The sequence below is a fragment of the Tasmannia lanceolata genome, unplaced genomic scaffold (assembly GCF_043159265.1).
Source record: "Tasmannia lanceolata isolate RefF3 unplaced genomic scaffold, GAP_Taslan_0.1 ptg000025l, whole genome shotgun sequence".
Classification (NCBI taxonomy): domain Eukaryota; kingdom Viridiplantae; phylum Streptophyta; class Magnoliopsida; order Canellales; family Winteraceae; genus Tasmannia; species Tasmannia lanceolata.
In genome coordinates, this window is record NW_027518702.1 from 5,103,105 (window position 1) to 5,175,016 (window position 71,912).

The 71,912-nt window shown below is 39.1% G+C and overlaps 3 protein-coding genes, 1 long non-coding RNA gene, 1 other non-coding gene and 1 pseudogene across 5 annotated transcripts; all 6 read right to left on the reverse strand.

The window, feature by feature from the left end:
* Positions 1–1,129: 1,129 nt before the first annotated feature.
* On the reverse strand, positions 1,130–1,200 carry LOC143858343 (small nucleolar RNA Z105). The gene has a single exon (XR_013238920.1). It is a non-coding gene; the product is annotated as a small nucleolar RNA Z105 (small nucleolar RNA).
* Positions 1,201–5,520: 4,320 nt separating this feature from the next.
* LOC143857541 (oxygen-evolving enhancer protein 1, chloroplastic-like) lies at positions 5,521–14,271 on the reverse strand. The gene is made up of 3 exons (XM_077368008.1): positions 13,835–14,271; positions 10,698–10,998; positions 5,521–6,080 (listed from the first exon to the last, which is right to left on the reverse strand). The coding sequence occupies exons 1-3, from the start codon at positions 14,078–14,080 to the stop codon at positions 5,629–5,631; spliced, it is 999 nt and encodes a 332-aa protein (XP_077224123.1). The 5' UTR covers positions 14,081–14,271; the 3' UTR covers positions 5,521–5,628.
* An 8,004-nt stretch (positions 14,272–22,275) lies between these two features.
* LOC143857968 (Phototropic-responsive NPH3 family protein) lies at positions 22,276–25,911 on the reverse strand. The gene is made up of 4 exons (XM_077368534.1): positions 25,351–25,911; positions 25,176–25,245; positions 23,845–25,092; positions 22,276–22,972 (listed from the first exon to the last, which is right to left on the reverse strand). Exons 1-4 carry the CDS (start codon positions 25,386–25,388, stop codon positions 22,442–22,444), a joined length of 1,887 nt encoding a protein of 628 aa, XP_077224649.1. The 5' UTR covers positions 25,389–25,911; the 3' UTR covers positions 22,276–22,441.
* A 3,636-nt stretch (positions 25,912–29,547) lies between these two features.
* LOC143858036 (uncharacterized) lies at positions 29,548–31,282 on the reverse strand. The gene is made up of 2 exons (XR_013238845.1): positions 30,713–31,282; positions 29,548–29,930 (listed from the first exon to the last, which is right to left on the reverse strand). It is a non-coding gene; the product is annotated as an uncharacterized LOC143858036 (long non-coding RNA).
* A 3,623-nt stretch (positions 31,283–34,905) lies between these two features.
* On the reverse strand, positions 34,906–58,948 carry LOC143857506 (Tetratricopeptide repeat (TPR)-like superfamily protein). The gene is made up of 6 exons (XM_077367937.1): positions 58,574–58,948; positions 57,007–57,239; positions 38,133–38,336; positions 37,954–38,044; positions 36,367–36,625; positions 34,906–35,605 (listed from the first exon to the last, which is right to left on the reverse strand). Exons 1-6 carry the CDS (start codon positions 58,837–58,839, stop codon positions 35,216–35,218), a joined length of 1,443 nt encoding a protein of 480 aa, XP_077224052.1. The 5' UTR covers positions 58,840–58,948; the 3' UTR covers positions 34,906–35,215.
* A 6,594-nt stretch (positions 58,949–65,542) lies between these two features.
* On the reverse strand, positions 65,543–66,959 carry LOC143858132 (shikimate O-hydroxycinnamoyltransferase pseudogene; annotated as a pseudogene).
* Between the last annotated feature and the right edge of the window lie 4,953 nt (positions 66,960–71,912).

Genomic DNA, 71,912 nt, shown 5'->3' on the forward strand with positions numbered 1-71,912 from the left:
CGGATGGCACCAATCTGTTGGGCTTAAAATCGGTAACAGATATGACAGTGACGTAAGAGTCGAGCTGGAGAGCTCGAGGAGCCGAAGTGGAGGGAATGAGTCTTGTGGAACTGAGTTCTGCTGCGTTCCGCGTTCTGCACAGAAGCAAACGAGGTCAGAATGACCAACCGGAGTGTTACTCCAGACAGGCCCTTCGACACTCAAGTCAGTATGAGCAAGAGTGCAGAGCTAGTTTTAGAGTGGTGGGTGAAGAAGTTATTACCCTGTTTATGAGCTTTGGGAGCCCTTTTATAGAGGAAAAATATGGTAGTTGGGGAGTTAATACTCCAAGACAGGTGCCGACTAGCTATAGGTTCAAGCTCACCTACTTTGCTGTAATTACCAAACTACCCCTACTGACGCGGGGTCTGCGATGGGCCCCCTTCGAGACACGTGTCGATAGCTAATAGGCTGGTCTGTGGTGTCTGTGGCGGGCCCTCCCCGAGACACGTGTCGGCAGCTGATAGGCTGGTCTTTTTACACCCCATCAGGATTGAACCTCCAAATCTTGGACTAAGAGAGGGGACATGATAAAGGCTTAGAATATCAACTTCTGCAACAAACCCAAACAAAAAAAAAACAACTAATTGAGTACAAAGAAATCTGCCTAAAACAAAAAAGGAGAAAAGAGAAAATGAGAGAACAAATGAAGGAAACTGATATGCAGCTCAAAAGTGCTTGAAAGCATAATCATAGGCTCCCCTCAATACCTATTAGAGAGAAAAAATATCATATCATCATTGCCACAACATTTCCTCAACCCAATACAAAGCAAAATGGAAGAAATATAGAACAGACACATTGGCAGACACATTGGCACAAAGAACAAGATAAAAAGAAACTGAAAAATGAAAATTGCACCTTAGCATATAAAAAGAAAAGACTGATTTTATAAAAAATTAAAAAGGACTTCTCAATCAACAGGGTAATTGGGTTTTTGTAGAAACTGAAACTTCAACTCAAACTTTGAAAAAAAAAAAAAAAGGGAAAAAAAAAACACCCAATGAGAAAACAGGGGAATGTGTTTCTTTTTTTCCATTTGTTGAATAATTGGAGAATTTCTTCAAATGTGAAAATAACTGAAAGACACTCAGAATGAGTAGGAGGATATATTTCGATCACTAAATATCAGAGATTATTTTATTTTCATCATCGTGCCTTCTTAATGAAAAATCTAATAAAACCCACAAGACCTAAAAAAAGCAAAATAAAAAAAGATGGAAAAACAGAGTTCTTTCATCATCATTTGAGTGTTCATAGGGAAGCTCTTGCCCCCCTAAAATAACATAAATCCTTACTACTAAAACGAACAAATAATAAAGAACCAAAAAATAAAATTAAAATAGCAAGAAAAATGATTATAAAGAGAAGATCTACCTATGAAAACAAAAGGCCAATGAGTTACCGTGGTGCTTTGTGTGCTGTTCTTTTTATGAAAGGGAGGATTTAGGGTTAGGGTTATCCTTTGGTTGACGAAATTACAAAATAGCCCTCAATGCTGATCTACAGACTATAAGAATTTGGAAATCAGGTGGGGCCATCTAAGCAATGATCCAAGCCATTTGGAAATCATGTTGGGCGAACTATTGAATGATCCATGCCTTCCGATGCTCAGAATCCATTTAGATAATGATTTGTTTAGTGATATATCATTATTAAGAGCAATGATAGAATGAAGGGCACCGTTGCAAAAACCAGCTTCAAGGGCGCCTCCATTGGTTAATTTCATAAAAAATTAAAGCCGTTCCACTTTTTTCCGCGCCATTATAAACTCAATTTGCTTACCAATGAGGGCGCCCTTCGTTCTATCGTCCCTCCATTATAAATTGAAGGCCCCTGTAAATAAAACTTGAACCACAGTGGATTAATTTCCTTTTTTTAAAAGGAGGTTGAAATTAATTAACTTTATTATTAGGAAAAGACAAAATTAAAAGTTGTGGAAATTGTGTTATTTCTTGGAAGGGTTGGAAATATCAATTTTCTTTTAATATGTATTTATTGATTTGCTTATTAGAATTTCTATGTTTGTTTCTCCTCTGTGTCATGCAAATGCAGTACTTTACTAGACTTTGTTGCTTTTGATTTGGTCAAAGCTTTATTGTAATTTCCATTGATTTCAGCAGTGGAAGCTTTGTTTTTCACTTTATTGGCACACAATCCGTGTCTTTTCCTCTGTCTTCAGGCCTTTTGTTGTGGGCTTGCAGAGTTTTTTTTTTGTTCTGGTTAAGGTGCATTGAAAATGTAAATCTACAATAAATTTGCTTAGGAATTAAGGGCCCGTTTAGATACCCTTTGGATTTGGATTTGGATTTGAGTGAAATCCACAAGATTTACAAATTCCTCGTATTAGTGTAATTTTTTGGATTTATAAGTCCTTTCTCCGAGTTGTTATTTATAAATCTAAATCTGACTCGTAAGAAGTTAAAATGACCAAAATATGCCAAAAAAGTGTTAAATGACTTAAATACCCACATGACATAAAAACTGATCAAAATACATCGTATTAGGAAAAATGACTCGAAAACCCCGAGTCAGGAAAAATGACCGAAATACCCCTATACCAGATAAAAATGACAAAATACCCCCGAGTCGTGCAAAATGACTAAAATACCCTTATGACATAAAAATGATCAAAATAACCTCATACATGGTAAAATAATTAGAATAGCCCAATATCATGAAAATTACTAAAATACCCCTAGATCAAGTAAAAATGATCCATGGCTCATAAAAATGACTAAAATGACTAAAAATACCATCACGAGATAAAAATACGCCATATTAGGTAAAATGGCTAGAAATACCCCTATACCAGGTAAAAATGACAAAATACCCCCAAGTCGTGCAAAATAACTAAAATACCCTTATGACATAAAAATGATCAAAATAACCTCATATAGGGTAAAATGACTAAAATACCCCAAGATCATGAAAAATTATCGAAATACCCCTATATTAAGTAAAAATGACCTATGGCTCATGAAAAATGACTAAAATAACTAAAAATACCCTCATGAGATAAAAATGATAAAAATACGTCATATTAAGTAAAATGACTAGAATACACCGGGTCATGCAAAATGACCGGAATACACCTATACCGGGTGAAAATGACCAAATACCCTGAGTCATGGAATATGACTAAAACACCCATATGACATAACAAATGATCAAAATACCCCCATATAGGGTAAAATGACTAGAATACCCCTGGATCATGGAAAATGGCTGAAATGCCCCTATATCAACTATTTTAGGGCTTTTTGGTTTTGTTAGATTTCAAATTCAAATCCAAAGAGCATCCAAACAAAAAATAATAATAATTTAGATTTGAAATCCAAATCTATACGTGGTCATCCAAACGGCATTATTTATAAATTTGTGAATTTTAAAATTCTTGATTTCAAATCCATGGATTTTGAAAATCCAAATTCACCTCCAAATCCAAATCCAGGGGTATCCAAACGGGCCCTAAGAGTTTTACATGGATTTGAGTCTTTTTTCTCATACAATGTGTAGTAGACTTACATTTCCAATGCACCTTAACGAGGGCACTTGTTAACAAAACCCTTCTTGTTTTGATGTTTCCCTCCAAATCTTCTACACCACTTGGGGTCTTTCTGGGTGTGCAATTTTGCACTCAAATAACACACAAAATGCTGAATTTGCAAGTTTACACAGAAATGAAATTGCATCCAAACAAAGCATTAAATTTGTTTCATAAACTCCAATGGGTCTAGAGGAGAATGATACTAAGAGATGCACTTGTGTAAGACTTCCTTGAGATGCATTGTATGGAAGTTTGCACACAAATAGACTGTAAGTTTACACACGAATTACACCCAAAATGCATTTGGGTTTACACATAAACATTGCCATAGCCCATAGGGCTTCTTTGGATACCACCAGAATTGGTGGCTTTTGTTTGTGAATATGATCATCTTAAGTTAATCTTATTTTCCAATTGCAGATTAAGGCTACTTTAGAATCTAATAAATAAGAAAGATATAAGATTATTATAACCATTATTTGCATGTAAGATTATATGCAAATGCGATCATACACATACAAAGTTATGCGCAAATAATTTTCAGACGCGTTCAAAATATTCGCAGTTCTAAGCAATCCTAAGAGAAATCTCGTTTTTGTTGCAGAACTATTTGTACTCAATGGCAGATTCGTAATTACAGTCTCAATCAGATCTCGCTGTTCAGATTCTGAACAAATTGAGCCAGATGAAACTTGTTTCCTGTTAGATCTAGAAAGACCAGGGATAGATCGCTTTCCATAGGAAATCAAAGATCTCGAGAGCTCAGATCTCTGGCTGAGATCGCTTAGATCTTCGAGAAAAGTCTCTGATGAACGAACGGTGTTGATTTGTTCGCCGGATTCCGTTCCAGAGAATCGGATTTTCTGTAATTTCATCTCTGATCGGCCATCCGAAGAGAGAGGGATCGGAGGAAGAGGGTTTGGAAGTGATCGAATCGATGGATTTTTGCGGGATTGATAATGATTCTACGAGTTGAATCAAAGGTACTAATAAGATAAGTCTGTGTTAATCAGAAGATAGGATTATCAAATTGAACCTTGAATCTGCAAGACTGTTAAAGACTGTAATAGGCTTGGATAGGTCTGTACAAATAGGGAGTAGGCTTTAGGTAAGAAATCTGGATCATGGAAAGGATTAGGGATAGATGGACAAATGTTTTGGGTTCAATTTATATATGTTGCAGCATTTAAAGTGAACCTGCATGTGTAAGCAGTTTGAACTTTTATTAAGGTCACTCAGAATTAAATGATCTTGGTTTATACAATAGAGAGAGGGTGTGTAACAGGTGTAAGATGAAAACAGGCGACTGGATCTGGATGTGAAGTTAAAGAAGTAAACAGTTCACAAATGTGGACAGCTTATGCATAGGGGTTTTATATATGCGGTCTCCTCACTATCTTTATTGAAATAGTGAAGATTAGGAGTGCCTCTTTGGTATAAACTGCTTTTTTTTCTCTCTCTTGTATTCTTAATCAAATGGTTGTAAGAGCTACCATTGTTTCTGTCTATTGTTGTGAGCCTTCATGCTTCTAAGTGAGACAAGTCACCTTTTATGAATCTATGCTATGAAAAGAAAACTACCCCATTTTGTTTACTATCAGTGTAATCTGCAATGCTAATGCATAATCTTCCACTCCCAATAGCATTTTTCCTTTGTTGCCTGGTTCTTACTAGTATAACAGAAATCAAAGTTGTTAACTTACCAACTTCTCCAAATGCTTAAGCTTTTGGAGAAAGACATTATTTATCTTTTATACTTTAACACTCCCCCACACGTGTGGCCCACTTTGGGCCGACCATCGCATGTGGATTTTTGCTATCGGGAGGTTTGAACTCGAGAACTTTGGCTCTGATACCATGTTAACTTACCAACTTCTCCAATAGCTTAAGCTTTTGGAGAAAGGCGTTATTTATCTTTTATACTTTAACCATGACAAATTATTTATATTGTTTTTAACAAGAAAGAAGGTACAACAGTCCACTAGAAACAAAATCCAAAAAAAAAAGAGAGACCGAGAATTTGTACAAACGAAAAAAGCCTAGGAATCGAGCTGTGCATACCAAATCCCTTGGATCTTCACATCCTTAGGAACCTTAGCTCCCAAATCCGTATCGGATGGCTGAAGGCTCTCAAAAACTCCGACCACCTCACCGGACTCCGGCTTGCTCTTTGTCACACTCAATGTAATCGTCCCCTTCGAAGACGCCGTGTTCTTCAAGTTCTCCTTCAACAGTTCCTCCTCATCTCCCCTCCCTCCGGCTGGTAATGCCACCGCATTATCGTACCCAGTGGACCCACCTCTCCCCTTGGGGTCCAAAAAAGACGAGCCCCTATAAGAAGGAACCAAGAAGTCCCCACCAAAACTCTCTGGCTTTCCGGATGCAACCAACTGCTTGATGGTGAACAAGAAAGGGACTCGCTCACCACCGGGGAGCTGGACGGTGACCGCAGCGTAGTCTATGCCGTCTTTCTCCTCGAACTTTACGGTACCTGTTGAAGTATAAATGATTAAATAACACCAATCTAACAGCTTAAGCTTTTGGAGTAATTGGTTGTTCCTCATGGTATCAGAGCCGTCGTTTTAAATTTCGGTTTTCATATGTGTTTTGGCCCTCACCAAAACTTCGAAATTTCGGCCAAAATCCTCTCTCAATTAAAAAATAATATTTTATTTATTACCAAATTTCGAAACTAATACTATATATTATTGGGAAATTTTAGAGTTTTGGGTTAAAATTTTGAGATTTTGCAAATTTCGGGCAAAATTACCGAAATTTCGGCAAAATCCAATACTGTTTCATGTATAGTGGATTTCGGTTTCGGTCTTGATATAAATTTCGGATTTCAGTCGAAATTTAAAACCATGATCAGAGCTATTGCCTCACGGTGGGTCATGATTCTGTTAAAGCATAAAAGTATAAAAGATAAATAATGCCTTTCTCCAACAGCTTAAGCTTTTGGAGAAGTTGGTAAGTTATCATGGTATCAGAGCAACCGATCCGGCCCTGATTACAATTTCCACGATTTCGGCGGGCGGCCGATGTAGCCGTCTGGCTGTCCGCCGGACCTCTTGATACAACTCTCATTTCTCTCCCCTTACCTCATATCTCTGCCATAGTAATTTTGCCTCTGTTTTTAGTTTCTAAATAAACTAGTTCTAGTTATCTTCTTCGGCAATGTTAGGTGCATTATTGAATGTTGCAGTCTCTGCCCTTCCCACTAGCAAGTAGTCACTGATTTCATCGCTACCGTTCTCCACTGTTGCTACCTCCAAATTGTTTCCAATGCTTGCATTCATGGTCAGACTCTGCCCGATGCTTATCACCCCCATGGTTTTTTTTATGCCAACATCAGTTTCATTTGGCAATCTTAGAGTCTTCATTAATCATGAGGGGCGGTTCTTGAGATGGGGTTAATGGAGTGCCACCATTGATTCTTGGGTTTGTGTCCTTGTGGAGATGTCACTGAGATTTCTAATCCCACTTTTTCAAATCAATTTTTCATTACATTTTTAATGCTTATTGTTACAGCCTACAGGACAACGCCAAGTGATTGCATTGTTTAAGTCTTGTCATTTCTATGCAGTTTTTTTTCTCTAGTCTTCCTCTTATTTGCAGCCCCTGTTTTCATACAGACACCTCTTTGATTTCATTTTCCAAGACTTTCCCCTTTCATATTTTATTGCACTCATTTTCTTACAATACTCCTTGTATTTGATATATGCCGACTCTTTTTCATCACTGCCAAATGTTATAAAAGTTTTGGGCTATAGCCAATATTTGTCATTTAAATCTTCAGCCGTCAGTTGTTGGTCTCTTCCCTCTTCCCTACTAGTCTACGATTTCTTTCTTTTGTCTTATTTCAGTTGAGGTGCGTGCCTGAAATATCTCATTCTTTCAGTTGAGGTGCTTCCTTTCTTTTGAAGAAAGTGCGTGCCTGAAAGAGAATTTCAAATCTCATGAGGATCGGTAAGAAATGCCGACCCATGATGTCTCGCCCATTGAGGCCCATTCTCGCCTATCGAGGCTTCCTTTTTCCCAACGAGGCTTTGGTCCATTGTGACCCATTTCTTGCCCATTTCGGCATTGGTCCAGAGCGACCCAATTGTTACCCATTTCGGCATTGCTCCATAGTGAATCATTTCTACTCGCCCATTGAGGCTTGAGTATCATCTAGTCCCATGAGGCTATGATTTATTGGCTTTTAAGCCCTCTTCCTGACACATCAACAAGCGACATCTTCTTCGGCAACCATCATCAATGATCATTGGTAGCAACATCAGTCTTCAGCAAATGATCTTCATCATAGACTTTTGGAAGTGTGCATCAAATCGGTTGATTTTGATTACATTTGTAATTAGGGGAAATCTATTGTATTTGGGAATTTTTTAATTGTTGTCAAACGTATATCAATTTTCAATCCATATACGTTTGAGGGGGCATGTTAGAATATGTCGGATCCAACAGTTAGATTGGGTTAAGATCTCACCGTTGGATCATCTTGGAGGTAGATTAGGTAAGTTGGGTAAACGAGGCAACTAGATAAATTAAGCAAGTGGATTAGAAGAGGCAAGCAAGAGAGATTAGGAAAGTAGATTTGATTAGGATTATTTCCTTCTATAATTATCTTGATTCCATTCCATGTTCATCATGCAAGTGCTCTATATAAGCACACATTGATCCTCTTGTAAATGTATCCAAGAATTAGTGAAATATCAGGTGTTAAAGTATAAAAGTATAAAAGATGAATAACGCCTTTCTCCAACAGCTTAAGCTTTTGGAGAAGTTGGTAAGTTAACAGATTCAAAACCCAACAACTCCTCGATATTAAATCTCAAATTGATAAATTCTAGAGATTTCAATAAACTTGGATGCATTTACAAGAGGATGAATGTGTGCTTATATAGAGCACTTACATGATAAACATGGAATGGAATCAAGATAATTCTGGAAGGAAATAATCCCTAATCAAATCTACCTAATCAAATCTACTTTCCTAATCTTTATTGCTTGCCTCTTCTAATCCACTTGCCTAATTTATCTAGTTGCCTCGTTTATCCAACTTACTTAATCTACCTCCAAGATGATCCAACGGTGAGATCTTAACCCAATCTAACAGTTGGATCCCACATATTCTAACATGCCCCCTCAAACGTATATGGATTGAAAATCGATATACGTTTGACAACAATTTTAAAAAAATCCCAATACAATAGAATTCCTCAAATTACAAATGTAATCAAAATCAACCGATTTGATGCACACTTCCAAAAGTCTATGATGAAGATCCTCTGATGAAGACTGATGTTGCCGCCAATGATCATTGATGATGGGTGCGAAGAAGGTGTCGTTTGTTGATGTGTCACGAAGAGGGCTTAAAAGCCAATAGATCATAGCCTCAATGAGGCTAGATGAAAATCAAGCCTCGATGGGTGAGTAGAAATGGGTCACTATAGACCAATGCCGGAATGGGCAAGAAATGGGTCAAAATGGACCAATGCTGGAATGGGTAAGAATGAGCCTCGATGGGCAAGATAGCATGGGTCGGCTTTGAATACAGATCCTCATGGAACTAAAAATCTTCCTTCAGGCACGCACTTCAAAATGAATGAAGCACCTCAACTGAAATGAGTCAATATTTCAGGCATGCACCTAAAGAAAGGTACCTCAACTGAAATAGGAGAAGATTTGAGAGATAAGGGTTTGAAAGAAAAAAAAAAAGATGAGCGACAACGAACGATAAATGATGGCCGCAAAAATTAGAAGTATTCTAACAAGCCTGGGAATGTTACGGATTTAGAAACTGCGGGTGTAAGCATCAAATCTAGGGGTCTTAGATAAGGCGAGGTGGTGGTTTCCAAGAGAGTATGGGGTGAAAATATCAAATATGGGAGTGTTTTTTTAGGCATGAATGAAAAGGTGTGCCATTATCAAATTTGGGGCATAAGAAAAGACACAGATAAAGGCAAGGAATAAGACTACCCTGCTTTTCTATTCTCAACAACAATTCACCGAAGAAGACCTTTGCATTAAAGAGGCAAGGAATATGACTAAAATCTCTTATTGGATGTGATGATAACTGGAAGAAAAAGGTGTAAGAAAGAAGGGTATAGACAAGCATGGTGAATAGCGAATAGTGATAGACCATCCATCAGTACAAACGGACTTGGCCATATTCATAGGTAGGCTTGCCGTGGTGATCGTGACGGGGAGTGATGGCCACCGGCGGTTTGTTAGAACACCCGCCCGCCGGAGGACGGGGACTCACGTATGTTGTGCTCAGGCCCTAGTAGGATCTAATGCTCTGATACCATGATAAATTCTAGATATTTCACTAAACTTGGATGCATTTACAAGAGGATGAATGTGTGCTTATATAGAGCACTTACATGATAAACATGGAATGGAATCAAGATAATTCTAGAAGGAAATAATCCCTAATCAAATCTACCTAATCAAATCTACTTTCCTAATCTTTATTGCTTGCCTCTTTTAATCCACTTGCCTAATTTATCTAGTTGCCTCGTTTACCCAACTTACTTAATCTACCTCCAAGATGATCCAACGGTGAGATCTTAACCCAATCTAACCGTTGGATCCCACATATTCTAACACAAATCCACTTGTACCGTTAACCCAGAAAAAGAGGGGCGACATGTGAGGGGGAGTGTTGAAGTATAAATGATTAAAGAGTTTTTATATGGTGTAAGCCCGTATAGACCAGTACTTTTCAAAAAGTATTGTTCGGCAAAAGTACTGTACGGCTTACCCCCATAGGATGATCCGACCGTCCATTGGATGGGCCACAATGTAAATAAGTTGTGCCCAGAATATCATTTCCTTAGTATGATCTGAACCCTCGGATCTATGCAAGTTTCCATTATATGCAGTTCCTTTAAAGATCGGTAGGGCTAGGATCATCCTATGGAAATGATATTTCTGGCACAACCTATTTTCGTGCGGTTTGGATCTTCCTGTAGTATAAGCCTTACAGTACTTTTCGAAAAATAATGGACTATAGAGGCTTTACACCATATAAAAACTCATGATTAAATAATACTAACTCTAACAGCTTAAGCTTATGGAGTAATTGGTTGTTTCACATTACCATCAGGGGAGACTACGAACGGGCCTTCAATCTCGTCAAGGGTGTAGGTTAAACGAGTCATGAGTTTGGTTTTTTGGAACTCGGCGGGTGAGTTCTTGTTTACGCCTTCAGCTTTAACAGTGAAGGAAGTTGGTTCGAGGCAGAATTTCTTCATTTGGTATTTTCCGGGCTTGAAGGCGAAGGACTCGACCCCGCCATCGATAATGGGGCACTGGTTTGCGGTACCTGTTCCCTTCACTTCCATATAGGTTTTGCTTTGTATCTCGTCGAAGGTTAGCCGTTTTGGCTCGGCATTTGCTCCCTGAAAGGTCTCAGAAACCAATTAGAAATGTGTAAAGAAAGTGAACTGTCTCATTATTAATACAGGGATTTTGTAGTCTAAATGTTTTTAGGGTGATGATAAACTCGCACCCCCTGTAGAATTAATCGCACCCGTTTAAGGTGAATTGACGCCAAAAAGCGTTAAAGTCTGTTGGTTTTTCATGCTTTTTATGTCAATTGAATTCACCTTAAACGGTGCGAATCATCCTACAGGGGTGTGAATTTATCATCTCCCATGTTTTTATTCTGGTTTTGGAAATGAATTTTGCACGCCCATGTTTGGTAGTGGAACTCTATTGTTCTTCAGTGGACAATCCTAAGCCTTGAAATCGTGGATTGTAAAATGGGTGATTTAAAAATATAAGAAAGTCAATGATATTTACAAAACTAAGGGGCCGTTTGGATATGCGGATTTTAGAATCCGGGATTTCTTCAAAATTGTACCTAAAAAGACGAGAAGAAGCAGACCAGCCGTCGTTTTTGACTCGTTTTTTACTTCTCGCCCTTCTTTCCGTCAGCAAGAGAGTAGCAGATCCTCCCATATTTCTAGGTTTTAGAAATCTTAGGAAGCAGGAGAGATTTTTTAAACCTAAATTTCTCACTTAAAATCCAAGAAACGCTATCAGGACAGCATACAACAGATTGATCATGAACCCTCTTTTACACTGTTTTGAAACTAAAAACCTGGTTTCAGGTTTTTAGTTTGAAAACAGGGTAAAAGAGGGTTAGAGACAAGAGAAGAAGCGGACCGGCCGTCGTTTTTTACCCATGTTTGACTTCTCTCCCTTCTTTCCATCAGCAAGAGAGTAGAAGATCCTCCCATTTTCCTGGTTTTAGAAATCTTTGGCTGCAGGAGAGATTTTTAAAACCTGATTTTCTTGCTTAAAATCCAAGAAACGCTACCAGGACAGCACACAACTGCCTCATCATGAACCCTCTGTTACACTGATTTCAAACTAAAAACCTGGTTTCTAAAATCCGCATATCCAAACGGCCCCTGAGTGTTTGAGTGTTTGATGCAAGTGATTTCTATATATGGCATATCATTGTAGGGTAGAGATATGGTTTTGATCACCCAAGTGGATCCCACCTATAAATGATTTAAGGGATATGATTTTTTGACACGAGATTTGGCTATCATTGTAGGGTAAATGAATGGTTTTGAACTTTTGATCACCCAAGTGGACCCACCTACATATGAATGCATCCACGTGGGCCCCACCTATGAATGACTAAGGTTCATGATTGTTATAATTGTAGGGTAGATGAATAGTTCTGATCGGCCACGTGGACCTCACCTATGATTAAGGGTAGTGCTGCAACTCGAGCCGGGTTTTACCCGACCCGCATTGACCCGACCCGAAAATAGCTTGGGTTGGGTTCAGGTTTCATGGGTTTCGGGTTGAGCCGGGTTGAGCATTCAAAAGCCCGCATGAATCTCGGGTTGAGCCGGGTTTGAAGGGGCCCAACCCGACCCGACCCGAGTTACATAAGTTATAGTATGTACATTTTTTTCTATTGTTAGTTAAAAGTTAAAAGTGAAAACCCACGCACCCACTGCTATTGTATGTGAGTGTAATTTCTGCTTCTATGAGTTGAGTTGAGTTGATTCAAGTGTAATGCGAGTGTAATTACATCATTGTTTGATTCAAGTGTAATGTGTGTGTAATTTCTACTTCTATGAGTTGAGTTGCCTTGCCAAACAAGAATTTTCCTTAAAAAATTGCGTCAACGTGAAAAAACCCGACCCGAACCGACCCGAGATTTATCATGGGTAGGGCCGGGTTTGGGAATCGTGGGTTTTCCGAAAAAAAACCCGACCCGAGATATTTCTCGGGTAGGGTTGGGTTCTCCAAAACCCGACCCGAGTTGCAGCCCTAATTAAGGGTTATGATTGTTATCATTGCGGGTAGATGAATAGTTTTGATCGGCCTCGTAGACCCACCAATGAATGATTAAGGGTTATGATTGTTTGATGCAAGAGATTTGCCTATTATTCTAGGGTAGATGAATTGGTTTTGGTCACCCAAGTGGGCCCCACCTATGAATGATTGAGAGAGCAATCAGATAAATAGTTTGGATCACAGAAGCAGTGGACCCCACCCATTACTTTTGCCTCGGAGAGCTTGAAATAAATTGTTGGAAAAAAACCAGTTATTACTAAAAACAGCAGGTGCTCACTTCCTCAGTCTGTTCTTTTATGTCCACTTTGTTTGGATTTTCAGAATCGATTTTGACTCCAAAACCAATTTTTGGACTCAATATTCCTCTTCGTTTTGGATTTTCGGAACCGATTTTGTGTCCAAAACTGATTATTTTGAGTCTAATAATCAGTTTTGGACAAAAAATCGGCTCTCAAAATCCAAAACGAACTGGAATCTTGAGTCCAATAATTGATTTTGGACTTAAAAATCCAAAACAAAAGGCTTTTTTTTTTTCCTGTGGTTGCAAGTGAGCAAAACAAGCCAGAGGGGTCCACTCAAAAATCCAAAATAAAATAGTTTTTCCCTATTTTTATTTAAAGGAAAACAAAAATAAATCAATGGCTATGACAAATCGGATCGTCCAATGCTAATTTTATTTCTTTTTACTCTTTTAAATTATTTCTCTTTCTAAGGAATTTTCAATTTCAATTTCGTTTTCTCAAAGCTAATCTTTCCAATTTTTATTTAAAGAAAAGAAATCTGTCATTTTTTAACACTTTTTTTACGTCAATTCACATTCAAGGGGTGCTAATTATCCTACAGGGGGTGCGAATTTGTCATCACCCTTAATTTTTCATTTTCAGTACCAAGGTGGTAGAGAAGAAACATTACCGAAACGACTAGAGCCGATGTCGCAAGCGCCAAGCCGGCTATCTTGGTGGCTTCGGCGCACTTCTGAGCCAATTCTTTCAAGTCGACTTGCAGCGAGCAAGCAAGCTTAGCTCTGGCTGGGTCGAAGCTGAAGGCCTTGGAGATGTGAGAAGAGGATCTGAGTTGCAAACCACTGCTCCGAGATGAAGAAAAGCCGACCTTAGTCGGCTGCATGAACGTAGCCACAGCCTGAAGGGACGCTGCCATTGTTCTTGATTTATCTCCTCTCTGTGTGTGATTTTTGTAGTCTCCCTCTCCTTTCTAAGCTTAAAGCATTTGAAAGAGAGAAAGGAAGAGTAATAATAATATTGGGTCGATTTGGTGTGTGAAGGATAAGAGGATTGGATAAGGGATTTTCCTATTGGTCGATTGAAGCTACGCCAATGGTGCCTTGTTTCAAACCTGGCAGTTCTCTCCTTTGGGCATTTTGAATTATCAAGTAGATGGGACCTATCGGTCTCTTTTTTTTGTCCTTTTCTGTGCAAAATCAAGAGAGATAATATTAAAGCCATGAGAATTGAGATACCAAATTTTATATGCTGTGTCATGTGTGGTGGTAGAGAAAGTTGTTTTTCCAAAGTAAAAGTAGGATTAAAGACTTGGGGTGCAACTCGGGTGGGGTTGAGGCCGACCCGACCAGACCCGAGGAACCCTTTTTTCCAGCCCGAGGAACCCTTTTTTCCAACCCGATCCGAGTTCAACCTGAACCAACTTGAGTTTTTAAGCTTACAAAAAATATTTCATAAAAAATGCCGGCTTTCACTAGGGTCGGGTTGCCCAAACCCTCAACCCAACTAGATCCAACCTGACCTTTTTTCAAGTTGAACCCGTATGAAAGACTCGTGGGTGGCATGAAATATTTGAAATTATCAACGGGTAGTAGTGAAAATCATGGTTATTAACAAGTTGCCTGGTACACAAAAAAAAAAATGTAACCAAAAGTCCCAAATGCCGCTACGGCGTTTTTCACCTTGTTTCCAACGATTCATCTCTCATTTTCACTTTTCCCACAGCATTTTTTTCTGTTCGTCCATCACCTGCCTCCTTAGAAGACTCCATTTCTACTGTCGGCCTGCCTCCTTAAGCTGTAAAGTAGAACAAAAAATGATCAAGCAGCGACAAGATGACCTAAAATAGAAAGGGAGGAACTTGCATAATTCGACCGTGAAACCTAGGACAAGAACTCTGTATTTCCCGTCAAATTAACACGCCTCGACAAGAAAAATGGTAAGTGAAACCCTTTCTTCGTCGTTCCGGTAAAGAAATCTTGTTCTTTTGCTTGTTTCCAGAAAGAAATCTCAGTTCCTGTTCATTCCGGTCATCGTCGTTATGGTCAACTTAGTTAAACTCAAGGTTATCTCGGTAAGATTCGGGTTCTTCCGGTCTAACTCGGGATTATCCCAGTCAAACCTAAATGATAGATTATCCTGGTCTCAGACCTAATTCAATTGTGAAATGATAGGTCATTTGTAGATGAAACAGTCTCTCCTTAAGGAGATGAAAATGTCCCTCTAGGGAAGTTGCTGTAAAAGAAGCAGCCAACGTTATAAGGGAGTATAAATATTTCTATGTAAATCAATAAAGTTATTCAGAGAGCGAAAAATTGTTGAGTCCACAGCCTCCTGAGAGAACATCAACGTGTTCTTTGACTTCCTGTAATCTAAACTCCTTCTCGTCTTCCTTTATATGCATCTATCTGCTCGATTCAAGAACCCCATGTTTTTTTTACAAGTACCAGGTATTCTTGTAGGATCTTCAAGAGAAACGTAGGCATGGGGGGTAGGAGAATGAGAAAATTGAGGGAGCATTAGTGAGGAGTGTGATCGAAGTGGTTAAAATATAGAAAAAATATAAATTACATCCACAGACGATCCAAGCTCTACCGTGGAAGCGACCGTTGGGGACTCGCCATTTGGCCAATCCTGAGCCACTGTTGACCGTTCAAATCCCCGGTCGACCGTCCATAGCCACTATCACCCATTGAACGATTCTAGAAATTCTAGTTTGCACAGTTAACTTCAGAAAATCATATTTCCCTCGTTTCTTATTGGTTTTTGATGTTCTTGTGCATTCTAGAAACCTTAGAGAGTCTACTTCCTTTTAAAAATGATATAAAAAATATTTTGAAGCTTACCTACATCCGTTACTCTTATTTTAGATTAGCTCTAATGCCATTATCGACAAATACCATTGAGGGACTAGTTTGTACATTCTAACTAAGACTTGGACAAAAATTTTCACTTAATCTTTAATTTGATCTTCTCTACATCTTGAGATGGATCTTCTTCTCCTTTCTTTGACTCCAATGACCTTTAATTCAATCTAAGCCTTTAATTCATGCTCCATGACTTTGATTTTGCTTGAATGCTCCTGCTTTGTCTTCAACACAATTTAAACATTAGTATAAATAACTAATCAAATTGTGTTTGGAATCATCAAAATATGACTTGGAAAATTGATAAGGTTGAATGCTTGGGCTTACAGAAAAAAAAAAAAATTTTTATTTCGGGTGGAGTTTTTTGTTTAGTTCAGACTTTTCTTATCCTCTCCTCACACAGTCCCCCTTGCGTCTATCCCTCTCCCACCCTCCCTAACAATTGGGTAAGCTGATATTCCAGGAAAAAATTCAACCAAACATGCCCTCATTATTCTTTTCAAAATAATATTTTGGACTTTTTAAAATCAATCCTACTTAGCAACTTGCAAAAAATCATTACGATTTTATATGTTGGAGATGATTTCCTACCATAAGACCAGAACTCAATCTTGATCATCCAAAGGTGGGGCCAATATATAGTCATTTTGTTACACCAAGATCACTCCATTGCGGGCCTAACTTGCCTTGTTAGAGTTCCAGCCAATACAAAATCTAGAGAGGGTTATGTACTAGTCGTCTAGTCCTTTGCTACCTACTTTTGCAATGATAAGGCCTAAAGTAGGATTGAACCTCCAAATCTTGGACTAGGAGAGGGGACATGATAAAGGCTTAGAATATCAACTTCTGCAACGAACCCAAAAAACAACAACTAATTGAGTACAAAGTAATCTGTGCCTAAAACAAAAAAGGAGAATAGAGAAAAAGAGAGAACAAATGAAGGAAACTGATATGCAGCTCAAAAGTGCTTGAAAGCAAAATCATAGGCTCCCCTCAATACCTATTAGAGAGAACATATCATATCATCATTGCCACAACATTTCCTCAACCCAATACAAAGCAAAATGGAAGAAATATAGAACAGGCACATTGACAAAAAGAACAAGATAAAAAGAAACTGAAAAATGAAAATTGCACCTTAGCATATAAAAAGAAAGGCCTGACTTTATTAAAAAAAAAGGACTTCTCAATCAACAGGGTAATTGGGCTTTTGTAGAAACTGAAACTTCAACACAAACTTTGATAAAAAAAAATAAAAAAAAAGAGAAAAAAAAAACACTCAATGAGAAAACAGGGGAATGTGTTTCTTTTTTTCCATTTGTTGAATAATTGGAGAATTTCTTCATATGTAAAAATAACAGAAAGACACTCAGAATGAGTAGGAGGATATATTTCGATCACTAAATATCAGAAATTATTTTAGGGCGATGATATTGTCACCCCCCCTAAATTACGCATTCGCTCCCCTTTTGGCTTGATTTGACGTCAAAAAGCATTAATAAGGGGGGCGAATGCGTACGCAGGGGGGGTGACAATATCATCGCCCTTATTTTATTTTCATCATCGTGCCTTCTTAATGAAAAATCTAATAAAACCCACAAGATCTAAAAAAGATGGGAAAACAGAGTTCTTTCATAATTTTCAGCTGATCTGAAATGGGAAACTCTTGCCCCCCTTAAATCAGATAAATCCTTACAAATAAAATAGAACCAAAAAATAAAATTAGAATAGCAAGAAAAATGAATGAAAAGAGAATATCTAACTATGAAAGCGAAAGCAAATGAGATAGAGAGAGTGCTGCTACCGTGGGACTTTTATCTGCTTTTCTTTTTATGAAGGGGAGGATTTAGGGTTAGGGTTATCCTTTGGTTGACGAAATTACAAAATAGCCCTCAATGCCGATCTATAGGCAAAGAATTTGGAAATCAGGTGGGGACATCTATTGAATGATTCATGCAAGGGCTGCACACGGTTCGGACTGGTTTGGTTTAGGGAGTTTCTTTTAACCGAACCAATCACATCGGTTTGGAGAAAATTCAAACCATAACCAAACCGATCGGGGGGGGGGGTATAACCGAACCAAACCAAACCGATTTTGACAGGTTCGGTTCGGTTTGGTTCACAGTTTATCCGGTACAAATCCAAATCAAGTAGTTAAATACATTTATTTATCCCAAAAAAAAAAAAAAAAGGTTTATCTATTCGAATCAACTATCAATGGTGTGCAGCGAGACCAGTAAGCTCTCTCTGCCTTCCCTCTCTCTCACGAAACAAAAAATGAAGAGATCCCTCCCTCTCTAACCCTAATCGAGTGTCTTATAAAGGGGATGATATATCCCCCCTTTTTCTTCTCTCGGACAACCCCTTTAAGTATTTAGGACTATTCTTTTTACACTTCTAAGAGGTGGTCTAAGGGGAAGGGGTGAATGTATTCTTTAGTTTTGAATATAAGGAATTGATATAGACACTCCTCCCTTGTTTAAATCACCCCATTCTCTTTGCAAATGAAATAACTCACCTTAGATTGGATAATGACACAAAATCAGTATGTATTTTCCTCCATTGCTCGGTTCGGTTTGGTTAATTTTCGGTTTAAAAATCTAAAACCATGAACCGAACCGATGGGTCGGTTCGGTAAAATTCTAAACCGTGACCGAACCAATGCCAAGAAAAACCAAACCAAACCAAACCGAAAGGCCTGGTTCGGTTCGGTTTATCGGTTTGGCCGGTTTTTTGTACAGCCCTAATTCAAGCCATATGGAAATCATGTTGGGCTAACTATTGAATGATATGATAATGATTTGTTTAGTGAGAAATCAGGTGGGGCCATCTATTGAATGATCCTGATATGATAATGATTTGTTTAGTGATATATCATTATAAAGAGCAATGATAGAATGAAGGGCACCCTTGCAAAAACCAGCTTCAAGGGCGCCCCCATTGGCTAATTTCATCGAAAGTCAAAGCAGTTCCATTTTTTATGGTGCCATCCACCTTTTTTGGTGCCATCATAAACTTACTTTGCTTACCAATGACGGCGCCTTGAAGTTGTATTTTTGCAAGAGCGCTTTTCATTCTATCATTCCTCCATTATAAATTGAAGGCACCTGTAAATAAAACTTGAACCACAGTGGATTAATTTCCTTTTTTTAAAGGTGGTTATTATTTAACTTTCTTATCAGGAAAAGACAAAATTAAAAGCTGTGGAAATATCATTTTTCTTCTAAATACCCATTTTGAACTTCGCTTTCTTCCTTTTTTGAAGAAAAAAATAAAAAATTAACCTCATTAGTTGGATCCCAGAATTCCTTTTAATATTTATTTATTGATTTGCTCATTAGAATTTCTATGTTTGTTTCTCCTCCATGTCTTGCAAATGCAGTACATTAGTGGACTTGGTTGCTTTTGATTTGGTCAAAGCTTTATTGTTATTTCCATTGATTTCAGCAGTGGAAGCTTTGTTTTTCACTTTATTGACACACAATCTGTGTCTTTGCCTTTGTCTTCATGCCTTTTGTTGTGGGCTTGCAGAGTATTTTTCTTGTTTTCGTGTTTCCCTCCAAATCCACTACACCACTTGGGATCTTTTTGGGTGTGCAAAAGCTCACAAATACACACACAAAATGATGATTTGCAAGTTTACACATAAATGAAATTGCATCCAAACAAACCATTAATTTTGTTTCATAAACCCCAATTGCTCTACAGGAGAATGATACTATGAGATTGAGATGCACTTGTGTAAGACTTCCTTGAGATGCATTGTTTGAAAGTTTGCACACAATTACATTGCAAGTTTAAACATGAATTACACCCAAAATGCATTTGGGTGTACACAAAAACATAGGCTTAGGGCTTTCTTGGATACCACCATAATTGGTGGGTCTTGTTTGTGAATATGATCATCTTAAGTTAATCTTATTTTCCAATTGCAGATTAGGGTTACTTTAGAAGCTAATAAATAAGAAAGATACAAGATTATTATAACCATTATTTGCATATAAGATTATATGCATACAAAATTATACGCAAATAATAGTTATGGGTATCTAAATAGGCCTTTTTTGAAAGGCAAAAGAGACACTTAAATTAGTTTAATAAACCATAATTGGTTTTTAAATGATGGCCCAACCACATTGTGATTTGATCAGATCGCATTCAGGAAATGAATGGTTGACGGCTCAAATTCAATCAGATGAACAGTCTAGATCATGTCAGTATCATGTGGTGGGCTCTAATCTCATTACACTATTCCTCAACCAAGCTCTTTGATAAATAGTCAGTATGCACCACTATGAATGCACTTGACAAGGTTTTGGAGTAGCAGAAATATCATCGCCCAATTTAGTAACTAAGAGTCTAAGAGCTTGTTTCTCCTTTGAATGGGAAGAAAATTTCCTGTTGAAATTTGAAGAATGGCCCACGTCTGAGTTTTTGTTAGGTTAAAGAATGCCTTCCTTTTGTCTTTTTTGTATTTCTAAGAAGGTTTCCTAGTTATTAATGGAAAATGACATTCATAAAAAAAATAGCATGGACCCACCTCACACATCACTCATTTATGACTACATCATGGGATACCACACACATCACTCATTTATGAGTTATGACTACATCATGGGATTCCTCTGCTCTCATTTATTTTTCTATTTTCATTATCAACAGTTCAATTTGAGAGTGGAGAAAGTTTTTTTTGCTGGAAAATAAAAGTTTCTAGGGAATTTTTAATGTATTTTTTCTTATAATTTTTTTCTTCTAGTTTGGTTCACATCCTTCAAATTTTAAAAATTTTAAATTCTATTGCTGGTTGTTGACGTTGGATAGCATTTTCAAGAAAATTTATCTATAAACAAAACTTATAGGTAACTGTTATCAGCACAACCATGTTTTGATATGTTCACTAACTCATCTTGTCTTTTAGTATTTAAAGAGCTATCAAAGGTTATTACAGTTCCCAAAAAGCTCTCACAAGCCAATTGGGTTTGAGCAATTCTTAGAACATAGTTGTGCTGATATAATTTCCCAAATTATATTATGATGTACATAAGCACCATAACACAGTGTTGAAGGGTTTACTAAAAGCCACTCGAAACCACTCGTGCAACTGGCTTACCCTCATCATGCACTACTTGAAGCCTACTTCTTGTAATCTGTTTATATCACCAGTAACCAAAGACAAGGCCTTCTACTTCTTCTAGCCCTCTGATGGTCCAATAGACATGGTTCATATCGAGTTGCTGTGCCCAAATCCAGCCCAGTAGAATCTATCAGAACATTTGGGTCCATTGAAACCTCGGTCTCTTTAGAGAAAGTGCTCACCTTATTTTAGGCCATGTCTGAACACTTGGGATTTTTTATTTATGATGAATCGGTGTCTTCAAGTGGCGAAAGAGGCGAAGGGTAGCAGGAAGGTAGAGAGATTTGAGGGGGCATGATTGAGATGAGCCCGAGAATTGGCTAAAAATTAGGAAAAAGTCGATCCTACTTTGAGTAGACGTTTTTGTTTCCTGATTTTTAGCTACTTCTCAATCCCTTTGAGCACCAGTTTCCAGTTTTTTAGCCACTTCACCCCATCTCCACTTAGAGACACCGATTTATCGTGAAAAAGAAATTCATGGTTGCCAAACTTCACCTTTAAGGTAGAAATATTTACCAAAAAGTTATATGTGGGCTACGTGGAGTTGTTTAGGAGTTTGGGAGAAATTATACAGTGGACCCGTGCATGTACATTCAGCCCCAAAATACAGTGGGGCCCACATTGTTTGGGTGATCCAAACCATGCACGATCATCATATGAAAATATTTTATAAGGTAAAACCTGTTTTACGCCTATTTTACACTGTAGCCCAACAAATGAATGGTTTGGATCACTCTATAAAATGGGCTGAACTGTATTTTTAGGAATGGGAAAAGATACATTTGCACCTTTTTCTTCCTTATAGTGTAAATGGATAGTCCTAATTACACTAGAGGGCTCTGGAGGAGGGAAGGAAAAGGAGGCAAGTATATCATTGCCCTCCCGTAAAACACTAGACTTTACCTAATCTCTCTGTCACTCTATTTTGATGATGACACCCTTACATCTTCCCTAATTTTCTAGCGAATTGCTGCGCAACCAAATAGTACTTACCACTCTAATCTTCTATACATCTTCCATACTTGTCTTCTCCCTTTTGGCTTCTACCTCCACTAATCTCCAAGACACATTTCAGCAATCAAACAGAGCATAAGTGATCTCACACATGAAAAATATAACACATCTAGAACGACTGCTGCTCATTGGCTCTGACTACAAGGACTCACTCCGAATAAAACATTACCTATGAAAACGACCCAATTAAGAGGAAAAATAAATAAAAAAATAGAGTACACCAGGAGAAAAAAAACAAGAGAGAAAAAAAGAAAAAGAGAGAGAGCTACAAGGCCTGTTGTTGCGGCTGTTTTCCCCTTTTAGATTCCACCACTGTTCTCTCATGGGAGTCACAAACCTGTGCCCTAAACTTACACCCAAACCTCTTCGTAAACGAGCTCCACCCTCCTCCTCCTCGTCCACCACTACCACCACCACCACCACCAGTGTTATCAATCTTCCCTATATCTTTCCTCATAGTAGAGCACTCCCTCTCGAGCTCGTGAACCCGAGAATGCATACTATCCATATCCAAACGCAACACCTGGTTTTCCCGAAACGTGGCCAGCCATGTGGCCCCATCATCGGCCATCCCCACAGGATCCGGCCCCGGCGCGGCACCAACATCGGTGGCCAGGATTGACCCAGCAATGGCATGGCGTAGCTGGAGCTGCTCGAAGAATAGAACTTGCACCACCACGCGCAATGGTAACCTTTCGTTCTGGGCAGCATGAGTGCACGCCTCTAACGTAAGCTTTTGGCAATCCATCACCCCACACACCTTCTCCTTCTCTTCCTCTGAAATCCACGGATGGGCCTGCATATTTGAAAGAGGAAAAACACTTATAAGACGATACTGCGCTTTGGAAATGTTTCTAAGTAAAAAAGATAAATAACGCCTTTCTCCAACCGCTGCTTTTGAAGAAGTTAGTAAGTTAACATGGTATCAAAGCCGAAGGTCTCAAGTTCAAACCTCCCGGATAGCAAAATAAACATGCAATGGTCAGCCCAAAGTGGGACCAGATTTGCCACATGGGAGTGTTAAAGTATAAAAGATAAATAATGCCTTTCCCAACAGTAATTAAAAGGCATAAATACCCTTAGATAAGGGTTGAATTTTCAATTAAATGCCACCGCATATTTCGTAGAAGAAGTTAAACTTTCTCAAGGAGACTCATATCCGCACCACAGTATTTTCATAATGGCACTACTGACACGTGACAGGTTTAATTTAAGGGAGATGATTTTTTTCACACCCTGTAGGATTATGCGCCCCTCTTTAATATTTAACTGTGGGCAGAATTTAACGCTTTTTGACGTCAAATAACGTTAATAGTGGGTGCATGATTCTATAGGGGGTGAAAAAATCATCTCCCTAAATTTAATTGACTTGGTATTTTATTTGAAAATTTAACCCTCAACCAAGGGTATTATAGTCATATACGAAACTGTAAAACAGAGTTTATCTCCAAAGTATGCCATTATCAGAAAACTGTAAAACAAAGTCAGAATGCCATTATCAAAATATGGTAGTGCGGATATCAGCTACATTTGGTCGATCCAGATTTTTAGGGTAGCTTCAAATAAACGGTTTGGATCAACAATAGAGGCATTCTAAGTTCTAACGTCATTATAAACATTCATAAGGCTAATTTTGTCAATTCAAAAAAAGAAGAAAAACAAATATACCTTAAGAAAAATATCAACGGCTCGATAAAGCCCATCATCAAAAACCCTAGCATGATCAGGAAGAGCAACGGCCAGATCATAAAATTTCTCCGGCTTTAAATTCCCATCGGAACCAATCTCCGACAAGTACCCATCAATCAATTTTCCGACCATCATCACCGGATTTATCGCCGGAGATCTCACTCCTCCTTCATCCTCTCTCTCCTCCAAACCCTCCAAAAAAAACCCTAAAATCCTCTCCACACATTCCACATCATAAAGAGTCTCAATCAGATAAGAATAACTCGGTAACAAAACCTCATCTAATGTCGCATTCTCTAACTGAGACGCAATCTTTCTCTCCAGATCAGATCTGATATTCTCAGAAGCGTTCAAAATATTCGCAGTTCTAAGTAATCCGAACAGAAATCTAGTTTTTGTCGCAGAACTATTTGTACTCGACGGCAGATTCGTAATTACAGTCTCGATCAGATCTCTCTGTTCAGATTCTGAAGAAATCGAGCCAGATGAAACTTGTTTTCGATTAGATCTAGAAAGGCCAGGGATAGATCGTTTCGCGTACGAAATCAAAGATCCTTCGATGATCTCAGAGCTCAGATCTCGAGCTTTCATGGCAGAAATCAAACGTTTATAGATCGGAAGGCTAAGAGAAGTTAGATCTTCGAACAAGCTTTCTGAGGATCGGACCTGATTTTTGTGCCGGATTCCGGTACCGATTCCGTTCCAGAGAATCGGATTTTCTGTGATTTCATCTCTGATCGGCCATCCGAATAGCGAAGGATCGGACGAAGAAGCTTTGGAGGTGATCGAATCGATGCATTTTTGAGGGATTGATAATGATTCTGCGAGTGGAATCAAATCCTGGCATGATTTTAGGGTTTTGATTGACTTTTTGAGGTTTTTGAGTACGGATTGGGTGAGAAATCTGTCTGTTTTTGAGATTAGGTTATTTTCTGAGAAATCCTCAGTCATTTCAAGGTATTCTCCAGCACAACGAAGAGGAGCGACATTTGATGGAGTGAGATCGATCTTTACACCGTAGCAGAATTTAGTGGCGGTTTCGAAGGTTTCAGAACCGCCGGGAAAGTCTTCTAGAGAAATGTGACATATTTCTTCTTCTTCTTCTTCGTCTATATCTTCTTCTTCTTCTTCTTCTTCTTCAACAGAGCTTTTTCGTCTTCTTCTAGGGTTTGATTCTTGCTCTGTTATTTGTCGGTGGAGTTTTCTACTCTTTGACATTAGAGGAAACTGTACAAAAAAGGAAAAAAGATAAAGCAAGGATTTAGGAAGGTTATGTATAGAGAGAGAGAGAGATTGGGGATTTTTCTCACTTTATGAAGATGAAAAGTCATGTCTTCAACTTCTATTATAATGTCGGTTGGTAATCCAGTAGTGCAGAACCTTAGAAAAGACGAATCAAAACAAACAATCAATAGATTTCAAAGAGAAGAATAAGAAGAAGAAGAAGAAGAAGAAGAGGAAGAAAAAAAAAAGGGAAAAACTTACCATGCTTGACCTTTTGAACTGAGCTTCTCTTTAGCCATCTGCTTCAAAAAAAAATCCTATTCCTTACAAAAAAACAATAATCCAATTTCACTATAATCGCTTCAAGAAATCCAAAAAAGCAACTTTCTTTTGAGGTAAACGACTTTTCTTCTCATAAATATCAACAAAAAAACAATCTCCTTAGTTTTCCAACTTGAGTTCTTCACAAATTCTGCTCATTTGTTCAGATCTTATGAATCTAGAAATCTTCTATTGGTATCTGGTCTGAAGTAGGAGACGAAAATGGGTGGAAAACGCAGAGAGAGAGGGGGGGGGGGGGGGGGGGGGGGAAGATGAAATTTGGATTCTAAAGGCAGATCAGACAAACAGCATTTGAACAAACAAATAGGCAAAAGCAGATGAGTTTTCTATTTTATTTTTTTATGGTTTCAGCATTTTTGTTTTTTTATTTCATCTGCTGAGAATCTCACTCTTGCAACGTCCTTTTTTTCTCTTTTTAATTCCTTTCGTGGTCTTCAATCTGTTTGCTGGAAAGTTATATATTCACCCCCTTTTCTTACCTGGGACAGCCCCCTCGAGTCTATTTATGAATTATCTTTTTCTATTCTGGGCTCCTTGGTCATGAGGTTTTTGCAAGGATTTCCATCCCTCATCAATTTCACGTCTACCCTCTCATTAATGAAGAGAAGGAAAGGAAGGGTATTTTGGTAATTTACATAAAATCCTAAATTACTTCACCTAAAATTATAGGTGGGGCCTAAAATGATCTAAACCATTTATCTGCTGGGCCATGTTCTGAAAATCTTTTTTTGTCGTGATTCATCCATAAGGGGGGGGGCCTCTATGTAGGAAATACACAGACACTACCTGTATAACAGCTCAATTTTTCGAATATTTTAGAGTTATTCTCGGTAAACGAGAGACATAGAAAGAGACTTGGGTAGGACGTGCAAATTTCTTTTCTTGGAGGGAACGGAAAGTGTGAACATGGATCATCAAATAACTCCCCGTATTTTTAGGGAAACGATATCTAAACTGCAATGTTTTGATAAGATGCATGAAGCAACTTATCGTCTAGCATTAAAAAGGGCTGTTTCGTGGATTTTACAGCCCTCACAAAAAGCTCTTACAAGCCCTTTAAAATACTAAACGACAAGATGTTATGCGCTTCTTATCAAAACATTGCATTGCTGGAATCATGTCCCTATTTTTAACTTGTTCTCTTGAGTAGTAATTTGTGTACTTTGTACTGCTTATGATTCAGTGGTGCAGCTTGGGCGGGTTCAACCCCGGAAAAAGTCGGGTTGGGTTGAGTTCGGGTTGGGTTTTCTCAACCCAGGTTGAGGGATTGGGCAACCCCACCCGAGTGAACCCAACTTTTTTAATATATTTTTAAAAATTTTTAAGCTAAAAAACTCGGGTTGGGTCGGGTTCGGGTTGGCAAAAAGGGTTCCTCGGGTTGGGTCGGGTTGAACCTTGTTGGGTTGGAACTCGGGTCGAGTCGGGTTCGGGTTGACCAAATGGTTGCTCAGGTCAGGTTTGGGTTGGCCTCAACCCGAGTTGCACCCCTACTTATGACTCCCATATATGGGAAGCTTCTTAATAATTGTAGGCTAAGCTGCACCAAAAACATGGCCTAAATGCTCGCTCTCTCTCTCTTTCTTTCTCTCTCTCCCTGTCTCTCATTGATTAGCTTTAGTGTCCTAGGTCCAACTTACATTGTGCATGGTTAAAGCTTAGGATTTGGAGTAGGGGTGGACATGGTTCCAGTTCAAATTGGGGAACCAAACGGAACCGGCACATTTGGTTCGATTCAGTTCCAGCTAAATATGGTTCGGTTCCGGTTCGAAAAATTTGGAGCCAGTGGATATTCGGTTCGGTTCTGGGTTTGGGTTTGGGATCCCAGAACCAAGAACCGACCCTACTTACTTGAGGAATTGGTTTAATTTGATTTTTGCATTGGATAATGGATATTAGGGCCTGTTTGTAGTCCATATATAAATGTTATCCCAAATTTGATAATGAATTGATAATGGATATTAGGAATTGCCCAAATTTGTAGTTCATAACTTCATATATAATTTGATAGGGCCTGTTTGTAGTCCATATATAAATGTTATCCCAACTTTGATATGCATTGGATAATGTATATTAGGAATTGCCCAAAACTTTGATATGCAGGTATCTATACCTGTTCACATATAATTTGATAGGGCCTGTTTGTAGTCCATATAAACCTGTTTGGTTGTCTGTAGTTCGGTTGGGTAAACCCATAACCGAACTGAACTGATTATATATGGTTTTGGTTTGGATCAGTTCTGTTCCAAACTTATATGGTTCGGTTCTGGTTCCAATTTTAGGGAACCGATTATATATGGTTCGGTTCTGGGTATGCCTCAAAACCGAACCGAACCGAGCCAAACCATGTCCACCCCTAATTTGGAGCAGAGAGAGAGAGAGAGAGATAGAGAGAGACTCCTCATGGTAACGAGAAGTGAGAAAATTAAATGTTGTGTGTGGTTTTCTTAGTAGGAATTTTTAAATGCAGCAAGATAACCCTCTTGAACGGTCATTAATAATGCAAATATGAAGGGTACTTTTGCAGCCTTTCATTTGGATCTATAGGACGCTTCATTGGATTTTGTGGTTACGTTTGGGCCACGATCATAAATAATTTCAGACCTTATGATATGGGTCCAATCAATATGGTTTGGATATAGATGTGTACCCAAATCTTGTCTATTAACCTTCAGATAGTCTGAATCCATTAGATCATCAAGTAATTGAGCCTCTAGCTCAATGGTCAAGGCTTTGTTCTTCAACCCAGAGCTCAGAGGTCGGAGGTTCGATACCAACTTGCCTACGAAAAAATCTGTGTCCATTAGAATCTCTAATAATTTAGGTTAAGCCTTAATAGGCTAATTTTAATATGGGAAAGGCAAGCAGTACATCCATCTAAAGTTGCAGAGTCACTGATAAGTATGTGAGCTATGTTGCTCTCAAAAATTCCAAACTGATTGCTGTGATAGTTCAAACAAACCTTCCTTAGCTTAGTATTAACCACTCCCAATAAATAATTGAGGAAAGTGTTCCTAAGCTATAGCTTATCTAAGCTATAGCACATGTGGCCTCACATTTTTTGGGGATCCAAAGCATTCATTTGGAAGGCCCTTTCATAGATAGGGTGTGTACCAAAAATCAGCCCTATAGGATCATCCTAGCCCTGCCATCTGTTGAGGGAAAATATGGGTAGAAAACATGGACACACAGTCAGGGCTAGGATGAACCTATAGGGCTGATTTTTGGTACACACCCTATCCATAGATGGGCCTTCCAAATGAATGCTTTGGATCCCAAAAAAATGTTGGCCACATGTGTTTTTGAGCTATAGCTCAAATAAGCTATCTAAGCTATAGCTTAGGAACACTTTTCTCTAAAAAATTAGGGTTGCTGTGAAAATGTCAATCTAGGTTTTGATGGAAAAGCCAAAAAACTGGAGGAATCAAGCAAGGACGAGTGAGAACATAAGAAATTTTAATAGTTTAGCCGATGTGTCTACGTTAACGAATAAAAAAAGATCAAAATGCTTCTACTATTCCTTTTCAAAAAAAAAAAATGCTTCTACTATTCGAAGATTATAAAGTTACATCGTTGGTCTATAACCAAGATCTTATATAATATCTCTACCCCTATCCTAATATAAAAGTTTCACCCAAACACAAAAATATGTGGTTTTTCCATCCCAGGAATATCTCTATCCTTTGCTTCGGGGGGTGTTGACATGAGAGAATTCGAGCCATAAATCTACCTATGGTTTACTAATGCGCTTAGTCCTCTTGCAATGTAGACACGAAGAACAAGAATAGAGGAACACTTAATTAAAATAACCTTCTTTTTGTGATCATCTCCTACTAATGAAGATGCAATTGTAATTTCATACAACTAACACTTGAAGCTCAAACCCAATCATTCTTTAAAAAAACTCAAATCCTGGTTTTTTACGTGCAGCAAATGAGAAAAGCTGAAATTTTTTAAAAAAAATGTTCTTAGGCAAAGACTACCCAAAAAGCCCATTTCCTCATTTTCCATTTGGCGTGTCTCTAAAAAATGAGATTCTCCGGAGTGGCCCAGAGTCGTTTCCAAACAGCCTTGCCGAATACACCCTAAATCTATAATAAGGGTAACCATCATTGTAAATGCACAAAGAAATTAGAACTGTTAACAATCACTCAAAACATTACATGAAACTGATTTTATTGGGTACATGTCCAATTTATTGTTGCAGGAGTTTCTCTAGTTGAAAAAATACATAAAGAGTAAAGAAGAAAAATAAAGTAGAGGCACAGTTAAGTGCCTCTCTCTATCATAAGCACACATAACTAGCTTATTAAAAGAGAGAAAAACATTACTTTAGTAATCTCACTTCATCTCTGGTTTTTGAGCCAAAGATAGCTACATTAAAAGAGAGAGAAGATTAGAGGTGCAAGTCAGCGAGCAAGGGTCCATGCCCAACATCACTTCATCTCTATTTATTTTATTGATAGTCATCTTGCCTCCCTCTTCATCAAGATTCCATTTACCTGCAATGATCATCACAAATAATCAAAAGTTGGTATTATGTACTGGAGAAATTGGAATGCAGAGAGAGAGAGAGAGAGATTTTGGTGAAGACCGAAACCGAAACTACCGAAATCCAAAACTGACGAAACGTACCAAATTTCAGAAAATTTGGCCGAAATTTCGTCAATTTCGGTGAAATTTTTTTAAAAATTTTAATTTTTTATTCATCTCCCAAATTTCAGCCAAAATTACCAAAAAAAAGTTGGCCCAGAAATTCGAAATTTCAAGCGTCTTTACTGAATTTCAGCTAGGTCCGAAATGACCCCCGAAACCGAAATTTAAAACCTTGGGTGCAACTTGGGAGAGAGTAGGTGCAACTTCGGTCAGGTTGAGTTGAGCTTTTGCTGAAAAATGAATTGGAGTCGACACAAACCCAACCCGATTTTATGATACAAGTGTTAAAAGTATAAAAGATTTAATAACACCTCCAACAGCTTAAGCTTTTGGAGCTACTTGTAGTTTCACATGGTATCAGAGTAAATGCCTGGTTCAAACCTCCTTGATAGCAAAATCCACATGCAATGGACAGAACCCAAAAGAGGGGCCACATGTGCTACATGTAGGGCAACCGTAAGAAAGAGGGGCCACATGTGAGGGGGAGTGTTAAAGTATAAAAGATTTAATTACACCTCCAACAGCTAAAGCTTTTGGAGCTACTGGTAGTTTCAGAAAAAAGCTCAAACAGAATTCCCAAAAATCGATTTGAGTCACACCAGAGAGAGAGAGAGAGAGAGATCTTCACTTTGAGGTTGTGGCAGCCAATTGCTGCTCGGTTGTTGGCATTACGACGCCGGGCCATGGGCGGCATAAGCAATGCTTGCCTTTGTCTATGTTCTCATAGACAGAAACCACATGCTTTCCACAGCCACTCCATGTGAACTTCCCACATTCCTTGCAAACTACCTTCCTACACATCTTATCTTTTTAACTCTTTAGATGAGAGGAATAGAGGAAAGGTGGCTCGAGCAAGAGTTTTCTATCCATTCCAATTTATAACACTCCTTACCTCTTTGATACAATCGACATCTCTGTCCCATTTAGTATATGTGGATGATATAATAATATAATATAGCTCACATAGTGATCCTTATCCAATTCCTTTCAAGCATATCTTGTCACGCCTTATCTTTTGAATTCTCCGCAGATACTACAGATTAGAGATTTCTCTGGGATTGTCAAACACTTGGTTAGAGTTGGGATTGGTTCCATTGATGCTGGAAACTATTTAGAACGCTTCTAACAAAGGATTAGATTTGCTTATTCATGATTTTAACTTTGTAGCCTTATCCATGATTTGGGACTTGCTAGGCAATTTGGCAGAAGGCCATTTCGCAGCTCACATTTTCAGAGAGAATAGCCTCCTCTAAGCAGATTTTGTTGTATTCATTTAATTCATCTGAGATGGTTGTTCTCTACTGAAATAGTGAGCCGCTAAATGGCTTTATGCAAAATTGTTGCTAAGCATCATTTAATTGCGCTTGGGATCTTGAATTTACACACTTTGAGGAAAAAAATCTCAAAATGTGTGTAAAAGTCTCAAAGTATCTGTAAATTCAAGATTCCAAGCGCAATTAAATGATGCTTAAAGGGTGTCCTACGGGCACTAGACCTGGCAAAATCGACCCGTGCCTCTGGGTCGCCCGAACCCACCGCAAATTTGCGAGTACGGGTTTATATTTGAGTGATCCATCAAAATTGACCCGCAGATCGCCCAACCCACCAAAACAGGGGTTGGATCGAGTGAACCCACGGGTACTCACGGGTACCCGCAATTCGTTTTTTATTTTCTGTTTTTTGGTTTTAGTGGCTGGAATTAGGGGTGGACATGGTTCCGGTTCGAACCAAGGAACCGAACCGAACCGGCACATATGGTTCGGTTCGGTTTGGTTCCATATTTATATGGTTCGGTTCCGGTTCCAATATCCTGGAACCAATGGAAATTCGGTTCGGTTCTGGGTTTGGGATCCCGGAACCGAAAACCGAACCGAGAACCGACCCTCACCTTAAAACCCAATGCCTCATCGCTTGATAAAATCACCCCACCCCCTTTTAATTCACCCCTCTTTAACGTGTTGCTTTGCCTTTAAAATTTTAATTCACCCCCCCAAATTTGTGCTTGATTATTCCAATTTGTGCATGTTTGTAGGTCATATATAATTCTTGCATTGCCCAAATTTGTGCAAATTTGTGCATGATTATTCCAAATTCGTACATGTTAGTCTTTGTAGTTCATATATAAATAGGACCAAACCGATTTTAAATACGATTAGGCAAAATATCTACATTTGGTGAAGGTTGGGTAAACCCAGAACCGAACCGATTATATATGGTTCTGGTTCGGTTCGGTTCCAAACATATATGGTTTGGTTCTTGTTCCAATTTCAGGGAACCGATTATATATGGTTCAGTTCTGGGTATACCCCAAAACCGAACCGAACCATGTCCACCCCTAGCTGGAATAATGGAATTAAATTGAATACACCCCCTATTTTTCAATATGGACGGTACAGCCCACACAATAGGATGATCCAAACTGTCCATTTGATGGGCCACAACGTAAATAGGTTGTGCCCTCTGATCTAAAGAGGGACTCACATTATGGAAATTTCTATAGATCGGACGGTTGGGATTATCCTATGGAAATGATTTTTGGGGCACAACCTATTTACGTTGTGGTCCATCAAATGGACGGTTTGGATCATACTATGGTGTGGGCTGTACCGTCCATCTTGAAAATTAGTGGGTGAATTCATTTTAAGTCAACTATTCCAGCCACTCAAACCAAAAAATGAAAAAAGAAAAAATGAATTGCGGGTACCCGAGGGTTCACCCGACCCAACCCCTGTTTTGGCGGGTTGAGTGACCCGCGGGTCAATTTTGACAGGTCATTCAAATGTCAACCCGTTTCCGCAAATTTGCGGGTGGGTTAGGTCGACCCGATGGTGCGGGTCGATTTTGCCATGTCTGCTGGGACCATAATTCTGGCCAAATGCTGTTTAGAACATCTTGTTTGGATCATCGTACACCTCTGATCTATCAAGCCTCGTTTATGGTTCCAAGAAGAAAAGGTAAAATTTTGATTTTTGTTGTAGTCCCTTCATTCATGATTATAGCACCTACGCCCGTGACAAGTGAAATCAGAGCCAATGTTAGAAGGGAGGTGACCGTTGTAGGACACTGGCTTCTAATGGCTTGGAAGTGGCACAAGGAGATGCGGAGCACAATACTAAGCATTCTTCAAGTGAACCTTGCCTGTGTTCTTCTAGTTGGATGTCCGATTGGCATGAGACTAAAACCATAGTTGCGAGAGTGGGAAGCGAGTACGAGAAGTGAAAGTGGGGAGCAAAGGATTTAGAAAAGAATATATGTGAGACGCGAATACTTCTAAAGTAAAGGGAAAATGTGTAGGGAACATCATTGAAAGTCAATATGAAGCAAGTATTAAGCCTAATTAGAAGTGAACACGAAGTACATAGACTAAGCTTATAGAAGGTTAGGGAGGGATGGTTAATATAGGTAAGGATTACAAGTTGACAAGAAGATTTTGTAACTAATTATAATCACAACTTTTAGGAATTTACAATTTCACATATTTTATTTATGTATTAAGGCTAATGTCAAAGTGTGAAAAAAGATGCACATAATTTTATTTGAAATTTAAGATGATTTGAATTAAGCCTAATGTCTAAGTGTTTGAAAAAAGATGCACATAATTTTTATTTGAAATTAAGATGATTTGAAGTTTTCAATGTATTTTTTTAAATACATTCATTCCTTCACTATTATCAAAAGGAGAAAGTATTCTTTTAAGAAGAAATAATCACCTAAATTGGAAGCATAAACTTAAGGGGAGTGATAAATCGACTCCCATATATCTTAAATCGACTCCCCATGTGCCTTTCTCTCTCCTCTAGGTTAGAGAGAGATAGACACATGGGGAGTCGATTTAAGATATTTGGGAGTCGATTTATATCTGCCCCAAACTTAATTATCAAGAGAAAAAAATGTAGAAAGCGTACTTTCCCTAAATTTAGAAAGCAAGAAGAACTTACCCTGTTTGGATTGTGGGGATTTTATGAAAAAATTTGGAAAGGAAAATATTTCTATAATTTTCGACTTTTTTTTACTTACCAAAATAGATAACTTGAACCAATCCTAACCAATTTTTACATGACCTTCAATTTATGATAATATCTCCCTAAATTAACCATAATCATATCATTTCCTCATTTCCCTCTGAATCTTGGAAAGAAAATTTTTTCCCGCAAAAAAATTTTCCATCAGAATGTTTTTCTTCCAATCGAAGCAAGGTATTAGCTTCCGAAGTAAAGTTTCCTGGGGAGCGAGTTTGCCATCCAACTAGAACATTTCAGGCTACTATGACTAAGAACATGTAGGTTTGGTCCTGATGTTCTAAAGATCAAAGGAAAGAATGTCGCCCACATGGCTAGCTTCCCTAAACAAGTAAAAATCAGTCCTCTCACAAGGAAGCAAGAACGTCGTGACTTTCAAGTAGCAACAAACAAGGGGAAGAGGGGAAGGAGAGTCACCTGACTCACCTCCTCGTCTCCCCCAGCAGAAATGTATCCAACTTGAGCCCCTCGGAAGAGGGAGGGAGTCTTCTCTTATCCTAATTCCTAACCCTATCACCATGCTTGAATAAGGATTACCCTATCCCCTTTGGGGTAGGATTCTGAACATGAACACTGGATGTCAAGCCTATCCAAATATAAAATACACGTCAGCTTGCTATTCCCACGGAGAACAGACACATTGATTGTAGTAATGAGATTACCAGAAATAGCATTATCTGATGACATGACCGGATAGATTGAATGAAAGGAACAGGTCTCTATTTCCAGGAACCGAAAGTTTCTCACAGATTAGCAAGGCACAACGTTTCACCACACTGAAATTCAATCAAAGCCATTCAGGTAGAAGAAACAACTCAAAGTCGTTCAGGCAGAAGAAACAACTCAGTCGAATCAAGTAGAAGAGCTACACAAGGCTTACAAAAGGTAGCGAATACAACAAGACGTGAAAAACTAACTTCTGCCTAGTTATGTACTAAAAGATACGGTAAAGGAAACAAGTCTGTAGTGAGCTACATAAGGCTAGTGACAAAGGTGCAAAAGTATAACAAGTTATGAAAACATTAAGACCATAGGAGTTCAGAAACTAACTTCTTTTGAGTGAAGAATTTGAGTTGCAGTACCATTGCTGAGAAGGGAACAGATCACCAGTGCTAAATTGTATTAGTGTCGGGGTCAGTGGGCCCAGAAATCAACGGTTCAGAAGCACTGCTGCCAACTTTCTCTTCAGACGAGTCCAATGTAGGTTTCTTCCCAGAAGGCTCCACACTGTATGGCACCAGCATCGCTCGCTTAACACCTCTCCCTACAACACCAAGGTGCTTAACACTGGCATCTGTACCACCAGTAGAAACTGTTGGCGAGTCAAAACCACCACCATTCATTGTACCCATCCTTGAAGAGTCCAATTTCTCTGAACAACTGGTCCTCGGCTCTGCTGAAGGCATGCTGTTTCCATTCCCTACTGGCTTAGGACCAACCATTTTTAGAACTTCTGAAAGAAGTGATTTTGTGTTTACGGCACCCTGTAACAGGTCTTCAAGCTGCATTGCAACAAATAAACAAGTTTACATCTCTTCTATAGGGAAATGATAACCCCCCTTCCCCCCTAAACAGATAAAATAACCCACGGCCGCCCCGCACTCCCCCTAACGGTTTCTGTGAGAATGGTTCACTGCTTGAGGATAAATTCACCCCCTTTAACGTTTTCCTTTTCTTTGCCTTTAAAACTTAACGAATAATGTTGAGAGAGAGAGAGGGGGGGGAGGAGGGGTATCATTCCCCCTTCCATAAATCTAAAAGATATCAAGATCTCACCGAGAACACAATATCACTTTCATTTTCTTAAGTTGTTTTATTTTACTGTATTTACCTCAACTTTTGTTAAAGAATGTCAACACCAGATTGCAGAAGAACCAACTACTAAATAGCTGTCAAAAATATCTACGATATTTTCAAAAATACTGATTTTATTGCGATATTTTGATAAAATGACAAAATCCCGAAATAATCCCGAGAAGTCAAAAATTATAGCAACATGTTCATTTGCCACGGTAATATCATGAAATTTTTAATTTTTTTATTTTTCTTAATTTATATATTTTTAAATTATTTTATTTTATTGTTTTTCCCGATATAAACCGAAAAATATAAAAAAGATTAATATATCCTGAGATTTTCCCTTGCCGAGAAATTCCTGAGAGATTTTGTGACATGGCTTAATAGTTAAAGAGAAAGAAGGCGTAGACTGAAATAAGTTTATAAAGAAACACAGAAAAAGACATAGCTAGAACTAGATAATCACCTTTTTCTCCAGCTCACTTGAGAGTTCATTTAGTATTTCAATCTCTTCTTCCTTCTTCAAGATCAAAGAACGAGACTGGGTCAAGTCACCATCAGAACCAGCGTCAACTGTATTGTCCGCTGAACATGCCCCCTGGTTCTCAATTTCTGTTCTGAGTCGCTGTAAGCGATCCTTACATACTGAAATAGCCTTCTGGCAATATGGAAGAGCCTCATCCACCCTAGAACCCAACTCCAATACCAAGCATATTCTGAAGTTCCTGAAATTTGGATTAAGGATTCGAACAAGTAGAAAGAAGAGAAACATTAAATAGAGCATTATCTTCTCCAAACAGAGAAACTAGACAATATATAGGGCCACCCGCTGGTTTCAAGCAGCATTTCCCAATTCACAGAAATCTTTTCCATGAGGCCATCAGCCGTAGAAGATTGGATTCTGGTTATGGAGAAATGACACATACTTTGTTGAGATTTTCCATAAATAATCATATCATAAAATGCTATTATAAATCATATAGAAAAATGATCCAAACACCATACCGAGTTCTCTTCACAAATGACACCATGCAAAGCTACAAAATTGATATAGCATTCTTACAACATTTTAAAGAAACACAGAAGTGTGCATCTTAGCGGAATTCTGACCGGTATCGTCATATTAGCTAGCATAAATAAAGAGTGAAACAGGTAGAATTTCAAATGTAAGGGTAGCATGTCCTTTAAAAAAGACAAATTGTCATCTCATTAAAGAACTGCAGCTATATGCTTTCATCATACATTGAAACCAAGGAAAAAAAACAGAGCATGAAACATATAACTTAGACTCCTAGTACATAAGAAAAACCCCACATCTTCAAATGACTGTGGCAGCACCCAGCATTGCCCCATAAATAGGGGGAAGACAAAAAAAAAGGCATGAAACACATAACTTTGACACCCATGACATTAAAGAAAAACCGACAAATTTTGGAAAAATTGTGGCAGCACCAGCCTGCTATTACGAATAATAACATTAAAGAATGATTGTTCTCAAAGTCTAAATGTGGATTAATACCTTTAAGGCCTGAAATTGGAAACATAAGCCAAAGAAAAATGGACTACCAATTCTTTATATTCTGTGCAGATATTTAGGAAAATGATATCCACACACCCACATTTTGATAATTATACTCCTCACGTTGCTAAGCAGTTTTACAATGGAATGTTGTAAGCTCTCTGGGAAAGCCTTTAACAGGTGATCAGAAATCTACAAATTGAAGAGAGTGACATATGGGACTAAAAAAATCAATTCTCTATATTTAATATTACACCCCATATTTATGCCAAATAAATGAAATACAGCCAGTTGCCTTCCATGATCTGAAGATACTATGTCACGCAATAACTCTCACTAGATGTCCACAGAATATGTGTGCATATAAGTATATAACTCTCCCTTGATGTCCAGAGAATATATGCATGCATAGACATTTTCCCAAAAACACAGGATGTTTATATCTTATGCCATTAAAACATTTAAAAATAAAAATGTTGCGTTTAATATAAATCACAGGAATGCAAAGCAACATGGCTTCCTCCCAAAGGATACAATTCGGCTAAGCGGCGATGGTCCGGTTCAACCAGATGATCCAAAATGGATAGAGCTTTCAGATAGTCATTTAAAGAAGTCTCAATATCCTCTGCAAGTTGCGAAAAAGTAACTCATATTAAACCAAGATAATTGGTAATACTAATTCCATGAATATAGCACACACGTCAAAATCAAACCTCTTTCCAGAGAGACCTCTCCCAAAGCTGCCAAGATATTTACTTTCTCCATCGTATCCACCGACTGCTTTTCAACGATTACCCTTGCAACATCCAGCAATTTCCATGCCAGATCCAAATCAGACTCATCTTCATCTGCTTCGACGGAATCCTCATCTTCAACGTCACTTCCCTCATCTTCTTCCTGATCGTTGTCGCCACCATCTTTTCACTCCCAAGAAACAGAAAATAGTAGTAACTATGAGAAAAATCACGAAACTAACAAAGAAACTTCTGTCCGCATATCTGTGAAGAGAAAATTTGAATAGAGGTGATTACCTAGTACAGAACACGGACCCAATTTTGTATGTACGAATAAGGATGACCATGAATTATCTAAGAAGATTCAACGTAGTAGACCTCACCTTAGAAGCTTCAGTGACCAAAAATCATTCTGATTGAGCAATCTTAAATATCTGATCAAGATCCATACAAATGAAAAGATAAAATGTGAATGTACAATGGTCTCGATTTCCATAATCAATAAAGATACTTGGAGCATGGTTAAAATGGTCCATTTTGGGGCTATAGGCAATCCAAGGTTGAACGCACCATGTGAATGTTTAATCTCCATCAAGGTATACTCCATGTGCATGACAGGACTATGGTTCTTGGTAATAGAATGCACCTGGGTGATCTTATGTAACTGATCAAGATCCATACAAAAGACGATATAAAATATGAATGTACAATGGTCTCGCTTTCAATAATCAATAAAGATAATTTAGGCATGGTTAAAATGGCTGATTTCGGGGATATAGGCAATCGAAGGTTGAGCACATCATGTGAATGGTTAATCTCCATCAATGAACACCCATGTGCATGAACGGGACAATTGTTCACGGTAATAGAATGCACTCAGTCCCAAAAGTAATAGGACAGACATGGGTCAAGAAAAAAGGATGGAAGCAACCAGATTAAATTCAAATGAAGAAAATGAAGAAGCAAGGGAGAAAGCTGAACAGCCAACCATATGCTACAACAAATGTCAAAAGGGTACTTAAATTCAGAAGACGAACCAACAGCAAAGGACTCCTTGGAAATTGAACTGCAAGAAACCATTAAAGCAGCACATAACATGGACAACCATTTGTCTCCATCGGCCGGGGAGCGGCCCTAGCTAAGAGGAGAAGGAATTGGGCATATGGGTTGACGCAGTGTTTAAAAACGTGGATGTGACGCAGAACGCGGCCAAGAAAAATCCTCGTCGACTCGGCGCGGACGCGGCCAAGAACGTGGTTGACGCGGTCATAAATCGGGAGAGTCAAAGGGGTTTGTATTGACTCTGTAGGGCAAAACGCGGAATGCGGATGCGGTGCAACACGGAATGCGGTCAAGGTGAAAGAGAGTCAACTCGGGCAAGTTCCGAGTCGAATCAATGAGTTTTTAAACACTGGTACTTTGACGGAAAGGAAAATGTTGCTTGGAAAATGGTCGAAGACAGAGATGAGGGACAAAGGAGAAGTTATATTGAGAAAAGAGAGGAGCAAGGGAATGAGGGAGCCGAAGAACCTGGCCTAAGGCCAATCAGGGGGATATCAATGAAACTAATTAAAATGAGGATATCTTTTTGGAGCATCAAGGGCTTAGGCTCTTTGGAAAAATGTGTGGCGGTAAAAGACCTCATTCAGAGTCAGTCGGAATAGTAAGTTGTAATAGGGGCCGAATCGTATCAGATCGTAAATCGTAAGATTCATTCTGATTTATGTATATATTAAAGCATAAAAAATCAGAGAATAATACAATAACCAACTATTTATTTTCCATTCAAATCCATTAATTTAAATAGAAATTATCATAATTAGTTATTCTATATGATAAAAGGAATTATTTGATAACAGACTTGTCACATACTAATAATCTATTTCCCATCCAAACTTATGTATATTGGATAGTAATCTTAAAAATAAATATTAGATGCAAGACCATATCAATTCTCAAGTCTCAACATCAAATGACAAATATCAATCATAAAAAATTGGTTAGTCATCAATATTTTCTGGTTATAGCTGTGCCCCTCCTCAATGCAAGTAATGTCCTCAAGCACATGCATTGCGCTTGACTAGTTCAAACTGGTTTCATTTATTCAAACTCCTCATCCTTCTCTATCTTTTTCCTTCTCACACTTCTCTCTCTTTTTCCTTCTCACGTGAGGGTTTTTGATGGTTTCTTCTAATGCAAAAGGGAAATCAGACCTTTCGAAAGAAAGTCATATTTTCTTTTATACAAAACTTAATTAGGACAAATTGCATGAATCGTATGGATTACAGTCTTCGCATGATTCAAACATTACTAAGATTCAATCATGGGATTCAAATCGAAATCCAAAAGATTTGATTGAATCATAAGATTTGAATCATAAATTCTATTATGATTTGAATCGTAAATTCTAAGATTTTGAGAACAATGGTAGATATAATTGGGGGTTGGACCTGTAGCTTAATGGTTGAGGCTTTGTTTCTCAACATTGGGGTCACAGGTTTGATACCAACTTACCTACGAAAAAACTGCTAGATATAATGGTTATGTTGGAATCAAAAGCATAAGTGGTTGTGGAAAAGCTTATGAACAACATATGGGCAGAAGAAACAGAAGCTGAATGACCTTACTAAGGGGACAACAACATATGGGGGAGAAGAAATAGAAGCTAGGTGGCCCTAAATGCTAAGGGGATAGGATAGTGGGAGGGGTGATAATAATCTAGAGGGAAGACAGATTTGTTATTAGAGAGGCTGAAAGAAAGGAGTATTCTCCATCAATTCTAGTCTCAATGACTGGATTTTCATAGAGACAGAAGTTAACGACGGCCTATGAACCATCGAGGGCCAACGAGCTATGGGAAGAACTGTGAGAAACATATGAGAGACGAGAGTGGTAGTAGATAGTGGGTGGAGATTTCAACACAATCCGATTCTGGTACAAAAAGCTGCCGGGGGAGTATGAACAGAAGTATGAGGAAATTGTCAAAATTCAAACTAATGGACTTGCCCTGGAGGGTGCTCGATTCACCTGGACAAACAATCAGGTAATTTCATTTGTTTCCGCATTGACAGCATTCTAGAATCTCAACTTTGGGAGGATTGGTCTCCATTGATCCTCCAAAGGGCGTTGCCCGATCTTCTTGAACTAAAGGAGCCGGCAAGTGAACCTAGGCATTTTAAGTTTGATATCCCTACTTGAAGTATCGGGCTTTGACGAGAAGGTAAGGGCATGGTGGAGAGAGATAAAGGAGGAAGGGTAGAAAGGCTTTATTCTGTTCAGAAAGTTAAGGGACCTGAGAAGCAGGATAAAAGGAAAGAAAAAAGCCATATGGCAATGAACAAAAGAGCAAGAAAGGGTACGTATTGCAAAAGATAAACGAGTTGGCCACAAAGGAAAAGGAAATCAAGCTAGTGGATGAAGAGAAAAGGGAAAACCAAGAGTTAAAAGTGGAATATGAAGAAATGGTGAGGAAGGAGGAAATTCGCTAGTGTCAAAAGTCTAGAGCTAACAGAATTCAAAATTCTTTCACATAATCGCAAACACTAGGAGGATCAATGTGATAAATTACCATGTGAGTGATGAGGAGTTGGTCAAAGACAAAGAAATCATCAAGAATTTGATTTTTAAGTACTTCACGAAGTTATATTCACAGGACTACAACTAGAGACCCACGCTAGGGGGTTTGAACTTTAAGAGACTAAATCAAAATCAAAGAGAATGGCTGGAGAGAGAATTTGAAGAAGAGGAGGTTAGAGTCACGATCTTAATATGAAGAAAGACATGGCCCGTGGACAGAATGGTTTCCCTTTGGTGTTCTTTCAAGTTTTAATGTTACTACTTACAGCGATAATCTTAAGGAAGATATTCTAGCTTTCTTGAATGAGTTTCACAAAAGAGGGCGGTTGGGGAAGGAACTGAATTCTAAGTACATCATCCTAATGCCATTCAAAAAAAAAAAGCTCATCATCCTGATCCAAAAAGTGAAGGAGCCATTGAACTTAAAGACTTCAGACACATCAGCCCAATCCACACAGCATCTACAAAGTATTGGCCACAATCCTAGCAAGAAGAGTTAAGGAGGCAATGTGGGATATCATTTCCCAGTTTCAGGAGCTTAGTGAAGAATAGGAAAATCCTGGATGGCATCCTTATAGCGAATGAGATGGTGGACACATGGCGTCATAGCAATGAGAAACATGTTATTTGCAAGATAGACGCAGAAAAGGCTTATGACCACGTCGACTAGAATATTTTAAATTTTGTATAGGAAAGGATGGGCTTTGGAGCAAAATGGAGGGCTTGGATTATGGCATGCATATCCTTTTCTTTATTCACGGTTTGGAGCCCGGTAGGAATGTCCATCCAATCTCCCACCTGCGGTCTGCTGATGCCACACTCATATTCCTCCATGTAGAGAAGGTGTACACTAGAAATCTAAAGAGAATTTTTGATAATTTTAAGTGGTCTCGGAATTGAAGATCAACTTTTCAAAAAGTTCGGTAGCAAGAATAAATATGGAACAAGCAGGATTCTCTACTCATAATGGGGAATCTCGATGCCCCGAAAATCAATTCCGAAACAAGAATCTTCTCGATTCCCCGATTTTTGGGAATCCCGTGTCGGAAACGAGGGAAACACGATTCTCACTCTATTAGAAAAAATTTTTTTTTTTTTTTGAAAAGCCACTCTGGGAAATTCAATTCCAACTCTATGGGAAACGCGTAAATGGAGTCTCGGTGGGATTTTTTGGAAGTTATAGGGGCATAAGACAAAGGCAATCCTATATTCCCGTACCTATGCATTATGGTGGTGGAAGCTCTAAGCTTGCAATTGTCTAAGGAGCAAGAAAAGGGCTTTATTCGTGGTTTGGAGCCCGGTAGGAATGTCCATCCAATCTCCCACCTGCGGTCTGCTGATGCCACACTCATATTCCTCCATGCAGAGAAGGTGTACACTAGAAATCTAAGGAGAATCTTTGATAATTTTAAGTGGTCTCAGAATTGAAGATCAACTTTTCAAAAAGTTCGGTAGCAGGAATAAATATGGAACAAGGAAGCAGGATTCTCTACTCATAAAGGGGAATCTCGATTCCCCGAAAATCGATTCCAAAACGGGAATCATCTCAATTCCTCGATTTCTAGGAATCCCGTTTTGAAAACGAGGGAAACACGATTCCCACTCTAAGGGAAATTCGATTCCCACTCTATGGGAAACGCGTATCCTATCTACCCTTCTTGCCTCTTGCTAGTCATCTTCTCTTCCTCTTCTTAGTATTTACATGTAAAGTAATTTAAGTACTTAAGATTTACATGTAAATAAGGGAATAACCCCCATTTGAATCTATTAAAAATAGATTCAAATCTACAAGGATAAAAAAGTCAACTTTACAGTTCTAGTACAAAATTCGAAAAAAAAAAAACGGGTTGGTTCAAAATCTTAACTTCCAAACGATGGGGTGTTTTTCCAATTTTAAAAATTCATAAATTGTATCACGTCCAAACATTATTAAATCTCAAAACTCCGGTAAAAAAAATCTCATAATTTGGTTTCTAAAAATTTTTCTTCTTGTCAGGCACTGGTCATCGCATTGGTCAACAGACTCGTCAACACAGGCATTAACACAAGCATTTCAACTGATAGTGATTTTCCTTAATGTTGGATCTTTTCATAAAAAGTTTTTTTTTTTTTTAATATTTGGTTCATATAATTATTTCTTATATTTTTTTAGTGATTTTTTATTTTTTAAATATTTAACTATTAAAAAAATTCTCCGACCCTTCACGCTTCCCGCTCCCAACCTTCCTGAGAGCCTTCGCTTACTGCTCTGGCAACCTTGATATGGAAGCAGAAGTAGAGATCCATGCTCAGGCCATTGGCTATAGAAGAGAATGCCTACCGTTAAGTTATCTTGGTTTACCACTGGGATACGGCATTCCCAAAGCTTCCATGTAGGATCCGGTGTTGGAAACAATATCTATCCTTTGGTTGTAGAATTACATTGATTAAGGCATCTCTGGCAAACCTTCTAGTGTACTTCATGTCGTTTTATAAAATATCGGCAACTGAGGTGAAGGGATTGAGAAGCATTGAAGAGACTTGTGTGTGTGTGTGTGTGTGTGTGTGAAGAAAGGAGGGGGGGAGAACAAAAGGTTGAAAGACTTAACGAAGTGGGATAAGGTATGTAGATTGATGTCCCTTAGGGGGAGAGGGAATGAAAATTGAGACTGGGAAACAAAGCCCTGATGGGAAAGTGGCCTTGGCGATACAGAGAGGAAAATATGCCCTCTGGCATAAAATCATTGGGGAACATATGGGCGAGGCCGGGGAATTGGGAGAGTAGGAACCCAGCTATAGGTAAAGGTTCGGGTGCATGGAAGTTCATCTGCGTGTCAAGAACTTCGTATGAGCCACTAGTTGGATTTGGGGTGGAAGAGACCCGTTTCTGGGTTGATCTCTAGATTAGGGAGTCATTGTTGAGCCATGCATTCCTGAACATATTCCGCCAAGCAACTAATAGAGGGCAAGAGTTTGTGACAATATGGAAAACGGGGGAGATGGGAAGCGGTTTGGGCTATTAAACTTAGAAGAAACCCTAAGGATGGTGAAATTGAGATATCACAACTCCTTCGTGTGATAGGTTCCCAATATTGTTTCCTCTGATTCCCAAGATCATTGAGTTTGGACCCCTAACACTATCAGATTGATGCAGATCATAGGCCTAATAAGAGGCATATTTGCCCATTAGGACTTTTAGGGTTTTATTTACATGTTATTCCATGGAATTTTATTTCAATTGCCTATAAATAGGCCTCAAGTATTAGGGATCTTTTTTTGATGAATAAAGATTCAATACAGATTTCTCCCCTCTAAAGATGTCTTCTTTCTCCTTCCTATTCTCTTCTATTCTTCTCCTTCTATTCTCTTCTTCTCTTTTCTCCTTCTTCTTCTTTTCTCTCCCTATCCCACATCAAATTTGGTATCAGAGCCAAGGATCCAAGCATATGCCATCAACGGCCTTCGGCATCAACATTATAGATCAGCCTTTTGCTGCCTTAAAAATCTGCAACCTTTCCACATCCAAATCCGATCAAGAACTTGCAGAAAAGCCAGATTCACAAAGTTCACTTTCCTTGTTACGCCCAGCCCAAACCAGCTTCTGTTCTCAAAAGATACAACCCCACGCGATCACTAACTTGCACCCAACCAGTCCTTAAGCCCTTTATCCAGCCCATCCAACAACCCCTGCACTCTCCTTGCCCAGCCACCATCTAGGAACCCTTGCACCTTGCTGCCCCTTTTCTAAACATGCAGAAATTCTACGCTCAGACCCATCCCAACCTTCCCAAAGCACCTAAACCAACCCCCTTGCACCCATTCAAAAACAACCCTTATCTCTAACAGAAACTCCTACAAACTCCCCCCCCCCCCCCTCTAAAAAAAAAAAACCTAATACATGAGACCTATTATAGGCAATTGAAATAAAATTCCACGAAAAATAAACAAATTCTCTAATTCTAAATAACGTGGAAAATAAAATCCTAGAAACTAAATAACATGTGAATAAAACCCCAAAAGTCCTAATGGGCAAATATGCCTCTTATTGGACCTACAATCCGCATCAGGTGGGGACGGAGACGGGGAATACAACATCCGGCCCCGCCTCGCCCTGTTTCCACCCTTATATATGTCGGATATTAAACTCGAAATTCTCTCACATGAGACGATCGACGAATAACGTGGTAGATTGCCTCACTAAGGAGGGGGTAGAAAAAATCCTGGAAGAAGTGCCAGCTAGCAGCTACCTCTTAGGCTTGTGGGAAATTACAGCACACAGAGGCACCGACACTAATAGGAGAGAAAATTATGTAGATACCTCTTAAAAGAGTGTCCTATTAGTATATGTGTGGGAAATCTTTTAGAGGGATAGAATAGTTATTGTAGGTAACTATTCTTGTCCATTGTTACCTGGAACGTGGTCCGCTCCATACGCAGTATGGGAACAGGTACAGGGTAAGATGGTAGCCCCGTGTGCGGTACGATAAGTGTAGGTGGTTCGCCATTTGGGGTCGCGGGTCGGTTTGGAACAATTGAAATAGGCAATTGAAATAAAATTCCACGAAAAATAAATAAATTCCCTAATTCTAAATAATGTGGAAAATAAAATCCTAGAAACTAAATAACATGTAAATAAAACCCCAAAAGTCCTAATGGACAAATATGCCTCTTATTGGGCCTACAATCCGCATCAGGTGGGGACGGAGACGGGGAATACAACATCCGGCCCCGCCTCGCCCTGTTTCCACCCTTATATATGTCGGATATTAAACTCGAAATTCTCTCACATGAGACGATCGACGAATAACGTGGTAGATTGCCTCACTAAGGAGGGAGTAGAAAAAATCCTGGAAGAAAGTGCCAGCTAGCAGCTACCTCTTAGGCTTGTGGAAAATTACAGCACACTTCCTTTCCTACAGGATTGAAACCCCTTGATCAATTATCAAACGGAGTGCTGAGCATGACATGGCATGCCATTGACAAGCAGCTTAGATCAAGGGACCAGAGGCACCGACACTAATAAGAGAGAAAGTTATGTAGATACCTCTTAAAAGAGTGTACTATTAGTATATGTGTGGGAAATCTTTTAGAGGGATAGAATAGTTATTGTAGGTAACAATTCTTGTCCATTGTTACCTGGAACGCGGTCCGCTCCATACGCAGTATGGGAACAGGTACAGGGTAAGATGGTAGCCCCGTGTGCGGTACGATAAGGGTAGGTGGTTCGCCATTTGGGGTCGCAAGTCGGTTTGGAACACTAATCCGGGTCCACTCTCTCTCACTCTATATATATGTATGTAATTTCATATATTTTTACATGAATATCATTCCATAGTATATACTACATACATTTAATAAATAAAATAATAAACCTCAAGTATGTCATTCATATTTATTCAAAATGAAAATTTCAGTTCCAATAGAGCCCCAAATGTATAAAATTTGAAGATCTCCAAATATCACTAATTTAAGTACCAGCATATATTGCATTCTCAATCTTAAATGTAAGCGAAAAGAAAATAAATGACCAGTTCTGAAATAAAAATATGATAAATGATCAAACTAATAAACTATAGTGTAGTTCTCTTTCCCTAGTCCACCAAAGTGTTCCCGCTTGCAAAGCCGGATATGCAAGTTTGTTGTACCGGGTTGACGAATTGATGTCCTACTTGAACTTGGAGGAGCGGGTCTTGTGCTAGAAGTCGACATTGAAGCATGCAAGGATGATGTTTTATCATATTTTTCCGTAAAATCATCTAAAGCTTTGGGTCACCATTTTTGGCGATCCGGGTCGCAAATGACCCACGCTTGGGGATCATGTGACCCTAGATCGCATGTCGGAGGGTGGGAAGGTGATGTAAGCCTCACCTAGGCTCAGTAAAATAATGATCAAGAGAGTGAAATATGACTTAAACTCTTGGTGCGTATTGTTTGCTCACAATCAATCAACACCTTCAGTGCAAAATACAATTATGCGCGAGTTTAGTAAACGAAGCGTAACTCTCTGGATATAGGTCGAATTGACCCGATTCCAAAGGCAAATGATCACTCACTCGTTGCTGTACAACTTTGCTGACAAAAGTTTTCTCAAATTATCATCGTAGGATGCTCGAAAAGTTTCTTGAAGTGGATGAACGTGAATGGACAGAATTTTGAAAACAGGAATAGGATATGTTAGGGTTGATTACCTCTCTTCAAGGATATAATGCAGCTTGAGGATGAAGGAGCAACTCTTCTAGGTTGCAATGGATAAAAAAAATACTAACTCTTCAATTATAGTGTGAAAACTCTTCAAGGTTTTCAGATATGAACTTTTCTAGGTCCAAGGGAGACTCACAATTGGAGAATCACAATTTCTACTTCTTTTCAAAAAAAACTTCCATTACAGATGTTCGCTGGACTTTTTAATAGAGAAGATACAAGAGAAAAACATTCAAGCTAGTCCACTAAGAAGTTTACGAACTCACAAACTCATAAATAGCTTAGGAACTCACAAACACATTCTAGACTAAGAACTCACATACACAGTTTACTAAAATGGCCATAACTCACTAACCATTTAGCCAAATTAAGTGTCAATACTCGTTTCAAACAGCTTTCAAAGAGCTACAACTTCCTAGTTTATGAGTTTTCCAGATTCTTCCATCTAATAGTCCAAAGACGGGCTTGAAAATCGGCCAGAAACATTGTGGCAAGAATGAACATGCATCAGGCCCGAATTGGCATGCCCATGATCTTGGACTGAAGCTGGCCTTTATGCTCGGTGGATTTAACTTGGGCTTGGGCCTTGTGTTGGGCTTGAATGCGGGCTGATCTTCTTAAAGCCGTTGAATGGTCCAGCTTGTCTCTCACATGGATAGGGGTTGGATCATTCTGAAGGAAGGTTATCCCCTTCCGGCAAGATCGCTACGCGCAGCAGAATAAAAAACACATAGAACTTTAAATTTTTCTTTTTGATCTTGCAATCGCCCAAGATCCTAGAGTCTAGATTAGTTAATTATGTTAATCAAACATAAAGAAATACTTCAAATAAAAAACACATAGAACTTTAAATTTTTCTTTTTGATCTTGCAATCGCCCAAGATCCTAGAGTCTAGATTAGTTAATTATGTTAATCAAACCAAGGTTACCTGGAACGAGGTTCGTTCTGATACGCGGTACAGGAAGGGGTACGGGGTACGATGGTAGTCCGGTACGCGGTACGATGAGGGTATATATATATATATATATATATATATGTATGTATATTTTTTCATATATTTTTACAAGAATGTCATTCCATAGTACACACTAGTACACTACACACATTTAATACACAAAATATAAAAACCTCGTGTATGTCATACATATTTTTTCAAAAAGAAAGTTCCCGTTGGAATATATGAATATCCTTCCATAGTCCATACTACATCCATTTAATAAAATAAAATAAAAATCATGCATGCCCTACATATTTTTTTCAAAATAAAGCTCTAGTTCCAATTCGACCCAAAATATATAAAATTTGTTGCTCCCTCCATCTCTCTTCTAGTCTATATGCATATCTCTCTCTTTCTCTCCCGCGGGTCGCCGCGGTTCGTCATTTTTGGCGATTCGGGTCGTTGGTGAATCACGTTTCGGATCGTGCGACCCCGGATCGCGGATCGGAGGGCGGATGGTGAATCCGGTAACTATGAATCAAACATAAAGAAATACCTCTTTGAAGAAGAAATCAAGAAACTACGCTGCTTGATCTACTCCTCGAACGGTTGCGATCGTTCTGAATACCGCAAACCCCACAAGTTGAACTGATGGATTCTTTTTCTTTGCTCGGACTATTGTGGATGTGAATAACTCTTATTCACCTCTTTAAGGTCTGATCTAATCAGTACCTTTGTTGAAGAGAATAGAGAAATTGATTGGAAGCTTCTCTCTTTCAAATTATTTCAATTGGAAGAGAGAGAGATGAAAAACGATTTTTCCAAAGGGGGAAGCAAAGGAGAACGAATTTTGGAGTATTCCACACTTCAAATTTCGTTCAGCCCTCTCTCCTTTATATAAAGTAGAGTTTTGGTTTGATAAATCCTTGTTTCTCTTTCCCAATTCCAATCCAATTGCTAAACCAACTTGAATTGAGACTCCTCGAGTGAATGGGACTCTCCCAAACCTCCAAAGGTGTGTGAGGACACTCAAGATACATGGGAGAACGTGTATGGATGCCTCTCTCCAGCCCTTGTGGCCTTATCTCATAAGAGTTGTTGTTGGAAACAAATTGTTTGCTTTGTAGATCCTACAATTTAGCAATTATTATCCAACAAGGAGTTTGAGTGAAACTCAAAGTCCTTGAGCAATTGGGACTCTTTTCCCCGGCTCTCCAACTGATTTAGGAGTGTTGTGAGCCCCACTAACCTTATCCAAATGTGTAGTCCTATCACAATTCCCAATTCTGTTCCAATTCCGCAACTTTTGCAAAACCGGTTTGAGAATAACTATCCTCATTTGGATTACACATTATTATGTTTATTCTTAATCAAATTAATAATACATAATAATTAATTAATTAATTAATAACTAACATCCAATGGGAGTTATTTCGGCTTCAATTTGTCTTCGAAAAATTCTCTTACTGTCTCTTGTTACTTACTTAACAAAGACATGTATATATATATATATATACTTAATTAATATCCACATAAATCTAACGGATCATATCCGTCCATGCAATTACATAAAATGCGGAAACCTGATCAGTTTGGATATTACCAGGTCATTCGAGTTATGAGTGGGATCGTCGCAGGGATCCGACGGTTGATCCTGCAGAACCCTATGGTGGGCCCCACTGCGATCTCGCTTTGTAGTTAAACGACACTCGCATTATGTCAGTGGCCTCCATCAAGACGTAACCCTGAAGATGACTGTCAGATCATCTTACCCCTAATCACATCGTGTATGTGCAAATCCTTTCTTAGTAACTACATCTACTGAGTTGAGTCATACGGGAGGTGGACATCATTTACCCCCTTGGCCCACTCTTGGTATACCATTTTGGTCAAGCAATGTTCGGCCTCCAAATGCATTTGTAAAATCCTTTGAAAATAATTCAATGTTTCATAAAACTTTCCGATAAACATTTATCAAATCCGCCTGGCCAGGCTATTTAATAGGCCTACCGCTCTGACAAAATTATAGATGTCAATCCCTAAACTTTAGGGCGAAGAATCCCTTGTTAAGTATCACTATTGGCCTCGAGGGTTTGCCCTATCCGAATGTGACTCTAAAATAGAATCACTATAAGATAGACTAAGACCCTAGAACAGGCCGACAAACCAATAAGATCCCTCAGGTCTAAGGACATGTGAAGGGTCATGTCTGGAAGAACAACTTTATACTTTCGTGTCCACAAGTTGTTCTTTATTTGATCTGGTTCGATTGCGCGATCCAATCGTTGCACCCACTCTTTTTGCTTAGGGTCTACTACCCAGATGATCGAGATATGTCACCTCACGTCACGTGCATGCAGGCAAGACTGGTGCTAGTTGTATACAGAAAGAGAAGTCGAGTCTCTTTCCCAACTAGGAACTATTAAATCTTGCATAGAACCGAGATCCTTTATTTCCTTGCTACCTTGGATCTATTAATCCTTTGAGCATGGCATTTCTACTATGCTACCTAAGGACGAACATGTGTCAATAAACAAGCACATCACACACATTCATTAATATAATTACCCAATAATGTCATGAAATAAACCTCTATTAATTAATAAATGTCATTCTACTGGCTTTTCACAGCATATACTCTAACAATCTCCCACTTGCCCTCAAAGCCATGCATGTATTTTAGACCCGTTCCCTCTAGATGCTTGTCAAATACCTTTTGACTGAGGGACTTGGTCAAAAGATCTGTCACGTTGTCCACTGAAGCTACTTTAGCTATGGCCACATCCCCTCTTTCGATAATTTCTCGTATCACATGATATTTTCGAAGGACGTGCTTTGACTTCTGATGATACCATAGTTCATTTGCTTGAGCAATCGCCCTACTGTTATCACAATAGAGCGTAATAGGTCTCTCAACAGAGGGCACGATTCCAAATTCGTCTATAAACTTCCGCAGTCATACCGCCTCCTTCGCCGCATCACTCGCAGCGATGTATTTCGCCTCAGTCGTGGAGTCCGCCGTGGTGACTTGCTTGCAACTCCTCCATGAAACTACTCCATTGGCTAAGGTGAAGACAAATGAGGATTTCATGTCGTCGACATCTGACTGAAAATCCGCATCCGTATATCCAAAAATGACTAATTCGCATCCGTATATCCAAAAATACTAAACAGTAATGTTTAGTTCTTCTAGGGTACTTAAAGATATGCTTAACTGTTGTCCAATGCTCTGGACCTGGGTTTGATTGATATTTACTAACCACACTTACAGAGAAACAAATATCTGGCCTTGTACACATCATAGCATATATCAAGCTTCCCACTGCCGAAGCGTAGGGAATCTTGTTCATTTCTTCCTTCTCTTCAAATGTCTTAGGAGGCATCTTCTTAAAGAGCTTGATTCCATGCCTAAAAGGTATAAACCCTTTCTTGGAATCTGCCATATGAAACTTGGCCAATATCTTATCTACGTAAGCTTCCTTTAATAGTCCAAGTGTCCTATTCCTACGGTCTCTAAACAATTTAAGGCCAAGAATATAAGACGCTTCACCCAAATCCTTCATAGCAAAGATACTAGATAGCCATACTTTTGTATTAGACAACATTCCAGCATCATTCCCAATGAGTAGAATGTCATCTAAACAAACACATCACACACATTCATTAACATAATTACCCATTAATGTCATAAAATAAACCTTTATTAATTAATAAATGTCATTCTACTGGCTTTTCACGGAATATACTCTAACACATTCTCCCCTTGTTTGAAAGAATTCGTCTCTGAATTCGAGTCTTCGTCATCGGTTGAATTTCCCACATAAGGTGTCAACCATCTGCACGATCTTGAAGTTTGTCAAACTCCCCTTGTTCAAGAAAACTCGTCCTCAAGTTTTGAAGTATTGAAGAATGCTAATCATCTTAAACTCTTGAGGATCAAATCATATTGCATACGAAAATAGAACCTCTCTCCTTCTTGAACAAGCTTGAATTCATTAATATACGTTATAGGCTTCGATGTGAGATCGAATAAAAATGGTTCACCTAATATGCAAGTGTATCCAATTTCTTCGATGATGAATTCATTAAATTGCAGTTGAAATTCCTCCTGGTCCACTAGGCTTATCCGATAGTGAGCTAGGTTGGGTAAAGAGGCACCTGGCATCAAGTGAATTTGGTGCTAAATGTCTCTCGTTGGGAGGGGGACCAGTGGGAACGTTTAATGGAAATACATCTTTAAATTCTTCCAAAAGAGGCTTGACTTGGTCCGGGATGGTTGATGCAACCACATCTCCAATACCGGACTTGTTAAGTAAGAAGTATACAGCACTAACCCCTTCATGGCACCCTTTACATCTTTCATCATAAAAAAAATAGAGGATGGGGAATTTTCAATCAAATGAGTTTGAATTGGCTCTTTACTAGGTGCTAAGGTAATCTTCTTTCCTCCATAATCAAAAGAGTAAGTGTTGTGATACCCGTCATGGGTGGTCTTCTTATTGAATTGCCATGGACGGCCAAGAATGATGTGACTAGCATCCATATGCAGAACATCACACCATATCTTGTCAAACTAGATAAACGTGATGGAAAGATTGACAAGGCAACGTTTGGAAACGGTTACCTCCATACCTCGCTTTAATCAAGACATCTTGTAAGGGGTTGGATGTTCTTTCAACTTGTTTGCCACCGCTTCAGAAATCACATTTTCACAACAACCGGAATCAATGATTAGTCGGCATAACTTTCAGAAACGGTGCATGCCGAGTGGAAAATGTTGTTGCACAGCTAACGATCTCCAGCTTCTTGTCTCAACTCAACTCAACTCAACTAAGCCTTTGTCCCAAACTAGTTGGGGTCGGCTAATGAATCCTTTAGAAAATTTTCATGAAGAAGGTGAAAGGATCTACTCGGTTCAAATTGACTAAGTCTAATACTAACACTAGTTGGGTTCGTCTACATGGATCATTTTCTTCCATTCTATCCTATCCAATGTCATGTTCTCTGTTATATTCCTAGCCCTCAAGTCTTTCCTCCCTGTTTCTACCCAAGTTGTTTTTGGTCTGCCCCTACCTCTTTTTACTCCATCAACTTGGCCTTCAGCTTCTTGTCTAGGAGTGAGAAAACATTTCTGCATCACAATGAACTCACTGGTATCGGCATGAAGCACTTGCTCATCCTCGGGTTACTTCCATCATACTTTGGGTCAATATCAGGGTCTTCCTCATTTTCCACAAGTAATGCTTTACTTGTTAGTCGCTTCCGAAAATTGCTAGCACGGTGTTCCAACTCACCAGATGAATAACAATGCATACCGGCTGAGGAGCTTTCACCGGTTGTGGCTGGTTGCTTGGAATGATTGGCTTGAGTATGAGGTTTTTCGATGCTAGTGGGCTGTGTGGTAGGGTTGGCAAACTTGGTGGTATTATCCTCGCCACAAGTTGGCTTCTTTAGAAACGGAGTGGATTGTTGCTTCCGAGTGTGAGAACGCTCCAACTTAAAAGCCCGTTGATGTGCATCACCCAAGTCCCAAATGTCAAGGACATCGAGAGTTTCTTGGATAGGAAGCTGAAGACCTCCCACGTACTTGTTCACAAGCATTTCTTCTAGTTCTTGAATATTATTGCGAATCACCGACTCATTGAATTCATTGGTGTATTGGTCTACCATTCGCATACCTTGCTTCAAGTGTCGGTACTGTTGGTAGAGGTCCCTCTTGTAGCCTTTGCGAAGGAAGTATTTGCGAATTTTATCCTTCATCTTTCAGCATTGAGTAATGGGTGCCTTGCCGGCAGAATGGCATTTTTGCTTCTCATGTTTCCACCAAGTTAAGGCATTTCCTCGGAATTGCTAAGGCATTTCCTCGGAATTGCATGGCAATGATGCCAACACGGCAATCTTCCGGGACATTCTTATACTCGAAGATTTCATTAACAAGCGTCAACCAATCAACTATTTCATTGGGAGAATCAGTTCCTGGAAATTCTGGGATGCCTCTCTTAAGATCCTTGTCACAATCCGGCTCTAGAGCATTTTGTGGGCGGTTTGGAGGGGTTCTTCTTTGTGGGACAGATTGGGAGCTTTCCGAAGAAGAATCACCATTAGTTCTCTCACCTCTAGATCTTTGTGAGTTATTAGCAGCATCCTCTCGTAGCCTCTCAACTTCACAAGTTAACTGGTCTATTTGTTGTTGCATTTGTTGCTGAATTGCTCTTGTCATGGTTTCATCAATGGGGCCGTTCGACCATCTCTACGCCTTCCTTGTCTAGGAGGCATGGTTCTCTCCTCCTACGCTCTGATACCAAATGATGTAAGCCTCACCTAGGCTTCATAAAATAAGGATCGGTAGAATGAAATATGCCTTAAACTCTTAGTGTGTATTGTCTGCTCACAATCAATCAACACCTTGGATGCAAAATACAATTCTGCGTGAGTTTAGTAAACGGAGCATAACTCTCTGGTTATAGGTCGGATTGACCTGATTCCAAAGCCAAATAATCAATGACTCGTAGCTCTACAACTTTGCTGGCAAAAGTTTTCTCAGATTATCATCGTAGGATGCTCGAAAAGTTGCTTGAAGTGGATGAACGTGAATGGACAGAATTCTGGAAGCATGAGTGGGATATGATAGGCTGATAACCTCTCTGTAAGGATGTAATCCAGCTCGATGATGAAGGAGCAACTCTTCTGGTTGCAATGGATAAAAAGACATTAACTCTTCAAGGATAGTGTGAAAACTCTTCAAGGTTTTCAGATATGGACTCTTCTATGTCCAAGGGAGACTCACAATTGGAGAATCACAATTTCTATTTCTTTTCAAAAAAAAAAAAACTTTCATTACAAATGTTTGCTTGACTTTTTAATAGAGAAGATACAAGAGAAAAAAATTCAAACTAGTCCACTAACAAGTTTAGGGACGTACAAACTCATAAATAGCTTAGGAACTCACAAACACATTTACTAGACTAAGAACTCATAGACATGATTTACTAAAATTGCCATAACTCACTAACCACTTAACCAAATTAAGAGTGTAAATACTCGTTGGAAACAGTTTTCAAAAAGCTGCAACTTCCTAGTTTATGAATTTTCCAAATTCTTCAATCTAATAGTCCAAAGACGGGCTTGAAAATCGGCCAGAAACATTGTGGTGGGAATGCACATGCATCAGGCCCGAATTGGCGTGTCCATGATCTTGGGCTGAAGATGGCCTTTATGCTCGGTGGATTCAAGTTGGGCTTGGGCCTTGTGTTGGGCTTGAATGCGGGCTGATCTTCTTAAAGCCGTCGGATGGTCCAGCTTGTCCCTCACATGGATAGGGGCTGCATCATAAGGCGACCCCGATAACATTTGTCTTATCCCCCATATTTGCTATATTGAAGCTATAGTTTTAATAAAATCTGTTACAGTTCTCAAAAAACTTAAGAGAAACGGGTAGGAAGCGTCTGGGAAGCGTGCTTCCCTAAATTTGGGAAGCGAGAAGACTTAGCTTTCGAAGCGAGTTTCAAGGGAAGCGAGCTTCCCATCCAGCTAGAAAATTTCCAGAAGTCAGTAACTATGTTCCTAAATATAAATGCATCTCACAACATTTGTGTGGTGGAGAAAGGACATGAATGTCTGTTCAAAGTCAAGCATGTTGATTTTGTAAACTTTATTATATATATGACAAAATCTGTTGGAAAGTGAGCCTATGTGGCTTACTAATATACACGTGCACCTGGTGTGTTAATTCTTAGATACAAGGATTTCTTTTAGCATGTTAATGTGCACAAGTACCTTGAATGTGTAAGTGCAGGAATGCATATAGACCTGTCTCAAATTATGCACTTGTGTATATATAATATACACGTGCACCTGGTGTGTTAATTCTTAGATACAAGGATTTCTTTTAGCATGTTAATGTGCACAAGTACCTTGAATGTGCAAGTGCAGGAATGCATATAGACCTGTCTCAAATTATGCACTTGTGTGTCAGTGGAAGTGTGCATTTACATGGATTCATTCAATAATGCAATTTGGCCCTAAACGTATGTAAAATTATTAGTCAATGTGTTCATAACAAAATTGTTCGGACCAAAGAAACAATACAAAAGCATAAGTATTTATCTAAAATGAATCGAAAAAAGAATGGCATTGATATCATGATTGCAGACACAAACCTTCCTTCGGCTCTCTCTGATTGTCACTAGAACCACAGCCTTGCTCAGCATCAATGGTAACAGGATCTGGACACTTAATAGTTTTATCAGGTTCAGAATTTTCTGAAATGGTCTCCTTCTTGGGTACACTAACCAATGGATCAGCTTCTTCTTGGGATTTGTAAAGCAGTGCACACCCATACTTATAGTATGCACCGGCACATTCTGGAGCAAGTTCTCCGTAATGCGCAACCCTGAAAAAAAGGAAAGAATTGAGGAACAATTACCATCACTCCGCTGCCTTTTAGGAAAAATGCCTAAACCAATATAAACCAAATAAACTATCATGAACTTATTAGGTAAATACTAAATACCTATTATACAAATATCAGTTTGTAACTTTGTATACCCGGACCAATTCATAAATGCCAGCCTTGTTCCGATGCTAATACTAAAGCACTCTTTTGTGCCCGCCCTCAGAATTTTGCTGCTCTGTGGTAGCAAAAACAAAGGGTCCCTAACTTTGATTACTGAAGCATACAAATTGACGTGCTTGCCTTTTAACAAGAATATGGACAGTAAGATTAAGCTCATTAATAAAAAGAAAACGAATGCATATTTACATACTTTTCTATTTTTATTTTGAATCTTGATATGCAGTTGCACTCTACCATTGATTAGAAGAGTTTTTGTAAAGAACAGATGAATAAATGTAACAGAAAAGAATGATACAACAATAGCAGATAAATAATGATGGATATAGAAATTAATGAAGAGCTGGTCTATAAAAATAACTCAATCTTTAAAAGAAATGCCACAATTTTACCAGAACTTGTAGAAGTAATGTCTAACTGCCCATAACCTAGGAGGGAAGCTAGGCATTACTTTCTAACTAATGGTAACCTAGGTTACCCATAGATTGAAGAAAATACTTTCTCTCAGACTCCGAAGTAAAATGGATGTAAAAACAAATTTTAAGCCCAATTTTTACACTTAAAAATGAGCATGAAATTTGTTTTACATCCACTCTGTGTCGAAAGAACCAAAGCCTCAACAAAATCTATTCAAGATGAAATGCATCCATAAAAGCATACAGAAAATCCAATTCAATGAAATGCATCCATCACAGCATACAGAAAATCCAATCCCACAAATCTAACATTTAGTAACATATTGAAGAAAATATTTTCTCTCAAGAAACTTGATTCAAAATAAAATGCACTCATCAAAGCCAACAAAAAAAATCCAATACCATAAAACTAACTACCCATAACCTAGGTCTCCAACAAATTGAAGAAGATAAATACTCTACATAAAAAATCCAATACCATAAAACTAACTACCCATAACCTAGGTCTCCAACAAATTGAAGAAGATAAATACTCTACATAAAAAATCCATTAAAGATGAAATGTGTTCATCAAAAAGCATACAGAAATTCCAATCATGTAAAAAGCACCAAAGAGGCAAAGAATTAACAGAATTCACAATAAAAGCAAAAGAAACTTGAAATATATAGAAGAAAAAGAAACCCTAACCCTAACCGAAATTGCCATTCAAAAAACAAAACAAAAAAAGAAACCCTAACCTGATCTCGACAGCACGGCTGAGGAAATCAACGGCCTGGATGAAATCCCCATCTTCAATGGCTTTGGATCCCTTCTCCATCAACTCATCAGCATACTCTAGTGTCTTCTTTTCCTCAGAAGAATCTCCATTTTTTCCATTAGAAGAACTTTCCCCAATCAAAACATTCTCATCTTTTGTTTCATCCTTCACCTCTAAAGATTCTTTCATGGTGGAATCTTCGTCTTTGATTAGGGTTTCATTGGATTCCTTAGCTGAGTAAGCCATGGTGGAAGAAAGAAAACCCTAAGCACGATTTTGATTTTGTACAAACCCTTCAAAACCCTTGGCGGAAAAAATTGGCTTTGAAAATGTGTGGGAGAGTGAGGAAAATAGAAAATAGAGATAGATTGGCGATTTGGGTGGCCTATTTATTTGAGAAGCGGAAATGATATCGGCACAACCATGTTTTGATATTTGCACTAAAGCATCTTGTCTTTTATCATTTAAAGAGCCGTCAAAGGTTATTACCGTTTCCCAAAAGTTCTCACAAGCCGATTAAAAAAAAGGCAAGCTGGGTTTGTGCAATTATTGAAACATGATTGTGCTTATATCACTTCCTAGGGAAATGATGGCCTGGGAAATGATATTGACACAACCATGTTTTGATATTTGCGCCAACTCATCTTGTCTTTTATTATTTAAAGAGCTGTCGAAAGTTATTACCATTTCCGAAAAGTTCTCACAAGCCCATTAAAAATGGAAAGACAAGCTGTGTTTGTGCAATAATTAAAACACGGTTGTGCTAACATCAAGAACGTCACCTTTTCTGCGAAAAAAAAAAAAAAGCCATCTTTGATTTTAAAAAAACATTTTTTGATGGAAATTTTTTTTCCTTCCACTATTTAGTAGGAAATTATATGATTATGGGAGGAATGATAGATCCAAGGGCCCTCTTTATGCAAGGGCTGGAGAAGGGCTCTTGAATAGATCCACATCATTTTTAAAGTCGGTTGTAAAACTGAATTCGAATGTCGGTTGTGAAACTGAATCCGCTTGCACTTAATGACGTGGATCTATTCAAGGGCTCTTCACCGGCCCTTGCATCTATCATTCCTCATGATTATGGTTACTATAGAGGGATATAATCATAAATCGAAGGTCCCTCATCATAAATCGAAGGTCCCTCATCATAAATTGAATGTCCCTGTGGGTAAAATTTGAATTGTTAGTTCAAGCTATCATTCTCTGTGTGTAAGGGAAAATAGGAACTTTTAGAAAAAAATTCCCTTTGCGAACTTTTCCATAAAATTCCTGCAATATAAACAGCGTGCAGAGTTTGGCATTTAAGGTTTATGGTTTGGGGTATGGAGTTAGGGTTTATAGTTGTTGTGAAGTAATACCAAAGTTGTTCATCAAGTTGCTTGAGTTCTTCACTCGTTTATCCATGGATCTTTTGGATCTTGGTTTTCCTTTCCATCGCACTAGGTACTGTGTATAGGTCCTCTTCGAAGAGTGGTGATAGAACGTATAGAGAAAGACGAATTTCTCACCACCGGAAAATCCTCTCCTGAAGTAGTGAAACCTAAGTTAGTTTACACTAGCCCAAAATCAACAACCAAAGTAGAAGAAGAACAATATCCAAAAAGATGTGCTTCAATATATAATAGAAAGAACAACACTATAAGATAAAGAACAATAAAAAAGAAGAAAGCTTCAAGAGGAAAGCTTGCACACAAGAGAGCTTCAATGAAGCTTCAATGGAGGTCTAGGTAGTGGAGAATCTCTACCAAAGTGAAGTTATGAGAATTAGGCTTAGTCTTGGAAAGTAAAGAGAAAATAGCTTAGGTAAGTGGTAGTGGGCATGGGAAAGTGGTGTCTTAAATGCTTAGGGAAGTAGTGGGTTTGAAGTTTCAAGTAAAGGTTTGAATTTGAAGTAGGAAGTAGTGGAAAAAGTTGTAGCAAACATGTGTGGCTCGCACATGTGCAAGCTAGGCCAACAAAAGACCAAAATGCCCATGGACACAAAATACATATTTCTCCTCACTACATCAGTCAAAATAAAAATAAAATAAAGCTACCCAAAAAATACACTTTAAAATTTAACACTCCCCCTTAAAGTGATTTTTTGGAAACTACTCCAAGCTTATCCCGAAGTAGCTCAAATGGTCATTTGGAAAGTGACTTAGTAAAGATGTCGGCAATGTTCTCTTTGCTCCTCACTTCCGCAACACCAATTGTACCATCTAACACCTTTTCACGAATGAAATGATGCTCGATCTCAATATGCTTTGTTCTTGCATGACAAACCGGATTTGTGGCAAGTTTGAGAGCACTTTGGTTGTCACAAAGAATAGTCGTCGCCTTGTGGATAGGTAAATGGACATCTTCAATCAACCGCCGCAACCAAACACATTCTTGAGACGCAAGAGCAGCAGCCTTATATTCCGCTTCCGTTGTTGAAAGAGACACCGAGTCTTGTTTCTTACTATACCAGGAAACACCCGCCGATCCACACAAAAACACATAACCGGAAGTAGATCTCCGATCATCCAAGTCCCCTCTATAGTCGGCATCGGTAAATCCATTCAACATAAAATCAACCCCTTTCTTGTAAAGCAACCCAAAGTCAAGGGTAGAATTCACATACTTCAAAATTCTCTTTGCCGCCTCCAAGTGTGGTTTCCGTGGCGCTTGCATATAGCGACTAACAAGCCCAACGGAAAAAGAAATATCGGGTCTTGTGATAGTCAAGTAGATGAGACTACCCACAAGAGCACGATATGGCCGCGGATCCGGAAGAAGCTTGCCTTCTCCTCGGCTTATCTTTATATTGGGATCAAGAGGAGTAGAAGATCTTTTACTTTGATTCATCCCAAATCTTCCAACTAATTTCTCCGCATAGCCTTTTTGAGAAACTAGCACTCCATCTTTCAAAGTTTCCACCTCCAAGCCAAGAAAGTGACTTAGCTCTCCCAAGTCCTTCATCTCAAAACGAATAGAAAGCTCCTCCCTTAGCTTTGCAACCTCAACATCATTGTTGCCGGTAACTATCATGTCGTCGACGTAAATAAGAACAACGACAAGCAAGCCTTTGTCTTTCTTCACAAATAAACTAGAATCGGAGTTAGAAGCAAAATAACCACAAAATTACAAGTATTCGGCAATCTTACCATACCACGCCCTTGGAGCTTGCTTCAACCCATAAAGAGCTTTCTTGAGCTTGCAAACATGAGTCGGATGATTACTTGAGTTATAACCCGGCGGTTGCTCCATGTAGATGTCTTTGTCAATCTCACCATACAAAAATGCATTTTTCACATCAAGTTGAAACAATTTCCAACCTTGACAAGTGGCCAATGAAATTACAACTCGAACGGAAGTCATCTTGGCAACGGGACTAAAGGCTTCCTCATAATCCTCTCCATACTTTTGAGAGAACCCTCTAGCCATCAACCTTGCTTTGAATCTATCAACACTCCCATTCGTTTTCCGCTTCAATTTGTACACCCATTTACATGTAACCGGATTCACATCATTAAGCTTAGGAACAAGATCCCAAGTCTCATTTTTCACAAGTGCATTCATCTCTTCATCCATGGCATCCTTCCATTCTCTCACCCCTTTTGCTTCATCAAAGCAAGAAGGCTCATTGTCATCAAATGGACAGGAAATGAAACAAGAATAAGTGCTTACCATGTTTTCATCTCGATACCGTGCCGGCTTGATAATCTTTTTTTTTATCTTCTAAGATGTGATGCACTACACTCCTCTTCATTACTTTCTTTATTTTGCTCATCTTCTTGAACATGACGTGCAACATCACTCCCCCTATCACCTTGCTCCCCCATCGGCAAAGAAGAAGACCCAAATTCCATTGGAGCATTTGGTGTCAAAGGCAAGTTCATTGTTGCTTGAAGCTCAACCTCAACAAGGATGTCCTCACCTACACCCATGCCATTAGTGGAACCACCATCCAAACCGTAATAGGAAGAGACTTCATCAAACACAACATCTCTTGAAACAATGGACTTGTGAGTTGTAGGATCCATACACTTCCAACCTTTCTTTCTTTCATCACACCCACATCACTCCCCCTATCACCAGGCTCACTTTACAACAGATTTTGTCTTCATTCACGTGGTACTCACATGCAACAGCCCATCCGACGAAATGCCTTCTGCGATGGATGCTAGTAGATCCCATATTATTAAAAAGTTTCTTGAAAGCTACCTAGAATATTTATTTCTTAGACCATTAGAAAATACTTTTATTTCAGTAGTTGTTGTGGCAAAAAGAAACTAAACAAAACCATACGATTTTGGGCTCTAGCTTAATTGGTTAGTTTTTATATTTGGTTTGACTTCTATAAGGATTCTTTCTTGCCCTCATTTTTGACTAAGAATAGAATTCTTTCAGGATATATTGTAAGGAGGGGAATGGACGAATGAAATTTTTTTGGAGTTCTGAACATCAAACAAAAAGTGTGTTTTGTGAGTAAAAGTGCTCTTTCACTTGAGCTCTTGGAGTTTCTATCCAAAATGTGGATTAGCTGTCAAGACCCACGATTAATTTCCGTAATCTTTTGACCGAATTGTCTTCTCTATTGTTGATCATACGTGGTTCCTACATCACTTTAGAACTTCATGCAAACGAGGAACTTCTAAAAAAATTGCATGCATCTCAACCCATCCGAAGAGACCTTCTTAACTACTGTCTTCAATTCATCACCCGACTGCATTCTAATATGATGATATCTACTATGTAAATCAGTGTTAGAAAATGCATTTGCACTAGAAATTATATCTATCAGGTCATCAAGAAGAAAAATCGGAAACCCATACTTCATTGTTATCTTGTTCATAGCCTTAATATCAATACTTCTTTGTTATCTTGTTCATAGCCTTAATATCAATACACATGCTCCAAGTGCCATCCTTCTATAGAGTAAGAAGGGACGGAACAGTGTAAAGACTAAGTCTTTTTATATTGAATTCCTTCCTGATCAAATCCCTAACTTTCCACTATAATTCAGAATGTTCTCTTAGGATGATTCTCTTATACGATAGGGTCTATTCGTTGATGAATAGACCTTATCGTATGGTGACTATGTGTAAGAACTGATAATCCTTGTTTATTGTGAATGAGATATTTGATCTCGTGAGTAATATGCATTGTAGGGTGCCCATAGTGCTTCGACATTCTTGGGCATCTGTAAGGACAGTTCCAATGAACTCTGAAAGTGGGAGATTGGAAGTCATAGGCACGGATCAAGGTTTCACTCCATCCATCTTCGTCAGTGTGAGAATGTTTATATATAATATACTTTGCGAAAGCTTAACAACAAGGATATACCAAGGAGACCTGGATGGCTGGATCCGTTATAGCGAATTCATCACTTAGCTGGCCAAGTAAATAGGTAATTAAGGGCATTAGATTTGTTGTCGATAAGTAAATTATCATCGACATACCTAAAAAGGATAAAGTGTTATGTCATTAATGTACATAAGATGTGTTCATATTAGGGGTGGACATGGGTAGGTTCGGTTCGGTTTTGGGGTATCCCCATAACCGAACCGATCTCCTATCGGTTCCCAAATTTGGGAACCGGAACCGAACCATGGTTCCATAGAACAGAACCGAATCGGTTCTGGGTTTACCCAAATCACAGTGCAAAAGAGCTGAATTGAAAATCCAAGAATTTGATCCGGATCCAAATAGCAATGCAAAAAGGGTTGCAAATGTGAGAAATCCAAATCAAAATCTTCTCGGCAACCAAAAATAACAGGGCCCAAGAAAATCTTCTCGGCATCCAAAAATCTTCTTTTGATGAAGGCCCTGTTCATTTGATTAAAGGCCCTATTCATAATCTTTAGGCCCTGTTCTTTTGAACTGATTACAGGACTCATATTTGATTCTCAAAATCCAATAATAACAGGGCCCAAATAATCGTAGGGCTCACAAGTCACAACCGGACCGAATCACATTCGATTAAAATCGAATCCAAAACAAACAGGCCCAAGTAATCACCCCTTTCACGTTTTTTGTGAGAAAAAAAACATAAAAGAAATAGAAAAAATCCATACCTTGCAATGAAAGAGAAAAAAACAGTGGGCTTTCTTGTTCTTCTTCTCTTTAAATCTTAATGCTTGAATAGTTGAAGGCAGAGACATGGGAAGGGAGACAAAGAGAGATGAGATCTAGGGTTTTCTTTTCACCTCTTCAGCAAATAGCAATCTAGGGTTTCAAATTTTCTCCTCCCTTTACGTAAGTTAAAAGTTAAAATGGGGTGCCTTTATTAGTTTTTTATTCGGTAAAAATGAAAAAATCAAAACGTTAAAATAAAGCGGTGAAGGGGGAGGGGGGGGGTGATTTTATCCATCTGGGAGGGAACATCACTGCCCTTTCTAAATTTTTTGTTAAATGTTAGTTTTTTAAAATATAAAGAACTGTGAACCGGACCGGTTCGGTTCAGTTCTGGGTCCCAAGACCCCAAACTAAGAACCGAACCGGCTAATGTCGGTTCCCAAAAAATGGAACCGGAACCGAACCACAAAAATTTAGAACCGAACCGAACCGAACCAAATAGGCCGGTTCGGTTTGGTTCTTCGGGTTAGACCCGACCCATGTCCACCCCTAGTTCATATGATTGTATATCCTCAAAGTGGAGGTGGTCATACCATATGGTCTTTTGTAAAAACCTCTTAATTAAATCAGGCGAAAGAAAAAAAGACAAAAGAGATGTGAAACTACTAGTTACTCCAAAAGCTTAAGCTGTTGGAGAAGGCATTATTTATTCTTTTATACTTTAACACTCCCCCTACCGTGTAGCCCCTCTTTCTTTGGGTTGGCCTACACGTGGCATATGTGGTCCCACTTTTGGGTTTGGCCATTGCATGAGGATTTTGCTATCAAAGAGGTTTGAACCCCAGGCATTTGCTTTGATACCATGTGAAACGATCAGTTACTCCAAAAGCTTAAGCTGTTTGGGAAGACGTTATTTATTCTTTTATACTATAACATGAGATACAAAGAAAAAACTAAAGGCCAAAATATTGGTCAACGAGTCCTCCTATCAGCCTATCGGCTTGGATCCAAGGATCCTAAAATTCATATAGATACTTCTTGAAGTGAAGCATCTGATCCGACGGCAAAGAAATGACCACAAACAAGCTTCCATCATTGATCGGGCTTGGGCTAGATTGAATAAATCCAAGCCCTTCAACCGGTACCTTTGCGGGTCCTGTAAATATCGGCTTCCCCCACCCGAAATCCGCTTCATAAATCGGTATTCGGACCCAGCTATTGATCATCAAGTTCGGGCCATTAAACACGTACGTCTCCGCCACCACCTTCTGTATGTCTGACTGCAACTCTAGATAATCTATCGCCGATCTCATATATGCGTCGTTGATCTTCGCCACAGCCGAACGTATCTTCTGAGCAGCGTATGTTAGCTGCTTCGATAAAAGATCGCCGACCACTGCCATCGGCGTTGCAACAAAGATGGCATTTCCTTGGTAACCGAGTGGGAGGGGCGGTCGGAATCGAGTCTGGCCATCGATAGGGATTATAGCTCTGGTCTCTTGGTCGTCGGCGAGGCAACGTGCTTTGCACGTGCAATGCCACATGTGGTAGGCAAGCGTTTCAAAGGTGGTGTAGGAGGCCGACGTGTCTTCGTCGCCTTCTTTCACTTTGTCCTTGAGAATGTTAATATGCTCGCGTGTAATTTTGAAGTTTGCGATGGCGAGTGTACCTTTTGGGGCGGTGGTGGTGGGTTTTTTTAGGGTGGGAGGTGGTGTGTATTCGATGTGGTGGAAGGCCGGGGTGGGTGGGTTTTGCGCTCGGAGGAGGGTTCGATCAATTGCGGGTGGAAGAGAGATGGGGAGGCCACGGGCCATTTCGGACCATGTGTTGATGAAATGGATGCCTGAGGTACCGTCGGCGGCTTGGTGTTGCATTGCAACGCCTAAAGAAACACCTCCGCATTTGAAACGACTCACTTGAAAAACCACAAGAGGATACGAACAGATACCGCCGGAGTAATCGACTTTTGGTATGAGTGGGTTAACCTGCATGGGTAGGAAATCGCCGAACTCGTCTAGGACTGAGTTGGACTCGGCGTCGATGAAGAGCACACCCTCCGAGTTACAGTCTATGACGACTCGGTTGTCTTCAGCCACTTTTAATCGTCCTGCCATGGGGTAGAAAGGAACGAGTGCTTTGCTGAGTGCGGATTTTAGAACGGCTGAGTCGAATAAGTTTTCAGAATCGTCGGGTTTATAGAAATATATGCTGGGGGTGTGAGATCTTGGCATGACTAAGTCTATGATGGAATTCCAGAGAGTCAAGTTAGGAGTCTCAGTGGCGGGTTTCACCATGCTCGACTCTTTCACGTTGATTTTCATATTTTTACCAACTGAAAAAAGAAAGTAGGTGAGATAGAATTAGGAATGGCATGATTGACATGTACAGAGACTGATATCTGCACACCCATTTTTTTTGTGGGGCACATGGATTTTTTTGTTTTGTTTTGTTGTGTTTTTGTTTTAAAATTTAAATACGTCTAACTTTTAGATGAAGAGAAGTGGCATAATAATAAAAAATCTTAGGGCAGATATCATATGCATATTCCTACTAGGTAGCGTTTGCGCTCGTTTGGGCACTGACCTTCCAACGTTGTTTGAGACTCGAGAGTAAGGGGATGGCGAAATTGGCCGAACCGAACCGAAAATTCAAATTTCGGTTCGGTTTCGGTTCAGTAGAACCAAACCGATTCAAATTTCCGTTTGGTTCGGTTTGGGTGTCAATCCGAACCGTTGCCACCCCTAGTGGGGACCAACATTTTGAAACCCATGATTGGGCCCACCATCTCCACCCAAATCCATGCATAGCGTGGGGCCCAACATTTTACACCACCAACTCCACCCAAATCCATGCATCTGGTAAGACCCATAATTTTACGTCGTATGTTGATGGAGCGCGTGCATCTCGTCAGGTCCATCTGATCAAAGGTTGGAAATTTCTGATCAATGATCAGGCCGTCAAAATTGCTCAGATTGATGTTCCACCATAATCGCTGATCGAGCCGTTGAATTGACATCGCCGTGTCACCTGCCATTTTGGGAAGTTCCTACTTTTTATCACGTTTCAAGTTTTGTCCATTTCTCGTTTGTGTCAAGTGTCCAAGTTCTCATTTGTGTAGTTTCCAAATTCCCGTTTGTGTCCGTTTTCATTTTTGTTTTCCTTAAATTAGTAATTTCCTAAGTTTAGCAATTTCCATTTCCCATTAATTATTACTATTTTACACTTATCCACATTAATAGCCTCGATTTTCATTTCCATAAGCATTACTCACTTCCATTTTGGTCATTGCTCATGTTGAAGGGAGACAGGTTGTGTGAGAGATCATCAACTTGCTATTTATTATCAAAAACATAAGAAGCAAGTGGATTAATGATTTTATTTAGATTGGGACACTTGCTGTACAGGGCATTGCACATGGAGAAGGTTTGCCTCTCTAACTTGCTGATTTTGGAGATCTTGGAGAAGAAGACTTGCTCTTGGTTGGAAAGATGCTGTTAAAACATAGCAATTGCTCTACTGTCTAGTTGCTGATTTTGCTATTATTAAATGTAATTTGCATTTTAAACCTTCAGTTGTTTTTTATCAGTTGTAAAGGGAGAGTTCTTCTCTCTCTATATATGGACCACAATGAATGGAATAGGACAGCTGAGAATGGAATAAAAACTGTGTTTGTGTTTATCTTCATCTTATTCTTGGATTGATGGTTGCAAACTGAAATCAATTTTCTGGTTTCAACCTTGATTCCCATTCATTGTGGTCCATATATAGAGAGAGAACTCTCCCTTTACAACTGATAAAAAAGCAAAAATTGATCTTCTCTTCTTGCCACCTAGACCCGTAAATCCTTCTTTTGTGATTGAAGTCTCTATCCTTATGAACAATGAATGTAGGCCTGAATTTTCTAGAACAATACACATAAGCCCATTTAGTATTGAAGAACATATTAAAAATCTAAAAAAATGAGAGATGATTTAGTTTATATAGAGAAATAAGAACATTTTCAGAAAATGGCATGGTATCAAATTGTATCAGACACAAAACCAATAAATGATTCTTTGGAAGAACTTATGTTGAATTCCTGTAGGCATGTGCATCATACTCTTGCAACAGGTCAATGCCTATATGAATGCTCATAGCACCTGCACACAATCAAGCCTAAAACAGTGAGATGTGTTAAACAAAGTGCAGACAACAGCCCATAAAACAATGAAACATAACAATAAGACATTGAATGAATGTGAACGAAGATATATTATATGCTTGCTCGGACTTGCTGTGTGCACTGTACGACAAAAGTACCGCCCTTGGTGTTTGATCCAACATTAGCTTCTTTTTTAAGAAGCTGCTGTTGGATCAAATATGAAGGGCATTACCGCCCAGCCGTTACTTCATGGTCTCGCATAAAAACTCTGCAAATGAATATCCTTTTTTGGCAGATTTAGCCTTATTGTTTGAAGCCCCTACATTCTTTGAAAATGGGTATGGGAACAACTAAGAATATGGCATTGGATGTTGAAGAGGGTATTATGCATGCATTCTTTGAAAACAAATATGGCAACAAATAAGAATATGGCACTAAATGTTGTAGAGGGTATTATCCATGCCCAATAAATCTGTAAACTAGCAAATAATCAGAAACACATGTCATTTATCATACATACCATTTCTTCTCAGCTAACCCCTGCACCATCTTTAGCATTCAAAAGACCAACAATCCAAAGGAATCCTAAAAATATCATATTTTAAATCAGCAAAAGGAAAGTAAGGGAAAGTGAAATGAAATGCGACAAAGTCATTGAGATCGTACACTTGTAAAATGGAACAACACTTACTGTTCTTAGGAACCATCCATGGAACTGATTTTGGACAGATAAACTAAGAGTCTGCAAATGGCATGGTATCAAATTTCCATTATGTAGATCGAAAGGAAATATAGGGGGGATATACCTCAGATGGCCTTGTGAGCTTTCAAGTAACAAATAACAGCAATTACCCTGCACAAATAACAGCACCTTCGAATATTAGTCTTATGAAATCACTACAATAGATGAGAAAGAGAGTTCTAAAACTAACCTTAATAGCTACTTTCAGTTTTACTCTCAGCCGCTTGAACTTGTGAGCGAAAATTCCTGAAGTGTAGACACTCCATTTTGACCGGACCCTAGAGCCCTCAAAATCGAATAAAGCCTTGAAGTCGAATAAAATTCCAGAACCGAATCTCAAAATTTTCGAAAAATCAAACCCGAAAACCCTAACAATGCCCATTTCCAAATATTTTGGAAATTTTTTGAAAGCCTGGGTGATCTCTGAACCCCATTGGCATCCTCCGTTCAATTGCCCTGATCCTCTATCTCATTTTCGCAAAAAATTGAAAGATTTACCAAATGCCCGTGAGTTTTGGTATTAACACTCTCCCATTTGTACCACTAAGCTCCAAATAGCATTTTCACTATCCCATCTTGTTTCTCGTCTCGGTGTTAAAAAAAAAATCGTCAATGGTCATCACCGTTCCCAAGGTGCTATGTAAGAGGATATCATGAAGAAAAGACAAGTCGAGTTTGCGCAAAAATTAAGCATGGATGTGTCAATATCATTTCCCTAGTTAGGCAAGAAGGGGGGGGGGGGCGAATTTATCATTTTGGCTTGTCTTGCAAGCATCGAACAAAGACCATAGGATCAAAAGGAGAATGGATGGCTGAGATTAGGAGGAGGGTTTTAACCCTAGCTATAAAATAGCAAATCTCGTGGATATGGAGGAGCCCATTTTTTCTGAAACAAGGGGGAGGGTCAGCCGCAAGAACAACACCAGGGAGGGAAGAAGGGAGAAAGGGAGCTTGGTCTCGGCTTTCATCGCCACCGGCCGGAATCCTCCACCTTCATCTCCACTACCACCAACAGCAGCCACCAAGGGAGAGAATACACAGAGAGGGAGAGACCACCATCTCCATTGATTCCGGCAAGCTTGCCGGAATCCGACCAAACCAACCCAAACCCTCTTCCTCTTCCACTCTTCTCCAACCACCACCTCCAAAACTGAAGCCCATTTCCACCATTCCCTCTTCTTCGCAGCCACCATTTTCTAATCCAAACCCACCTTCTTCTTCATTCAAACCACCACCAAACCCTCTTTGAAATCTGACCACCACCACCATGGATTCCGGCCACCCAGACCTATAAAGCCCAAACCCCAATCCTCCGTCCACCATCTCCGACCAACCCCTCTTCTCCGGCCTCAAACCCGTTACCCAAAGCCCAACTCCAATGAAAACCCTCTCCTCAAAACCCACCTCCAAAACCCGACCAAGCCGCTATCTCCTCCACCTCACCTCCAACTTCTTCTCCTTTTTTTAAAAAAAGAAAGAAAAAGAAAACAGAGCAAGAGAGAGAGAGAGAGAGAGAGAGGGAGGTTTGGGGTCGTCTTCTCCGACCTCGTTCTTGCTGACCATTTGCTCCGGCCACCGCCCCTACCACCATTTCCTTTTACCCATCAAACCCATTTGGGTTTTCTTCCATTTGTAGCCACTCCTCCCTTCATCTACCAAAACCCCAAAACCCATCCCCATTTCTAACACTATTGATTCCGGCAATCTTGCCGGAATCCGGCTGTGTCGCGCCACCATTTCAAGCCATCACCTCTATCCCACTAATTCCCCTCTTCAATTTCAATTTCTTAATCCCAATTGGTCCCATTTTGGCCTCATTAATACCCACGTCAAATACCCCATCAAAACCCATTTCAATTCCCATTATTTCAGCTTTCATCTCCGGCCTCTTAATTCAAGCTTCACCATCAGCTTCTCTTCCGGCATTTTCGGTACCGGCACCGATACTCCAATGAGCGTTTGGTGACACCGATACTCCAATGGGCATTTGGTGACTGCGATTTCGTCCAACACAGGTATGTGGAATTGCTATGTGTTAAGGGATTTCATGGTTAGGGATACCCTTTATTATTTTCCATCATTCTCTTGAGAATATTATCAGTATAACTATGTTGGGTTAATGTATAATCTCAGCTGGTCCTCAATATTTAGTTGCATGTTTTGGGCTTGTAAATCTGCAATCTCTTTGTTTCCCTGGGATACTCTTTGTGTTTTGAGATTCCATTGATCATGGGAACGTCTCGTCGGGTTTAGGCGATGACGGACGGCAGCCTCTTGAGCCAAAACCCCATTTCGATCAAAAGGGATAAAAATACATAAAAATCAAATAACAAAAATCCAAAAAACATAAAAAAAACAACAAAAGCATTTTTCGAAAAGCTGTTTCGAACT

Excerpts from the sequence above, each read along its gene's own strand:
- LOC143857541 (XM_077368008.1), bottom strand. The coding sequence starts at position 14,080 with ATGGCAGCGTCCCTTCAGGCTGTGGCTACGTTCATGCAGCCGACTAAG. Across the intron at positions 10,999-13,834 it reads CATCGGCTCTAGTCGTTTCG|GGAGCAAATGCCGAGCCAAA; the intron begins GTAATGTTTCTT and ends GAGACCTTTCAG. Across the intron at positions 6,081-10,697 it reads GTTCGTAGTCTCCCCTGATG|GTACCGTAAAGTTCGAGGAG; the intron begins GTAATGTGAAAC and ends ATACTTCAACAG.
- LOC143857968 (XM_077368534.1), bottom strand. The coding sequence starts at position 25,388 with ATGGCTAAAGAGAAGCTCAGTTCAAAAGGTCAAGCATG. Across the intron at positions 25,093-25,175 it reads TGACTTTTCATCTTCATAAA|TTTCCTCTAATGTCAAAGAG; the intron begins GTGAGAAAAATC and ends TTTTTTGTACAG. Across the intron at positions 22,973-23,844 it reads CCGTTGATATTTTTCTTAAG|GCCCATCCGTGGATTTCAGA; the intron begins GTATATTTGTTT and ends TCAAATATGCAG.
- LOC143857506 (XM_077367937.1), bottom strand. The coding sequence starts at position 58,839 with ATGGCTTACTCAGCTAAGGAATCCAATGAAACCCTAATCAAAGACGAA. Across the intron at positions 38,337-57,006 it reads TCAGAGAGAGCCGAAGGAAG|ATGGTGGCGACAACGATCAG; the intron begins GTTTGTGTCTGC and ends GGGAGTGAAAAG. Across the intron at positions 35,606-36,366 it reads CAAGTGAGCTGGAGAAAAAG|CTTGAAGACCTGTTACAGGG; the intron begins GTGATTATCTAG and ends GTTGCAATGCAG.